This window comes from Lactuca virosa, chromosome 3, assembly GCF_052849685.1.
Source record: "Lactuca virosa cultivar CGN04683 chromosome 3, Lactuca_virosa_CGN04683_v6, whole genome shotgun sequence".
Classification (NCBI taxonomy): Eukaryota; Viridiplantae; Streptophyta; class Magnoliopsida; order Asterales; family Asteraceae; genus Lactuca; species Lactuca virosa.
In genome coordinates this window covers 370,803,115-370,875,203 of record NC_136428.1, presented here as the reverse complement: position 1 = coordinate 370,875,203, position 72,089 = coordinate 370,803,115, and the positions used below count along the sequence as shown (strand labels likewise).

Genomic DNA, 72,089 nt, shown 5'->3' with positions numbered 1-72,089 from the left:
GTTACTAATGCGGTTTCGAACTATCAATGTACAACCAACTTATAGTCAACAACTCATTAATCTTGGTTTGAAGACTTATATGATATTATCGTCTCACGATCACTTGTGATAAATTCTATGAAGTGATTCAAGTGAGCGTGGGTTTAATCCAATACTCAGACCTTATGAGCACTCATGAATGTTGTAGCAAACTTTGCTATGTCTAATACACTTCAGACAATCTACAAGTCAAATTCATGACAATCTTGCCTCAATACCTACTTCCAAAGTATGATCGACTGTGGACAGTTTGAATAATATAATTATTCTGGAAGTCAAAACATGCAAAATGAAACAATAGTAAATGATTGAAACAAGATAGTAACATTACATATAAATAAAAACACCTTTTATTTAATCATCAAATGTCAATTACATTTCAACTATTACAAGTTTCAAAAACTATCTAATCATTAAAATTAATATCGGCCTTCAGCCCGATGCGCCTCGCATGCTGTGAGTACTTAACCCTACTCAATCCCTTCGTGAGGGGGTCTGCTGGGTTCTCCTCTGACGATACCCTCTTTGCTACGAGGAGTCATTCTTCTATTCAATGTCTTATGAAGTGATATTTTCTGTCAATGTGCCTGGATCTGCCATGATCCCTTGGTTCCTTGGCTAAGGCAACCGCACTCTCGCTGTCACAGAAAATCTCCATAGTCTCCTTTATAGCTGGTACAACTCCAAGGTCTCTGATAAAGTTCTTCAGCCATATCGCATCCTTCGCCGCCTCGCTTGCTGCTATGTACTATGATTCACACGTTGAATCAACTATTGTCTCCTGCTTGGAACTTTTCCAAGTTATTGCTCCTCCATTCAGGGTAAATACCCAGCCCGACTGAGAGCGAAAATTATCTCTGTCGGTCTGAAAGCTGGCGTTACTATACCCCACCACTCTCAAGTCATCACTCCCACCGAGGGTAAGGACCCAGTCCTTAGTCCTCCGCAGGTACTTGAGAATGTTCTTTACCACAATCCAGTGAGCCTTACCAGGATTCCCTTGATATCTGTTGACCATGCTCAAAGAAAAGGCCATATCAGGGCGAGTACAAGTCATATCATACATGATCGAACCAACTGCGGAAGCATATGGTACTCGACTTATCTCAACTATCTCAGCCTCTGTACTCGGACTCTAAGTTTTACTCAGTTTGGCATTGCTCTGGATCGGTAAGTCACCTTTCTTGGAATCCATAATGTTGAATCTTTTCAACACCTTTTCAACACCAGAAAGCTAATTGTACTCCCACTAGCCTTGACATACACACAGGACTCATCCTCGCTTCTCGAAAAGCCAAATTCTTTGACTTTCTCATCGAAACAAAGATTCCATCTGCAAGATGCTTGTTTCAATCCATAAATGGATTTTTCAAGCTTACACACTCTATTAGGGTACTTTGCATTGACAAAACCCTCTGAATGACTCCAGTCTTTTGGAGTTGGCCTATGCGCTTCTTGCTGACATGTCCAAGACGACAATGCCACAAGCATGCCTTATCCAATTCATTGGAAGAATCAATGTGCAACACATTATTTCCTAAGTTGTCTACAACCATCACAGTTTCATTATGAAAAACTTGATACTTGGGAAAATTGGGACTAATTCCTTGTTTGCATATGTATGTGATTCAAGTGAAGGACTAAAGGAACTAGTACACATTGATGTAAACTGGTCAGATCCACCACAAAGGACGATAAAGCCTATTTGTCATGATTTACTGAAAGTTCAGTAAATATGATTATGCTTACAAGATTAAGTATAATTCTGATACCTTGAAAACATTCAAAGGATAGCAGAACGAATAAGAAGAATCAAATTAGGCAAAAAGATACTTTAGTATCGTGTTTTATGATCATCCTATTGATTGTGGAACCATATCACAATTGATCCTCTAAGGACACCTTAGTACACTTATATGGCTAAGAAGAGGAATCGGGAATTGTTGAAATGGTTAAATCAAGAAGATGAATCATACTTCGCTCTAAAATTCGAGTCTTAGAGTCATACTCCAAGATTGTGCCTTGAGTGACATGTTCTAAGTACGTTTATAACGCCTCATAAAATGTGGAGTAGAAATGTTTTCTAACTCTTGCATATTTGAAATTGGTAGTTGATGTTTTGGATAAAACAAAGATCAACTAAGACCAATTATGTGAAGTGTTGTCTTGATAAGGTCTCACACTAACTCTTGAATATATAGTTGTCAAGAAATGTTCCTTGACAGAGAATCTTATACGTCAAGAGGTCAGCGGGAGTCTTAATGGTCTTGAATAGTTTCAGGAACTAATCAAGAATAAACCTTTTAGTTATCACTAGCACACGACTTGAGGTTTGCAACTTATCATGTTGACATGCTCTTGTTTTTGTGCCTATTCCAGTTAGTTCGACTGTGCATGTGAGTTCTATGAGTTCTCATTTGAATGCATAAGGCAATGCACCTTGATCAATGAAAAGTACATTGATCTGTTAGGGTGAGCTGCTAAATAACTTGGAATCAATGGTAGGACCTTTGTGCTACCAAATGGCAATAAATTAAGATTAAGTAAGTTCAATCTATAGGAGTTTGAATTTGTCATAAACCTTATCTTATGATAGTGGATGGAAATGACGAATTCACATGGATAGGAACACATACACCATAAAATCTAAGTGGCAAAAGGTTTATCTCCACTTCATGAAAATGATTGTGAGGAAACGCTTTCACTAAGTAGATTTAAAGGATTAGAGTTAGCAGTTGTGATAATTGCATTCTCAAATTCGAGTATGATTACGGCATCCCTTTTTATAGTTCGAATTGTGAGAAATAGCAACTAGTTCGAACATTTGGGACTTATTGTTATAATTTTCTGAAAAGTTTAAACACACACATGTACTATTTAATCTGAAAGGTGTGTGAGCTTGAAAATTCTAGGCAAATACTTATTGAAGCACCACGTATTAGAATTCTAAACTTTGGTATGAAAGTCAATAAGTATTGATTTCTAGAAGTCCAGCTGATTTCTGGGTACATGTCAAAGCTAGTGGGAGCATAAGTGGTATGCTAGTAAGAGTATAATTGTTGTGCTAGTGGGAGCATAATTATACTTAGTGTTGTAAGTAGACAATACTATTTATAGGAAACAAAAGTTACAAATTTGCAAAGCTACAAGTTTGGATGTTGTTTCGCGATAGAAAGTTATAGGGAGAATATACTAATACTTCATTTCGAATCTAAAAGATTAGATTGAAATTTTGATTTAGTCATGGACATATATGAATGTTATGTTGAAATGATTCAACATAAAGAAATTATGTATATGGAAATATTGTAGCAAGAGAATGATAAAGTATCATGTATTTATAGGATTAATTACATTTGCTATAATATTAATTTGTTCTGATTTTTCCAAATACCTAGGTTATTAAGAGAAAAAAAGGGACCAGAGCCAGATATGACTAAAGTTGTTAAACAACTCTCAAGGACAATCTGAGGTTTACCAAAGATTGGTCGCTTGAGGACAGTTGGAAGTATAGTATAAATTTGGAAGGACCATATTGACATGTTCTGAGAAGAGGTAACTCTTGTTCAGAAGTGATAGTCAAAATGGGAATATGGAAATGTTTCCATAAGTGGAAGTTAATTATAAAATTGTGTAAGAATAGAAGCCTTAATGCAGGAAGGATGTTCAAAGGAATGTACTTTGAATATCAGACTTCGTTTCCATGGAATTGTTCTCCATTGGGATACCTTGTAATATATTTGGCCAAGTCTCTGTGACTTTTGTGCATAGACATTACAAAAGGATCATTGCATATAAGTTTAGAATCTTATAGATTACAATAGATGACAATAATTTGGTATTCTTACGCTTACGATAAGGATTTGGAATCGTTAAATGAGCATCGTTGTAAATGTGTTCAATTGATCTATATCACAAAGTAAGGACAATAGATAAACATGGTGTGCATGTTAAGAGAATGGGATGAATATTGTTTTAATTCAAGTATTGAGTTGATTAGTCGAAACAGTATACAATGAATAAGTCTAATTAATATGGTGATTAAATAATAAGTGTTTTATTTATATTCAAAAGTTTTGAGACCATAATTAATTAGATTATTCTTGTGTTTCACTTTGCATGTTTTACTTCCCGAATAACTAGGTTATTCAAACATCCACATTCAATCACACTTCGGAAGTAAGTAATGAGCTAAGGCTGTCATGAATCAAACTGTAGATTGTCTAAATGTTTAGACATAGAACAAGTTTGCTGTAGTGTTAATGAGTACTTCTGAAATAAAATTTGAGTATTGGATTAAAAACACGCTCATTTGAATCACTTCATGGATTTTATCACGAGTGATTGTGAGACGATAATATCTTATATTCTTGAAACAGAAACATATAAGTTGTAGTTTACAAGTCGGTTGCACATTGATGATATGTAAACGCATCAGTAACTTGGTGTTATAAAATGTATTGTTGTGTGTGATTTGATAAGTAAATTGAGCAAGCATATGAGTCGAAGTTTATCCATTCCTTTTACCCAATGTGGGATAAAAGCGATATCTGTGGGCCCCTCGATGATTTAGTGATGACACCCTAAGCGCTTGGCCAAGCCTGGACTGATTTGATTTGGTCAATTAGTCAGTCGCCATAAATCGGAAATCGGGAAACAGAAATTGAACAAAGAGAATGATTACAATCCATGTCTCATGTCCATAGGATATCTTGTAGAATGGAGGAATATTTGATCCCTTATCTAAAAGGACGCGTTACTGATAAGATCAGAGTTTGACAGCTACTTTTGAAAGCTACGATTGATAATCAGATTATGAACTCGTACTTGCAATAATAGTTATTAGACTTGTCCAAGTGGGAGACTGTTGGATTAGGTGTCTAAGTCCATAACTATAATTGGTATGTACTTGACTTGATTATGAGCATGGTCCTTTTGGGTTGCCTTCACTCATGCAACTTGATAGGATGACAAGAGGAGAGAGAGTAGGATTTATTATATGAATAATAAATTGGTACTCAAAATGGTTTTATTAATATATTACATGATTAATATATTATTTAGAAATCATATTATTAATTAATAATTAATTACAAATTAATTTGATATTAATTTTGGGATTAAAGGAACTGATTAATAATTGAGGGACTGTTTTGCAAATCATTGATAGTTGCAAAACTGGGCTGATTGGACTCCTTAATTATGGAGTGGGCGAAATCCTATAGGAGGCCCTATAGATTTCGTCCAAGGCCTCTTAAGGAGGTGTCCATGGGCTGCTTGTTGCCTAAGTAAGGTATTAGGTTTTCCACCTGAACACCCTAGCAGCCACAGCTATATAAAGACCTTCTCACTAAGGATTTTCGGCCTATGCATGTCTTCTAAGGACCCCTAGCCGAAATCCTTCCCTCTCTAAGTTATCCTTTTGCATTGGGTGTTTGTGACTTCATTACAGGTGCAACAATTGGGGCACTAAGCTTTCAAAGGTCAAGGAGTTCTTGTTATTACAGTATAACAAGTAAGGTAATGTTTCTAACCCTAGTTTATGTATGATTTTTTGAATTGTGTATGCTAGTTCTAGGGTTCTATGCTTTGGTATTCAATTTTCATGTTCAATAGAGAAAAACTTAGATCTAAAGCAATTAGGATTGCATATGCACAATAGGATGTTGTAATGCTCAAAACCCATCAATCTCTACATCAAATGGACAATCCAGCTCTCCTGGAGCTCCAAAAAATCGCTTGATCAGCGCGAGCGATACAAAAGACTGGGTAGCCCCCCATTCGAATAATACCATAGCAGATATACCGTTCACAAGGAACGATCCCGTCACTACATCAGGTGTTGCACGTGCATCCTCTGCTGTCAGCTGGAAGGATCTGCTCTTTGCCACTGGCGCCTCTGCCCGACCCTGATGGCCATCGGTAATCCTTAATGTAGCAGGAGCGGGTGCCGCCACCTGTCCTGCTGCTCCTAAACTCGGACACGGGGACTTTTTTTGGCCCCTCTGATTGCACTGAAATCAGATCAGATCAGACACTGTCATGGTGATAGTGGGAGCAGTGTAGTCCCTGCTGACATGACCAGTTCGGCCGCACTTGAAGCAGCTCGAACTACCCGCCCTGCACATCCCCTCATGCGACCTACCACACCTATCGCAGCGGCCTCGGCCTTGTTGGCCCTTCCCTCGGGAATATACCTTGGGCTTCTTGCCCGATCCCTCCACACTAGCTGCCACATCTGGCTTCCTCTTCCTCTTCATCTCTAAATCAATTTCCCTCTTACGAGCCCTCGCTATCATATCCTCCAGCATCTTGCAGCTGGATCGGATCACAAACTGGCGGATATCACTCCATAACATCTTATGGTACCGGGCCTTTTTCATCTCCTCATCCGCCACATACTGCGGAACAAGGAAGGCCCTCTCCCTGAACTTGGCGGTAATCTCAGTCACCGTCTCAGTCGTCTGCTGGAGATCCTGGAACTCCCAAGCAAGCTGTTGCACCTCGATCACAGGTGCAAACTCGGCCCTGAACCTGGCCGAGAAGTTACTCCAGGTCATCGCATCTAAAGTTGCATCATCTCCAATGGTATGTCCGACCTCCTCCCACCAGTCACGTGCTCTGTCCTTCAGGAGACATGAAGTAAGTCGTACCTTGTCCCCCTCGGGACATCGGCTCGTATGGAAGGCGTTGGAAAAATCATCCAACCACCTGCTACTAGCAATGGGGTCCCGAGCCCCATGATAGTCTGGAGCTCCACAAGCTCGGAACTCTCTGAATGTCATCGTGCGTGCCCCTAGCATGGCCACCATCTCGGTGCGGAATGCACCCAACCTCTCGTCAAGAATCTCCAAAATCCCCTCCTTGACCGTACCGGAGATCACATGAGTCTGGTCCAATATACTGTGTGTGACCTCAGATAAGATGAACTCCCTCATTTGCTCATCGAGCTGCCCGACTCCAGAGCCCGAGCCTGATCCCTCGCCTGCACTAGAGCTGCCAACTGGCCTAGTGCGTAGCGTCACCATACTGAAAATACGCCATAACAAATGTCAAAATACTCATCATAACTCGAGGGATCACACACAGTACAAGTTCCCCGGATTCATCTCAGCCCTCCTTGATTCGATTACGGATCCTCTGCTTTCAGTAGTACGAACCCATACTACCTTCCACTTTTATCCGTACTTTCCTCAATAGTTGCCTTGACTCCACCAAGTCCCTTCTACTACTACTGCTCTTCGTACTAATCTCATCCTAGGCTTGCCCTAGGTTAATCTCCGTCCCACTCTCCGCCACCAGCTGCATAAGAAGTCCCTGCTATCTCTCCCTAACTAGCTCACGAACACCATTACATATCACTAAGACCAGATAATTTTTCGAATGAGAGGTCCTACCCTACAACGGTTAGACTCAGAAAAGAGCTGCGAAATAGAGCTAAACCTAACCTTCTGAAATTATTTATTCCTTGTAAATGTAACTTAAAGTATTCGTTTACTAGTTAGTTAAAGATAACTAGAACTCCTAAAAGCACAAAGCAAGCAGCATTCGAGCATCGAGTAAACAAAACAAGCATATTCGAATCAGGCTATCATACAACTGACTAATCAGTACTAGCATGCAGTTCATAAGCTCATACACATATATCAGGCATACAAGGCACCCTTCCTAGATCCTTAGCCCTAATCTAGCATGCATTTCTCATAAGCATATCATAACAGCACAACATGTATGGGTAATTTGGGAGAACTTAATTGAGCTCGGCTGATTGCATGCACCACACCCTTTTCTCTTTTCAAAATCCTTTTTATAAAAATGGTTTCCTTTTTGAAAATCTTTATACCAAGTCCTCAGTTTGAGTTCAGACATACCCGAGAGTGTGCCCGAATCGCTCAAACCAAGGCTCTGATACCAACTTGTAACATCCCAAAAATCATGACCAAAAATTTCATTTTTATTTATTAAAAGAAAAATAATTATCAAAATCATTTCATCCAAAAACATAAGTCATAGTACCACATCATAGTATCACATCAAAAATCATATCAATATATCATAGTAAAAACATCCCATGCTAAACAAATGGTGTATGCACTGCAGTCATCCCGAGCTCTTCCCCTTGCTACCAGAGGTACCTGAAACCAAAATTGAAAACTGTAAGCACGAAGCTTAGTGAGTCTCCCCAAACTACCACATACCATACACATAATCATGCTACTAGGAGATACGGGCCCTGCCCACACTCAAGGAGATACGGGCCCCGCCCACACTCGGCTAACTAGGAGATACGGGCCCTGCCCACACTCAAGGAGATACGGGCCCCGCCCATACTCGGCTAACTAGGAGATACGGGCCCCGCCCACACTCCGCTGGCTATGAGATATGGGCCCCACCTACACTCGACTATCTATGAGATACGGGCCCCGCCCACACTCAGCTACTAAACATACATACAAGTATCACACAGACAACAAGTATAGTCAAATCTATCAATCATTCCTATATCCATACTCAAATAATGCTATGAAATACGGGCCTCGCCCACACTCAGCTATCTATGAGATATGGGCCTCGCCCACACTCAGCTACTAATCAATACAAATAACATATACAGGTCGGCCTTGGTGCCTTCGACCCATTCAAACCAGGAGGAAACTCACATCACTGTCGGATGATAGTTGAAACGTCTCTGCTCAGAATCAGCTCTACTTGCTCCCTGAACCAAAACAACTCCTTAGATACCATTCCATACTCATAACCCTTAAGGGTCAACTCTGGTAAAGTTAAAGTCAAACTCAATGCTCCGAATTGACTCAACTCGTCTAGTTTACCCTTAAACTCGTCGAGTCCTCATGAATCACAAAATCGTGGAATCGCGATCTAACTCGTCGAGTTTTCCTCCAACTCGTCGAGTTCCTCCTTCTCAACAGAAATGGGACTTTCCTAGTACAACTCGTCGAGTTCCCTTATGGACTCGTCGACTTCCATTAGCAGAATCGGAAAATGCTCGACCCCAACTCGTCGAGTTCCTCTATGAACTCGCCGAGTTCCTAACATTTCTAGTCTATTCAGCCCTTTACTCGGATCTAAGGTTCCAGAACATAGATCTACATTGTTTCCATGGCATATTTTTGTAAAGTCGACAACTTGATGGCTTTGCATGCCTCAAATGGAACGAATCTCGAGATATAGCAATCTACTTTTATGGACATGGTCTTTTATTGGACAAGAACGGGTTTAAGACCCTTTTATGAATCTAAGGACCAAATAGCATTGGGAATGGAAGTTCTTATCATCAAGACTATGAGGGTTATCATGTTTCCATCAATGGGGTCAAAAAGACCCATAAAACAAGACTAAGAGAGATCTAAGCTATAAATCATCAAGTTAGGGACTTTTTACCTCAGAAAGTTGCCAAAGATGGACGAGATCCCAGATCTAGTGCTTCCCTCCAAGCTCAATGACCTTCTAGTTCTTCCAAGTCGTTCACCAAGCACAAAATCACACAAAATCCACTCAAAACCTCAAGTTTCTCACCAAGGAGCTCACAATACGATTTAGGGTTTCAGGGAGGCTGATGAAGGTTGGTAAGAAAAGAGTAAGTCCTTTAAATTGGGTGCAAAACCCTGGAAATTAGGGTTTTCATCCCAGCCGGTCTACCCGTCGAGTTGAGGCCTCTCAACTCGTCGAGTAGATTACTTAAATCACGTGGTCCTGACAATCTCTACTCGACGAGTTTGGGGCTTCCAACTTGTTGAGTTGCTCTAAAACATGAATAAATTATGAATTAAATGCATACTAGGAACCAGGCGTTACAGTGTGTTTAGGTTTAAAATCTTGGACTTCCTTGTAATGCTGTAATGCTTTGTGATTTTGCAAGCTGCTTGATAGTTTGACTTTAATATCATTTCTACCGTTCCAAATAAAAAAGTTAATATAAATGATAACGATTTATCAAAAAGTCCTTATTTAAGTCAATAAGATTATTTTTTTATATATCTAATATTTAAAAAGTATTTATTAACTGTGTTAAACAATAATAATCTAAGGGCCTGTTTGATTTTATGCTAACTGGGTCCAGTCAGAGGTTTTTTTCTGAATCGGTCCATTCAGGCTGTTTGTTTTGTATCTGATCTGGTCCATGTCTCTGACTCGGTCCACAATAGTTGTTGATTCGGTCCAACAAAAAAAAAGGAGTTGAGTGAGAAAAATTCATTATTTGACCTTCTCCCAAAATACGTGTACTCCTTCACATTCTTCATCCTCGTCCCAAATTTACCAATGCAAGTACAACTCCATCGCTTCCTCCTCAAACGTCGGCCTCCTCCTCCAGTGTCGTCCTTTATCGCAATACGTCGTCGGCACCGACCTCCTCCTCCATCGTCGCCCTCCTTCATCGTTAGTTTCGTCTTTCATCTCCTCTCTATCTCTGCAAAATGATTTCTGATTCACAATCGATTTCCAAATCGATTGTTCAGTGGCTTGTCTTTGTTTAATGATGTTATTGATTTTTGGTCGATTCTGAAAACAAATAATCAAATCGATTAGTTTGATTTTGGAAATTAATTTGAAGATTCAATTGTGTTTTTATGTAGTTCTGTAAACAAATAATCAAATCAATTAGTTTGATTTTGATCAAGAAGTAAGATGGTGATATAGTTCTAAATTACTGTAATCAGATGCAAGATGATGATGTAGTTCTGATTTATAATGGTAAATGGAAGCATTAATTGATTTGAAAGTCAACGAAGTTTTGGACAGTCAAAATTGGAGTTCCATCCTTCACAATGAATCAGAATGCTAATTTTGTCCTGATGTTTACGAATTGAAAGAAATGTCATCAAAAGGAAATTCAAAGGCATTCAAAATTGGTATGCTTTATTGTATTTGGATTACAAAGTATGGGGTTGATGACAAGAGCTTGGGATTCGGAAGAATGGGAAGAAGGAAAAAAGAATAATTCTATAGTTTTTTCGGTACCTAATATATGTGTATGTAAATTGTCAAATGTTATACCTTAAAGTGTTCGTGTATAATAATGTTACTTTGGATTTTATATGATATTTTGTTTGAGAGTAATATAGTCATTTTTTACCGGAAGTTGAATGTTTTTATAAAAAATATTGTTTGAGGGTAATATAGTCATTTTGTACAGTCAGTCAGTTGCAAAATCAAACAACAGGTTTCAGTCAGAAGTTAACTCAGTCAGAGCTTCTAACTCAATCAGCGTCTAACTCAGTCAGTTCTGACTCAGTTAACAACTATCAAACGACTCCTAATAAATTTTAAACCAATAATCACAAACATCCTAAGGTCATCCGGTGTGATCTCACTATATTTGTGTAATGAGATGAGTTGTGGTGAAACTTCCCCTAACTTTGTTCTTAATAATGGTGCATTTCCACACACTCTTTACTGTATTTTTATTCTTTTCGATTCTTCATCTACTTGTAGTCTTGTACAGTACAATAACATGTAGCAATTTACTGAATGAGGGATGAGAGGTGATATTTCCTAAGAAAATAAAGACAAATAAAATAACACACAAAAAGTGAAAGATACGTTGAAACTACACCCGCCTAAATGATATCGCTTAGATGGGACATTGTTACATTCAATTTGATTAAGGGATAATTGTGACATCCCCATTTTCACGGCCAGAAAAGACCGATTTTTGTTTATGCTTTGTTTAAAAATCAGAGTAACATTTTAAATAAAAGTGTTGCGGAATTTGTTCCCAAAATAAAATATGATAAAGATTTATCAAAGCATTTCCGTAGAAATGTATTTCATTAAAAACCTCGGGATGTCATGTTCAATACAGATCAAAAGCATAAACAGTACAATATAAGCCTTACTACATTTATTCATATCTACATGCCTATATCCGTAATCTCTCATCCCAAACATCATATCTATGCTCGTGCGCCACTACCTGTAATACAAGAAACTGAGTGGGTCAGGCTTGGGAGCCTGGTGAGCACATAGGGTTTTCAACCCACAATAAATAAGTTTATTAATTTCATCAATCAACAATAACCCGATTACCCGTTCCCGTTATCCTCACATTACGTCCCTAAAACACCTATCATAAGGGACCTAGACTAAGGATCAATATCGGGATGGACACTACTGCCAAGGGGTCTCCTCAGCAATAAATGTCCTAAAGGCAACCATGAGGGGGATGGAGTACACCGGTGAACACATCGTTCACAAACACCTACAGGTTGCGAGCCTGCTAGCGTTCCACTGGACTGTCTAGAAGAGTCCGTGGTCGTCATCCATACTCCGCTAGATGACAGAATCAATAACAACAACATCGAGGCCTCTCATCATTTTATCACACATTGTCTTATTACATCTACCCATGTTTTACCCCAACATTTTTGTAGATATAAAATACATATACAGTTTAAATTATTTAAAACATGTATAAAAATCTTTCATCAGCATAGGCAGCAAGTATTCAAATAATATGCACACATAGCACGTATTAATATAAAATACTTCATATCTATGTGTAAGATGAAAGTAACTATGCACTCACCTGATTAGGTGGTGACTCGGTATTTGAACAGCACTTCGTTATCTCAAAACAATTTTTCCTTGACCAAAACCTAGTATTAATACCACTAGAGTTTAGTTTTAACGTTAACCGTGACTAATTAATAGTCTAGCTATTATTATTATTATATAAGCGTTAAATAACACTCAATATATAAATAATAATAGCCCAAATAATTATTTTAAGGACCTAATAACATTACTATAATTATTTAAAAGTTATATTAAAAATTTTGTAGGCGTACCTTACTTATAGCGGGTTTTTCTCAAAACCGGACTTCGCTGGAGCAGCGTTTCCGAGCCGAAAGGTTCTTTTCTCGGGACTCCGGGAGCCTCGGAACTTCCTTCGGGTGCTAGGGGGTTTACCTAGACTTTAGGGGCTCAAGGGAGCTTAGAGAGAGAGTTTAGAGAGAGAAAGTGGAAGAGGAAAGGTGTAAGAAATGAGAGAACCCGACACTTCTATTTATAGTGAGTTGGGGCATGTGGTGGCCTTCTGGTGGTGCCATGTGTCCAATTTCTGGTGGTGCCACATGTCCAATTTCTGGTGGTGCCACGTCACCCAATATCGCGTATCGGCCTCCCGACTTAGAAAAATCATAACTCTCGCATACGAGCTTCGTTTTTGACGTTATTTATATCCACGCGAAGGCGGGAACGTAATCTACAACTTTCGTTTAGACTCCGTTGGCTAATTTTGAATTTATTTTAAAAGTTATATTTTTAACAGGCCGGGACAGGATTGGTCCGTTAAAAATTCATAACTTCCTCATCCGACGTCCGTTTTCGTCTGTCTTTTTATTGTTATGCCACAATTAACGAGCTCTTCGATTCTCGTTTAGGTCGTGTCGGCTAAAAACTCGCTTTATCGTAAATTCACTATTCACGCTTCCCGGTATCGTGCCGGTTCCGTCGTGAAACTTCGTCGGGTCATAACTTCTTCGTTATAACTCGGATTTCGGCGTTCTTTATATCTCCGGAATCCTTGTTTTGACCACTACAACTTTATGTAAAGATATCGGGCTTATATCATATTTTAATTTTGACGCTTATTTTTATTCTTTATTAATTATACATTTATAATTAAATAATAAGCACATAAATTCACATAATTCACAAAATACTCAAATATTTCATTTTTATTACATCAAAAGAGTTACAATAGTTGACCTAGACTATTACATTGTCTAAAAATGCTTAGCCCCGAAACCCGGGCGTTACAATAATGACTTAAAAGGGTAATATATTTTTTGATTTGTACACATTTAGTCACTGACTTTTTTTTCGTCCATATTTACCCCCTTCAACTTGTTAAACTGTACACATTTAGTCCTTATAACCGGCTATTCCAGGTTAGCCGGTAAAAATGACTTAATAGGGTAATATATTTCTCACTTTGTACACATTTAGTCCTTAATATTTTTGTACACATTTAGTCCTTAATATTTTTTTTGTTGCAAAATAAGTCATTTTTGTTTTTGTACTCATTCAGTACTTATGAATGATTTCTTTAGGTTTTTCTCACGACATCTTACGTGGGATGGCCATATGGTGGTGGGATAGGTTGAGCTGGTCCTGCTATATGTTGTAGGCCAAGATACCTAGTACGAGCAGACTGTAAGAGGTAGGCACGGAGGCTCGAGAAGAGCGGTTGGGTTAAGGCGGCATGCCGACAAACCTTGGGTACTCCAGTCCGATGACTGATTGGACCTGTTGCATGTTGGCATTCCAGTCCGATGACTGATTGGGCCAATATATTCCAATATGATGGGTGTGGGCTCGTGATGCATGATAATACATTTGCTGTATCGGGTATTTTGGGGAAAACATACTAAACTTTGGGTTTACTGGTTGTTTATGTTTTCATGTTCTATCGTTGATCGTGGGAACGCGAAGACATGACTATACACACTCATCAACAATGTTGAGGATTTCACGTTTCTTATATTACTCTGATTTTAGATAAATGTATGTTGGAATAAACGGTTTTTCTTAATAATGGATTTATAATTAGGGACTTTTGCCTTATTTAAAAATAAAAAATTTTGGTTGTGAAAATGAGACGTTACACATAAACATCAACAACCACATACACTTCATCAATGATTGTCTCACGTAAGATGTCGTGAGAAAAACTTAAAGAAATCATTCAGTACATTCATAAGTTCTGAATGAGTATAAAAACAAAAATAACTTATTTTGAAAAAATATATATATTAAGGACTAAATATGTACAAAAATATTAAGGACTAAATGTGTACAAATGAGAAATATGTTACCCTATTAAGTCATTTTTCCCGGCTAACCTGGAATAACCGGTCATAAGGACTGAATGTGTACAGTTTAACAAGTTAAAGGGATAAATATGGACGAAAAAAAAAGTCAATGACCAAATGTGTACAAATCGAAAAATATATTACCATTTTAAGTGATTATTCCTTAGATTAAGAGCGATCTAAATGAAATTCAAGAGGAAATAACTTGTTATATATAAAAGTTGAGTGATTTAAGTGAACATATTGATTGGTTAATTAGTTTAGGACTATAAGCCTATTATAATTTAATATTTTATTAAATTAAATATAATAAATTTTTTCAAAAAAATATGGTCTCAAAAAGTTATTATATATATAGATATATAGATCTGGAATTTAGTTTATGTCCAAAATAAAAATTGTGGCTCTAAACTTCCAATTTTGACGAAACAAACAAACGCTCTCTTTAACATCTTATATCATCCCCGACAAAACCCTCTGCTACCTCCATCTTCGTCGGAACAAAAATGGAGTTCTTCAACTGCAATTCCTTTCTGCAACTACTTTCACTCATTCTTACACTTCACCTCTCAATATCTCCCACAACCCAACAACAACTCGCCGCCGGCGATCTCAATGCGCTTCATCAGATCATGGACACACTCACTGACGTCAAGAATGGCGGATTCTTCTCAACTTGGAACTTCTCCTCACCGGAAAACCCTTGTTCTTCTTTCGCCGGCGTAACTTGCTCTGTAATCAACGATAAATTACGAGTCACTGCTCTGTTACTCGGTACCGGACTTTCGGACTCACCTGGGCTCGCCGGAACAATCTCCGCTATTGGGATCTACGACCTCACTGAGTTAACGCAGCTTATTCTCTACCCTGGAATCGTCACCGGATTCATCCCTTCGCAACTCGGCCGCCGCCTTAAAAACCTCCGTGTTATTTCACTCACAAACAACCGACTCACCGGAACAATCCCGGAGACAATTTCGGAGCTTCAAAACCTCCACACTTTAGATCTCAGCCACAACAAGCTCACCGGCGTAATCCCACCGATGCTCGCGTCGGCTTTACCGGAGCTCAAAGTGTTAGTCCTCGCATACAACAATCTCGCCGGAGAAATCCCAGAATTCTCCGACGAGTCGCAGCTCATCCACCTGGATTTTAGAAACAACATGCTATGGGGAACGCTGCCGGAGAAGATGCCGGCGACGCTCCGTTACTTGTCTTTATCCAGCAACGGTCTGTGGGGCCCATTAAACTCATTACCATCATCAAATTTAGTGTATCTCGATTTAAGCATGAACAAATTCAGTGGGCCCATACCTGACTCCTTTTTCAGTTCCTCACTTTCATCAATGTACCTCCAACGGAACAATCTCTCCGGCGAACTCCCACCACCGTCGTCATTCTTCGAATCCTACGGTCCAGCTTCCATCGTAGACCTCAGCCATAATTTCCTCTCCGGCAATATACCAAACTTTCTAGAAAGCGTCGAGACTTTGTTTCTAAACAACAACCATTTCACCGGAAAAGTCCCGGAGGAATACGTAAGGAATGTGTTCGCCGGAGCAATGAGAACACTTTACCTGCAACACAACTACATATCGTCGTTCCCGGTGGAGAATCCAAGGGACATGGTGTTGCCGGATGGGGTGGCGTTGTGTTTGAGTTATAATTGTATGGTCCCACCGACGGTGGGGCTGGCGGCGTGTCCGGCGAGTGCTGGTGGACCTTTTTCAAGACCGTTTAGACAATGTTCGGTGTTCAATATTGGGAATTCCATAGGGTAGTATAGTATCATCATGTATCAATGTATGATGATGATGGATATATAGATAGTGATTATATTCAATGTATAATGTATAATTTTATTTATTTTAATACATGCTTTTGTTTTATTTAAAGATATCTTATATATAATTTCACATTTGTCATTTGTGTTTAACAATTAGTTATATATAATCTCCTTCAACCGTTGCATGTTATCGTTTTTAGACATTTATCTATGTACTACAGTTGTTCTACCTACGAATAAACAATGAATCAATGATTGTTGACATCTATAACTCATACCTTATATTAACTTTTGGATTTTGAAATATATTAATGTTGTTAATCAGTTAAAATCTTATCAAGCCGATAACTTGCTTTTAAAAGCAATCTATATCAATATAAAATAATTTAAATTTTATAATAAAACAATTTAAGATGTCTTATGCATTTATATATATTTCCAGCAATGTTGTTTTTAGCTAAAAATATTTGAATTTATATATTTAAAAACAAAATATATTGTTTTGAATTCACATGATGGATTTAAGAAGTGCCTTGTCATTGTTTACCAAATACCACAAGGACGTGTATTCATCAAATTGTTATGTAACTTGACATATCATACGTAACAACTAGAAGTACATGACAAAGTGACATATCGTAAAATTGAATTTTGAATTATTAAACCCACTTGCTTTTATCCCATGGGTCATGACGCCTCCTTGTTCTTTTTCCTAGGGTCCAACTCATTATTTATTTTGAGAGATAACGTATAAAATACCATCATCTAAATTATTACTCAACCTATTAAAAAGGAAACATGAACTTTACTTTGATTCTATGTGTATTGGATTCCATGTAAAATAATTATCAATGACAATAGGAACCATCGAGGTTGCGGAGGTGTTGTTAGAACTGTCTCGAGTCTTATTTTGATAGTTTACTTCGATGATCAAGTTTGTATGAGAAATTTCAAGAAATGAGACAATGTAGTAAAATGTAGACCAGTTAGAAAAAAAAATGGGCCCATAAAATACACAAATGTCATCAAGTTTTTTATAATAAATCAATAATTGAAAGAAAATTACTTGTATAATCTTTTAAATATAATAATTTCCATAAAAAATTTGGGCCCCTTTAAAAGATGGGCCCTGGACGGTCGCCCCTATCGCTCACCCTCTGGGACGGACCTGATGTAGACTATAATAACCTATAGTCATAACATTAATGAATTTTTTATATGTTATTGTAAAGTTTCAAAAACATCACGACTAGTGTATATCATTGTATCTTACGATGACAGATCATCATATTCTTGCAACATTATACAAAAATGTTAGAAAAATATATACAGTTGTATCTGTCTTATCTTCAATTTCGAAGTTTGGACACATCATCCTGAGATTTTTGCAAATTTATGGGATGTTTTTTATAAAATTTAAAAAGTTAAATAAAAACTAGTTCTGAATAAATTAAACTAACACATTAAATATTTATAGCATACAATTCACATAATCACACACCCAACTAGCGGCCTTTTCCCCGCGACAACCTCTTCTCCACCACAACGAATTCACCCCCCTCCATACATAGTGTCCATGATGGTGGCCGGCTGGTCCCTTTATCCTTTACTAATTTTAAGCTTTTTTTTTAGTTTGAACCTAACTTTGTATGTTTATGTTTTGACCATAAAATAACTTGTGTGTAAAAGGTATTTTCCTTATTTTTAGCCATTTTGGAGTAAATAAGACCACCTTATAATCGAATGACATCTTTGAAACATTTTACATACTCAATTACCTTTTTATACATGGTCCTTCACTTGGGTAAAAATCCAACTAGGCTATCATCCTTCGTATGTTATATTATTGTAGTCCCCTCACACAAAGTGGCCTTCTTATCCTTTTCTTTCAAGTCCTTTTCTTTTAACTTTTGACCTCTAATTGTGTACGTTTATTTTTTGACCACAAAACAACTTTAATGCAGGTGTAGTTTTGATAACTTTTTTCCTAACCATTTTTGGTATAAATGAATCAAATTGTAAACTAAATAACTTTATTGATGATTCTCTATAATTGACCCACAATTTTGAAGCATTTTACATACTCGCGAGACCTTTTTTTATATACTCTCTTATTTTGGTATGTACTATGTAGCCCCACAACTAGGTCCTCACCATTTTTATGGATCGTTCTTCCAAGTTCCAATCCCTTCACACAAGGTTGGGGTACTATTAAGGGGTGTTTGGAAGTATGATAAATTATTTTTTTAATTTATTAGCTAATTAGCTTATAACAGTAACAAAACAGAGTTTTTTTTAAAATATATTTAGGAGCTTTTGATAAATTAGAAGGAATAATTTATCAAAATGACTTATCTCTGATATAAAACCGTTATAAATTGTTATATATATATATATATATATATATATATATATATATATATATATATATATATATATATAATTAATGAAAAATGAATATGTGCCTGTTATGTACTTAAATTTAAGTATAGAACTTTTTAAATGATGTAGTTTTAAATAAAATAAATCCAATTTCATTTTCTCTAAATTTTGTTTTAATAGATTACAAGTGAATTAAATTAGATTATGTAATAAAAGAGTTCAATTATATAGTTTTTTGTTGCAAAAATCTATTGAAGTTTTTATTGAAAATAATAATAATAAAAGCAATACTTATTAAGACTACAACTCAAAACATTTTAAAACTATAACCAATGAATTTGTGAAAACATTGATCGAATTATCTATATGTTCTTTTTTACTAATATTCTATTATTTTACATTTAAAAATTAGTTGGTTTTCATAAATGGTCATTGTTTTCAATGTTTTAGGTTCATAAACACATTAAAAAAATAACATAGATTTGATGAATTTACTAAGGCACGTGTATTTACGAAGAACACTAACCATCGTATCATGATTCGTTTAGATATATCTTAATTAAAACAATGTATTTTCGAGAATTCTATATATAAGCTTACATACATGACAACCACATATTCTCTAACTCATATATATATATATATATATATATATATATATATATATATATATATATATATATATAAACACTCATTTTAACATATATACAGGTATCAAGCCGATAATAAGTTATGAAAACTTTTTCTTAAGCTTTTCCAAACACTCTCTAGGTATCCAATATAACCACCAATAGTTATCCAACATTACTCAATAAGAAAATTTAAATTATTAATACTATTGACGACGGTGAGTGGAAAACCCGTCGTCCAAATCCTTGCCCTTAAAACTCATACAACTTTCAATCAGAGTCGCATAAACTCAAATATGGCGGTTGTTTGCAGTTCAGTCGATCCGGTTCATCTTCTTCTACCCACGATTCTGTCTCTACCCACGATTGCATCCATACCGGTAACTGCTGCATTAGTTCGTCCTCATCTGCCTATAAATTGATGGTTCGCTAGATGTTTACAGCTTTCAATTGGTAAAAACAGTTGATCCTATGGCTTCCAATTCGACGCATCTACCCAAGATCATCACTATCCTCGAAATCAGTTGCATCACTTTTCGGATTTCATTCAAAACACAAGAAATCAGGAAATCTATTTGGGTTTTGGTGATCAATTTTCTTCGGTTCTCCTTCACGATCTTCTTATTTTTCTTGGATACATTCTCGCGATGCCTCAAATGTTTCTTGTATGATAACATCTTGGATTTGTATCGATGAATGCTTTTCCGACTTAGATGGAATTGTACAGGGCGGTGGAGAAATGGGGCAGAGGCGGTGTGTTAAGTAGAAAGAGAAAACAACATAGGGCTCAATTTCACTAATCTCAAAACTTTGTGTGGCAAGAGTCTGGACATCCACTTCAGGTAATTTATTCAACATGGATTTTCTTCATTTTGAGGGTATGGCAACGATAGGGATAGGATGTAAGAGGTTATTTGGATCGTGTGGCCTGCTGTTTTACTTCTAATAATCTAATCCTTTCTGATGATTAGATAGAGAATAAAGAAAAGATTTCCAATTTATCTTTTTTTCAGTGCTTTATTTGAGTACAAGTTGTTCGATGAAATGCCAATGTGGGTTTCACATGACAGAGATCCCATCAATCATACTCTCGTGACTGTGAACCTGAAACTTAGCCTTAACATTGTGTCTTAATTTTAGTTGGTTATGAACAGGAGTTGTTTTCAATTTCTAATTTTTTGGCTTTGGAAATCAAATGAGTTTTGGATATGGATTTGTGGAGGTATGTGGTCCTGTTTACATTTTTTTGGAAAACTTCCGACTTATTATATATTTGGTTTTCTAATTTTTGTTGTATTGGTCAAGGTTATTAATTTGGGTGGTGAAGTTAGTTGTGTGTTTAGTGAATGCTCATGGATATTTGTTGGTCTACCAAATATTGTCAAGGTAATTCCATGTAATCCACCTTTAAACTTTTTTGTTTCTTGATGTAGTTTATGCATCAACATTATATTTTGATCATTTGAATTTTGGGTATTACTGAATCTACTACTTTCCTATTGTCATTACAAGTCTATTGGCATTGAATATGCAAAATTCTACTCATGTATTTCATGAAATGAGTTACTATACATTGTAAATTATTTAACAGGTTAGAGAGAAATCATTTGTTTGAAAAGTGGTGATTGATGACATTGTTGAGTTCATACACAAACAATGAATCTGGAATTGTTTATTGGTTCTCTCGAAAGGAGTGTGAACAGGTTCAAAGAATTACTATAATTAAATTTGTTATATGATGTTAAACTGTTGATGAGAAAATTTTAAAAATAATACTTACTATATGCTTTTGTGTTCAAGAACTATAGGTTGCAAAGGAATTGCGTGAGAGAGGTGTTTCAGCTAACCATTATCATGCAAATATGGACGTAAATGCCTGTGAAAAAGTTCATATGAGGTAAATTTGATTATCTTTTGTATCATTTATTTTTAGAAATCTTGTATTTATTCCTCAAAAGTAATAAAAAACCCCATATTTTTTTTCAGGTGGAGTAATAGTAGATTGCAGGTCATTGTTGGAACAGTATGTTTTCTTGTGTCACCAATATTTTTATTTTATTTTTTTTAATTTATAATTCCAGTTAATGATTATAGATTTTTTTTATTTTTTTTTCTAACGGGTGGCTTTTGGTATGGGAATCAATAAACCAGATGGTTAGTACTGTTTTTAACTTTGTTTTTTTTTTTGCTTTAGGATTTTTTTTAATCTTACAAAGTACATTGCTATAGTCAGGTTTGTCATACATCACAGCTTAGGTAAATCAATGGAGACTTACTATTAGGTTTGTAATTGACTAATTTTACATTTATACCCTTCCCATGCATAAAGGCATTTTGTAATTTTTATTTGTTTATTTTAGGAAAGTAGTAGAGCAGGGAGGGATGGGCTTCCTTCTGAATGTTTACTTTACTTTAGGTCTGCTGATGTCCCAAGATAGGTATGAATTGTTGGAGGGTATGTCACAACTAGCATTCTAGCTAGGAAATTTTGTACTCTTGTAAACATTATTTACTGTAAACTCGTAACTCAAATTCATATTATGCTTGAAGTTTACCCTATGGAGACAAATTCAAACCCAGATTCACCAAAGTAAAGTTGAAAACCCTAAAAATCTCGGTTTAAGCCCATTATGGACTAGGATTTCTTATTGGGCCTAATGGGCCAATAAGCCTCCAATTTGACTATGTTGGGCTTAGAACCTTCAAATGGACCATAAATCAATTCTTTTGTGCACATTGGGCCACGAACCACCTCTAAAAGCCCAATGGGCCGAAAACCTACTTAATGGACTCATGGTTTCGAACAAAATCAAGCAATGGCCCAAGATAAACTACTTCCTTCCTCCTAAGCCCAAGAATTCGGCCCAAGATAAAAAAAAAAGAAAAGAGGAAATGAGATTAATGGGTGGTTAAGGGGAGGATGACACCTCATAATTATACATGGGATATCTATGCACCAATCTCATACTTCCATGCACCCATCACCTCAAGACTCCCTCCTCTCTCTTTCTCTTCTTGTTTCGGCCGAAGACACACCACACACACAATACACAAATAAATTCTCTTTATTTCTCTCTAAGGCCATCTCCTTCCTTCCTTCAAGGAATTCTCGAAAATTTGGCTTGGATTCAAGAGACTTCATCAAGTGTTGTCAATCTTTGGTAATTCTTTACACATCCAAGCTTCATAACCTCACTCTCTTGTTAGATCATTCCTTTAAACAAAGTTTTTGGTGTTTATACTCTTAGAAATCTTCTTGAGTTCGAGATCTACTCAAGGAAGTTGCTAGGGCCAAAAATCACTTCATCTTTCCATCTCTCTCTTCAAAACCGAACCCACAAACCTAAGGTGAGTTCATACCCCTCTATTTTTGGCTTTCATATGATTTTTGGGGGAGAATACAAGTAAAATGTGTAGATCTATGTGTATTTGTATGATATGTGTGATTTCTTGTGTTTATGTGGTGAATATGTGCTAAAAATGAAAGATATTTCGAGATCTATAGTTCAAGAAGGAAAAATATGTGATCTAGGTCATATTTCACTTAACATGTCAAGATAAACTAATATACAAGCTTTAAAATAACACACTACAACATAAAACTCATTATTGGACTATTTTTGTCAAATAAACAAAAGTTTGGGAAAAAGTTGTCATTTACGGTTTTTACAAGGTTCAAAATGTCAAAACAGTTAAAATGGAAGTTTCTATGAACATTATGTTTTTCAAAGGACTAAAAACAAAATTTGTGGCTTATTGGGCTAAATTTTGGGCTTTTCGGCCCATAGGCCCAAAGTTGCGAAAAATATGGTTTTAAGGAGCTGAAATGGTAAATTTCTCAAAACAGTGGGTAGAAAAGTAAATAAATCTATTTCTAGGGTTTAAAATGATCTTATTTGTTAAAAAGGATTTAAAATGCAAAGATTTTGGATTTTGGGTAAAAAGTGTAAAAATTGCGAAAAAGATGGACTAAAATGCAAATCTTTTAACTAAATGGTTGAAACTTTCTAAAATTTACTTTTGGGCTTAAAACATTATTTAAATAAGTGTTTGGGTCAAAGATGTCAAGAAAAATAGTTCAAGGACCTAATATGTCATTTTTTTATAAAAAGGGCAAAAATTGCCAACTTTACAAAATAAGAGGCTGAATAGGTCAAACTAATGTTTTTGGTCAATTATGTTGATAATAATAATAATTGGGTCAAAATATACAAAACTTTATAACTTATGGGTTGTAAATAGAAAAATAACTATTTTTATAAATCTATAAATCGTTATAAAACAAATTCGTGATTTATACGACATATCAATTAAACAACTCGCAACATTAATACTATACAAAACAAGTAAACGTTCAAATGGTTGGGCTTGAGAGATTCTAATCATGCTTAATGGGCCTTCGTGACTCATTAACATGGCTTTTGGGCCCAACATAAATAATACATGTTATTGGGCCTCCTGTGACCCAATTACATGCTTAAGGGACCCTCAATGGTTTTTACATGCTATTGGTGCCTCAGTGGCCCATTAGCATTACTATTAAGGTCCAAATAAATCATATGCGAAATGGGCCAACGCGCTTTTCGTATACTCGACAGCCTTAAATAACATACGAAATTAGTAGGGCCTAGTAGTCCTCTTCTCTTCGTCTGTTAGGCTTACCTTCTCTTCAAGTAAACTAAAATCAGATCATTAATCAAGGTTAATCAAATTCATGTGGATTGAGTGAGTAATAACGGGTGACACCAATAAGTGTCGGTCGTAGTCTGTAGTTGTAATCAAAGTCTCCTGGAGGGAGAGCGAGAGTTTGTGTATAGATCTATACGGGGGTGACTCCCCAACACCTAAGCTGTTCGCTACAGTTAGACTCGGCCAGTCTAGGGTGACAAAGTCTTAAGATCAAATTTCGGTGTTCATTAGAATACCAAGACAGACGAACTAGTCATTATCATGCATGGTTATAACGCCTCACGTAGAAATCTGACATCATTAATCAAGGGAAATCATATTCATTCGATGTAATGATACAATAATGCAAAACAATCATAACTTTTTATCGGGAAACATCGGGTTTTCCGGGGAAACAAATCTTTCAAAAACTATAATGCAAAACTTCTCCTTTATTCACGTCTTGAAATCATTCATGCATATACTAACAGGATCATCACCACATTTTCAAGAAAAGTTTTAATACAGAAAATATCTGATTTTCTGGGTTTTACGAATGACATAAACTACTTTACATCAAACACACTTATGAACTCACCAACATTATATATGTTGACCGTTTTCAAAATAACTTGTATTCTCAGGTAATCGTTAGACAAGGAAGCATCCAGTGTGTTGAAAGTTTCTTTTGTAGTTGCTAATCACCAAACACTTTATATTTTGGAAATCATGTAAGGTAAACCTTGTACTTGATGTAAACAATGTCAGTTGTACTATGTAATGTTTGGTGATGAATGTGTAACGTTTCATGTATATCCATTGTGATGATATTTCAATTGTTAGTCACGCCAGCCCCCGGACGTTTTCGCCGTCTGGTTCGGGGGTGTGACAGGTTGGTATCAGAGCTCTGTTTATAGTGAACTAGCATATATAACCACACATTGATATGCAACTATAAACCCAAAGAGGGACTAAACAACTCTGAACAAAACAAATAAAACATACTAATAAACACTCTTATTTGTGCGACTTAGAAAAATGAACATAATAACAAACCGAATAAAACAATTGGGAGAACCTGACATTTCGGTTAAGCCAGGACTGTTCACAGTTGTATTAGGGATGAATGTAGCCTGATCAACTACATTTCTTTGTAATACAACTATCACATGTCCTGGAAACGATCGCGATGGTCAGTAAACCCAAGGCATACCCTATTGTTAATCAAGAAGAATGCATCAACCAAATTTTACAACAACTAAGAATATCTTAGGATTAATAATGATTTATTGATATACCCTCTCGCAAACAGTATGGCCGGCTTCCATCATCCTGGAGATCCGTATTTCCCTAACCAGGGGAATAACGGATGGCTGGAAGAGGAACCTGAAGAAGACCCCGAAGAGGAGTCTGAAGAGGAACCTGAAGTAGAAGTCGAGGGCGGACCTGCTGAGCCAGTGGTAGGTTTGGAAGAAGAAGAATCCGAAGAAGACCCCGAAGGGGAGTCCGAGGAAGAACCTGGTGATGACGACGATGGTGATTCGGATGCAGAGTCCAAAGTCATCAACCCACCTTACCCGATTAGGGTGCCCGCTCATCGGATGGGCCCAAATGGCCCCACGCCTCCATGGGGCGTGGATATTTGAAGTATGGAGCCAGTTACACCTGTTATGGGTGCGGGAAGACTGGACATTTCAGACGAAATTGTCCCAATGTGAACACCCAGGCGACAGGAGCAGCAGGAAGAGTGCTGACTATGGGGCAAGGAGAAGCAGTTCAGGATTCCGCTGTCGTCACCGGTACGTTTCTCCTTAACCACTCTTATGCATGCATCCTGTTTGATACCGGGTGTGACAACCGTCAAATTCTGGTCTAGTCAAAGTCAAATAAAGTCAACAAGTCAAACCCGTCAACTCTACTAACTCTTGTATACTAGGGTTCACTTTATGAAATTACTGTACAACTCACTATTTTAATAAGAAATCATCACTTGAAAAGTTTGCATTTTTAGATTTCTTGAACCCTAATAGGGGTAAGTGAGGTAGCAAAGCGATAAAACACTATTACATAGCCTTCGGGGGTGTGTAAGACTCTTAAACATGGCTAAACGGGGTTTGCGGACCTTGCGTCTCAAAGCCAAACACTCAAAAAGGCCACAAAAGGAATCTCTCCCAAATCTCTCCAAGTATGTCAAATCTCTCCAAGTATGCCAAATCTCTCCAAGTATGTCAAATCTCTCCCAAATCTCTCTCAAAACCTCTTTTGAATTTTTTCGTAATCATTTGGGGCATCCCGACACTTGACTTGGTGAAAAACCATTCGAAATGGGATGATACCTTGGAAAATAGCCTTTTAGGGCCGAAGCCTCTCTATTGGGACCAAACCCTCCTTGAGCCGAAGCTCCAAGAACCAAAACCGAAGTCCCCTTAAGGAACCGCAGCCATCGGACCGGAACGACTAAGGACCGGAACTGCTGAGGACCGAGGCGGATGAAGACCGAAGCTTGAACCGAACCCGAAACTGGAGCACCGCATCTGACCTTCAGCTGCGGTCCCTTCTGATGAGTCCGCCTGCGGTACCTGCTCAGACCGAAGTCCCTCCCCCTCTGTTCCAATGCACCAACCAAACCATCCCTGCGGTTCTAAGGCTGCTAAGACCGGAACCTCGCCCCTGACTGTGGATTTTCCCATTTTCCATCCGGTTTTCGACCACGACTCCGTTTTAAGCCCGTTTTTAATTATTTTAACGATGGATTTTCACCCAAACTTATATTTTGACATATAAGACCCCATATATTCATAAATTAAGCATATTTTTAGGGAAATCCTTATTTAAGAATAAAAATCTATTAAGTTAGATCTTGTGGTGGAGTGTTGACTTTGCCTTGGTGTATGACACAAGCAACCACCCCATTCCCACTCCATGAACAACCATTGTCCTTCCACCATACCTAGTCACTTCCATCGTCCTTCCCATCATTTTCTTCCAGCCATACACTTGAACAAAAGGTAGAATCATTATCTCTCCTCTCTCATTTCTCTCATTTCCACCAAAGAACAAACACCTTTCTCTCTTACTTCTCTCTCTCTCTCAAATTCGAGATTCAAGGGCTGATCATCAAGTTCTCTTTCATTTTTGGTAAGTGATATTATCCTCCTTATGATTATTTCACTTCCTTCTACTCAAATCGTAGATATCTTACACAAACATCATCACATTCATGTTAGATCTTCGAACCTTCAAGGCATCTTCTTAGTGTTCTTGAGTAGAACACTTCTTTTCTTCAACATCCATCCACTAAGAACACACAAGGTGAGTTCATACCCCTATCTTTTCATGTTTTTCTTAAGTTTTAAGGGGGGAATAGAAGTTAAAACACCAAGAACACAACTAAACTCATTTAACAGCCTTCATCAGAAACGTTTAACTCCATTCACGGACTTTTTTGGTTAACTTAAACATTTTGGTTCTCAAAACTGTATTAGGTGCAAATAGTTCCGGTTTATACCTTTAAAATGACTACTTGCACATCTCCATACGATTTTTCTACAATTTATGGTGATTTTTACAAAACTGCCTATCATTTCAAGAACAAATCCGGACCAGTCTGTGATTAAGGACTTTTTCACACAAGTTGGAGGTCACTAAAAATCATAATAAAATTTATGAACAAACTAGACTCATTTTCCAAACTCTCAAAATTTACAGATTCTGATTTGGACCTTGGATGATTTTTCTATAAATTTTCTAAGAACAGTAATAGAAATGTTAATACTAGAAAAAAATGCTATCAATTTCATTTGCACCTTGTAACTTGTTGAGCAAGGTGTGTATCATTATGTGAATATATGTTTTTACATCATATGTCATTTCGTCTTGGTGTATTCACATACATCAGAAAACAAATGGATTTTTACCTTCACGAGTATGGTAATTAATTTATTGTTATAAACAAAGTTTACATCCATTGTATACAAACATTTGATAAACTATGGAAGTATAGTTTATGTTGCTTTTACATTATGAACGATTATAATAAACTATAATAGGTATAGTTTATGCTTCATTACATTTCAAACTCTTTACCTAAGGTTTTCAGTTCACGTAAATCTATTAATGAATAAATTTGTGAGACATTCGCTTCGCGTTACATCCAAGTAACGAAATCAAAAGTCCTGTAAATTGTAACCAGAGTCTCTTGTAGGGAGAACGTGATAGTTGTGTATAGATCTATATTGGGTCTGACAAACCCACACCTGAGGTGCATGCAACAGCTAGACCGGCAGGTCTGGGGTGACAAGTGTCATTTAACTTGCGACGCCTGAAGAACGTCGTATTACGAGGCCGTCTGAGTCATAGTATGGTTATAATAACTCACATGTGGTATTAACAAAACATAAGATTTACGGGTTTTACTTCTAAATTTAACGAGTTTATGTCGATTTAAACTTGCATAAATTTCTTTAAGTATAGTAAAATACTTGTACACTTCGGTCTTGACTTTTAAGACTACAATGCATTACATAAGAAAATATGGGATCTTTCTTGAGCAAACATCATTTTTACAAGAAAAGGATTTTAGCATCACCTTCAAAAGCTTATGAACTCACCAACTTAATTGTTGACACTCTTTCAAAACTACTTGTATTCTCAGGAAATCAATAAACAGGTAACCAAGTGCTTTTGAGGATGGGACGTAAGGCGTCAAACATTTCATTTTTTTTGTCAACATAATGTAATTGATTTGGAAACATGTAAACTCATACAATGATGTAACTCGTTCAATTATATTTATGTTGGTTGTGTTTACTTTGATCACTATTGCAAATTGTTGTTATGATACTATACATGAAGTCCTCCACCCCCGGACGTTTCCGCCATCCTAGGTTTGGGGGTGTGACAGATTGGTATCAGAGCCAGGTTTATAGTGAACTAAGTATATCGAACCACATAAGATATACAAACTATAAACACAATTGGGACTGAAAGTCTCTGATTGAACATTTTCAAATGACTATACTTTTAGAAAGTAAACGGTTTCTTGTTAAAAGTTTAAGTACATGCATCCATGCTCGCATAGTGTCATAACTAGGAAAAACATAAGGTAAAATAGGAGGAGTTGTACGTTACGAGTATGCCTTGGGATATGTGGTCAAGTCTGGGATGGATATAGCCTGATCAACTATATCTGTCCGAGAAGTGACTTTCATGTATTAGGGGATAGTCGTAGTGGACAACAAATCTGACAACCTAACATCACCCTATAATGAATACGCTAAGAACCAAACATAACATTTAAAAATACTATAGGAGTATTTTGTAAATTTATAACTCGACATTTTAGATTCATTGCATATCTCTTACACCCCTATTCTCGTACAGACAACATGGCGGGATTCCATCTACTTGGAGACCCTTACTTCCCTAATGAGGGAAACGCTGGATGGCTCGAGGCAGAACCCGAGGAAATGATCGAGGAGGATCCTGAGGAAGACCCCGAAGAGGTTGAGGAAGAAGAGGAACCCGAGGAGGAAGAGGAAATGGAGGACGAAGAAGAAGAAGAAGAAGAAGAAGAAGAAGAAGAAGAGCCAGAGGAGGAGGTCATCAACCCTCCTTACATCGCCAGGGTGCCTGCAAACCGTTTTGGCTACAACGGGTCCGAGCCCCGTTGGGCAACAGTGATCGAGCGATGGGGCCGTCAACAACGACAACGATCACCATTTGGTAATCAACGGGGTTACTACGACCTTAGTCATGGGGGACCGGCTGATAGAGCCCTCCCAATCGTGATCCAACAGATCACGAACCTTGGAGACCAGAATAGGGAAGTGGCAAATCAGGTTCGGGATCTCAACGCTGCTGTAGACGCCTCGGATGCTCGTACCAGGGACTTGGAAAGAGACTTCTACCCCATTGACCAACTCATCGAGGACCTTACCACCTCTCGGGCGGAGGTAAGGGAGTACCAGATAAGGCACGCAGCTCTCGAGGAGAGAGTAATCGCGGCCGAACGCCGGATTGCAGAGCTTCAGGGAGCCTCGACCTCATCTCAAGGCCACAATGGACCAGATGCCACCCGCCACGAGTAGTGCTTACACTACTCACATTTTGTTATAAACTAGGATTTTGAGTATGCGTTGGTACTACTCTTTTTGCATGTAAGCTAACCCTGCGATTAAGTGATTACACTACTCAAGGGGCTATGTTATGCCAAACTTTTTCGTTACATTAATGTAGACCTGCTTAAAGGTCAAATTCTCCTAAACAATATGTATCAAATTATATCAATGAAATTGGCATGTATTTTATTTCATTGCGATATTTTTTTTATGACAAATCTCATAGCATGACAGTGCAAACAATTTGCTTTCGGTGTTTCTGAGATTCTTAATGTGCCCCTCCTGGTTAGTTGTAATTTTGAGACGATCGACTTAGAAATGGTGAGTCCGCCTTAGGTCATGTTCCTTGTTTGGTTGTGGGCCTAGGATAGACTCATTAAGTTCAACGGCCTATTGGACCATAATCACAAATAACTGGTGTGCATCGAGTGATCATAGGAAAGGGCCAGGCATGACCAAAGATTACAGAATTACATTTGGGGTCACTACTAAATTCGGGGAGTTCGAGCGCATGAACTTCTTCATAAATCATTTCTGAATGTTTTAGGTCGAGACATATAACAAATAATCAAATTCAATAAACTCCGACTTACAATTGAAGACTTACCGATTTTTCGTCTTTATAACTTTTGACAGTGCCAAGGAATTGGCACAACAACTTATCGACCATAGAGCCAGCCACAGTACTGTTACTACCACCCATGATCAAGCTAAGGGGGGGGGGGAATAAAAGAAAATTCTGGAACAACAAAAAAAGCAGTCGGTGCCGGACTCCGCCAAAAAGCAACAGACAGTTGTTGTCCGTGCTGCCATTACTCCTGTCACTCCAGCACCACCGAAGCAATATGCGGGAACCCTTCCCAAGTGCAATAAATGCAACTTCCACCACACCGGTGCTTGTCGGGAAAGACACTGTAACAATTGCAACAAGAAGGGGCACACTGCTCGATTCTGCAAAGCACCAGCCCAACCCATCACTCAAGTCACTAACACCAGAGCAAGCCGTGCCTGCTATGGCTGTGGGGAAACGGGGCACTTCAAACGAGACTTCCCAAAGGCACGAAACGCCAATACTGGGGGTGTAGGAAGAGTCCTAGCTATAGGACACGGAGAAGCAGTCAAGGACCCCACGGTGGTTACCGGTACGTTCCTCCTTAATAACTCTTATGCATGCATACTCTTCGATGGTGGAGCAGAGAGGAGTTTTGTGAGCCATCAATATAAACATTTACTTAAACAAGATCCCCAATTACTAAAAGACACATACGTCGTAGAAATGGCAAACGGAAAGGCAGAGCGCACTAGCGATATATACTCAGGGTGTACCCTCATTCTAGATAATCATTCATTTAAAATCGACCTAATACCGGTAACAATAAAAAGTTTCGACATAATCATTGGTATGGATTGGTTAAGTTCTCATCGTGCCGACATCCTATGTTACGAAAGGGCCGTTCAACTCAATCTGCCAAGTGGCGAAACCCTTCTCGTCTACGGTGATAAACCCAGTGCGAACTTACAAATCATCTCTTGCGCCAAGGCTCAAAAGTATCTCCGAAAGGAATACCACGCCTTCTTAGCCCACGTAGTAGATAAGAAACAAGAGACGAAGGATATCAAGGACATTCCAGAGGTGTGCAACCTTCCCGACATATTCCCTGAAGACCTTCCAGGCGTACCCCTCGCACGACAAGTCGAATTCCGAATCGACTTGGTCCCCGGAGCTACCCCAGTAGCCAAAGCTCCATACCGTCTAGCGCCGGCGGAAATGCAAGAATTGTCCAGTCAATTGAACGAGCTGTTAAGCAAAGGGTTCATCAGGCTGAGCTTTTCACCTTGGGGAGCACCGGTCCTGTTTGTAAAGAAGTAGGACGGATCTTTTTGCATGTGCATCGACTACCGCGAGTTAAATAAGCTTACCATCAAAAACCGATACCCTCTACCCCGAATCGACGACCTCTTCGACCAACTTCAAGGAGCAAGCTACTTTTCAAAAATCGATCTGAGGTCGGGCTACCATCAGCTACGAGTTTAAGAAGAAGATATCCCCAAGACAGCCTTCAGAACTCGCTATGGGCACTACGAGTTTGTAGTGATGCCCTTCGGGTTAACAAACGCACATGCGGTATTCATGGACCTAATGAATCGAGTGTGTCGACCCTACTTAGACAAGTTCGTGATCGTATTCATCGACGACATTTTGGTCTACTCACGAAGCAAGGAAGAGCACCACCAACACCTGCGACAAGTGTTAGAGACATTGAGAGCTGAGAAGCTTTATGCTAAATTCTCTAAGTGTGAATTCTGGATCCGAGAAGTGGATTTCCTTGGTCATGTGGTCGGTGAGAGAGGGATACATGTGGACCCCTCCAAAATCAAGGCAATCGAGAACTGGTCAGCACCTACAACACCAACGGAAATCCGACAATTCTTGGGGCTCGCTGGGTACTACCGAAGATTCATCCAAAACTTCTCCAAGATCGCTAAACTGCTCACCACCTTGACTCAAAAAGGTGTGATGTTTAAATGGGAAGATAAACAAGAAGTTGCCTTCCAAACGTTAAAATAATCCCTATGCAGCGCACCAATCCTGTCTCTGCCAGAAGGAACCGAAGACTTTGTAGTCTACTGCGACGCATCAAATCAGGGGCTTGGGTGTGTATTAATGCAGCGAGGAAAGGTCATTGCCTACGCATCGAGGCAATTGAAAACGCACGAAGTCAACTACGCCACGCATGACCTCGAATTGGGAGCAGTAGTGTTCGCCCTAAAGATCTGGAGGCACTACCTTTACGGAACAAAGTGTACTGTCTTTACCGATCACAAGAGCCTTCAGCACATTCTCAATCAAAAGGAGCTCAACATGAGGCAAAGGCGATGGGTAGAACTACTGAACGATTACTAGTGTGAGATTCGTTATCACCCAGGTAAGGCAACGTAGTAGCAGATGCCTTAAGTCGAAAGGAATACTCGGGGCGCCGAGTAAAGTCATTAACGATGACAATCCATTCACACCTGTCCACACAAATCAGAGAGGCTCAGCTGGAGGCCTTGCAACCGGAAAATGTGACGGGTGAGGCATTAAGAGGAATGGATAAAAACCTAGAAGTCAAAGACGACGGAGTTCGTTACCTCATGAACCGAATCTGGACACCGAAGTTCGGTGGTTTCCGAGACGTCATCATGAACGAAGCACACAAGACTCGATACTCCATCCACCCAGGTTCAGATAAGATGTATCTGGATCACAAAAAGTTGTAGTGGTGGCCAAACATGAAATCCGAAATTGCTACCTATGTAGGCAAGTGTTTGACTTGCGCCATGGTCAAAGTAGAATATCAGAAACCCTCAGGACTTCTACAACAGCCTGATATACCTGAGTGGAAGTGGGAACGGATAACCATAGACTTCATAACCAAGCTACCCAAGACCACGGGCGGGCTTGATACCATATGGGTAGTCGTAGACAGATTGACCAAATCGGCGTACTTCCTACCGATAAAAGAAACCGACAAGATGGAGAAACTGACTAGGACGTACATCAAAGAGATTGTACGACTGCATGGCGTGCCAAAATCCATTATGTTAGACAGGGATAGTCGATTTACCTCGCGATTCTGGCAATCACTTCAGAAGTCCTTGGGAACTAGGCGGGACATGAGTACAGCCTATCACCCACAAACCGACGGGCAAAGTGAGAGGACCATTCAGACGCTAGAAGACATGCTTAGAGCGTGTGTGATAGACTTTGGTAAATCTTGGGATATCTATTTACCACTTGTCGAATTCTCGTACAATAACAGTTATCACACTAGCATCAAGGTTGCACCATTTGAAGCCCTCTATGGCCGCAAGTGCAGGTCACCTCTGTGCTGGGCTGAAGTGGGTGACACGCAACTAGCTAAGGGACAAGTCCCTAATAGCACCCTCACTGGCCCGGAAATAATAAGGGAAACTACAGAGAAGATAGTTCAAATCCGAGAACGGTTAAAAGCTTCTAGAGACAGACAGAAAAGTTACGCGGATAACAAACGAAAGCCCTTGGAATTCCAGGTTGGGGATCGCGTGCTATTAAAGGTCTCACCCTGGAAGGGTTTAATATGTTTCGGCAAACGAGGAAAACTGAACCCTAGATACATCGGACCATTCGAGATCCTCGCTAGGATTGGCCCAGTAGCTTACAAGCTTCGCCTACCACAGGAACTTAATAACGTACATCCTACCTTCCATGTATCGAATCTAAAGAAATGTCTACCCGACGAGACCCTCGTGATATCTCTCGACGAAATTGAAATCAACGAGAGTCTCCACTTCGTGGAAGAACCGGTAGGAATCATGGATCGAGAGATCAAAAGAACAAAGCAAAGTCGTATCCCCATAGTGAAGGTTCGCTGGAATGCTAAACGAGGACCCGAATTCACCTGGGAACGCGAGGATCAGATGAAACAAAAGTATCCACATCTCTTCCCAAATTCTTGAAGTCCCAGTCAAAAAGCAAATTTCGGGACGAAATTCCTTCTAACGGGGGGATGATGTGACAACCATCAAATTCTGGTCTAGTCAAAGTCAAATAAAGTCAACAAGTCAAACCCGTCAACTCTACTAACTCTTGTATACTAGGGTTCACTTTATGAAATTACTGTACAACTCACTATTTTAATAAGAAATCATCACTTGAAAAGTTTGCATTTTTAGATTTCTTGAACCCTAATCGGGGTAAGTGAGGTAGCAAAGCGATAAAACACTATTACATACCCTTCGGGGTTGTGTAAGACTCTTAAACATGGCTAAACGGGGTTTGCGGACCTTGCGTCTCAAAGCCAAACACTCAAAAAGGCCACAAAAGGAATCTCTCCCAAATCTCTCCAAGTATGTCAAATCTCTCCCAAATCTCTCTCAAAACCTCTTTTGAATTTTTTCGTAATCATTTGGGGCATCCCGACACTTGACTTGGTGAAAAACCATTCGAAATGGGATGATACCTTGGAAAATAGCCTTTTAGGGCCGAAGCCTCTCTATTGGGACCAAACCCTCCTTGAGCCGAAGCTCCAAGAACCAAAACCGAAGTCCCCTTAAGGAACTGCAGCCATCGGACCGGAACGACTAAGGACCGGAACTGCTGAGGACCGAGGCGGATGAAGACCGAAGCTTGAACCGAACCCGAAACTGGAGCACCGCATCTGACCTTCAGCTGCGGTCCCTTCTGATGAGTCCGCCTGCGGTACCTGCTCAGACCGAAGTCCCTCCCCCTCTGTTCCAATGCACCAACCAAACCATCCCTGTGGTTCTAAGGCTGCTAAGACCGGAACCTCGCCCCTGACTGCGGATTTTCCCATTTTCCACCTGGTTTTCGACCACGACTCCGTTTTAAGTCCGTTTTTAATTATTTTAACGATGGATTTTCACCCAAACTTATATTTTGACATATAAGACCCCATATATTCATAAATTAAGCATATTTTTAGGGAAATCCTTATTTAAGAATAAAAATCTATTAAGTTAGATCTTGTGGTGGAGTGTTGACTTTGCCTTAGTGTATGACACAAGCAAACACCCCATTCTCACTCCATGACCAACCATTGTCCTTCCACCATACCTAGTCACTTCCATCGTCCTTCCCATCATTTTCTTCCAGCCATACACTTGAACAAAAGGTAGAATCATTATCTCTCCTCTCTCATTTCTCTCATTTCCACCAAAGAACAAACACCTTTCTCTCTCACTTCTCTCTCTCTCTCAAATTCGAGATTCAAGGGCTGATCATCAAGTTCTCTTTCATTTTTGGTAAGTGATATTATCCTCCTTATGATTATTTCACTTCCTTCTACTCAAATCGTAGATATCTTACACAAACATCATCACATTCATGTTAGATCTTCGAACCTTCAAGGCATCTTCTTAGTGTTCTTGAGTAGAACACTTCTTTTCTTCAACATCCATCCACTAAGAACACACAAGGTGAGTTCATACCCCTATCTTTTCATGTTTTTCTTAAGTTTTAAGGGGGGGGGGGGGGGAATACAAGTTAAAACACCAAGAACACAACTAAACTCATTTAACAGCCTTCATCAGAAAAGTTTAACTCCATTCACGGACTGTTTTGGTTAACTTAAACATTTTGGTTCTCAAAACTGTATTAGGTGAAAATAGTTCAGGTTCATACCTTTAAAATGACTACTTGCACATCTCCATACGATTTGTCTACAATTTATGGTGATTTTTACAAAACTGCCTATCATTTCAAGAACAAATCCGGACCAGTCTGTGATTAAGTACTTTTTCACACAAGTTGGAGGTCACTAAAAATCATAATAAAATTTATGAACAAACTAGACTCATTTTCCAAACTCTCAGAATTTACAGATTCTGATTTGGACCTTGGATGATTTTTCTATAAATTTTCTAAGAACAATAATAGAAATGTTAATACTAGAAAAAAATGTTATCAATTTCATTTGCACCTTGTAACTTGTTGAGCAAGGTGTGTATCATTATGTGAATATATGTTTTTACATCATATGTCATTTCGTCTTGGTGTATTCACATATATCAGAAAACAAATGGATTTTTACCTTCACGAGTATGGTAATTAATTTATTGTTATAAACAAAGTTTACATCCATTGTATACAAACATTTGATAAACTATGGAAGTATAGTTTATGTTGCTTTTACATTATGAACGATTATAATAAACTATAATAGATATAGTTTATGATTCATTACATTTCAAACTCTTTACCTAAGGTTTTCAGTTCACGTAAATCTGTTAATGAATAAATTTGTGAGACATTCGCTTCGCGTTACATCCAAGTAACGAAATCAAAAGTCCTGTAAATTGTAACCAGAGTCTCTTGTAGGGAGAACGTGATAGTTGTGTATAGATCTATATTGGGTCTGACAAACCCACACCTGAGGTGCATGCAACAGCTAGACCGGCAGGTCTGGGGTGACAAGTGTTATTTAACTTGCGACGCCTGAAGAACGTCGTATTACGAGGCCGTCTGAGTCATAGTATGGTTATAATAACTCACATGTGGTATTAACAAAACATAAGATTTACGGGTTTTACTTCTAAATTTAACGAGTTTATGTCGATTTAAACTTGCATAAATTTCTTTAAGTATAGTAAAATACTTGTACACTTCGGTCTTGACTTTTAAGACTACAATGCATTACATAAGAAAATATGGGATCTTTCTTGAACAAACATCATTTTTACAAGAAAAGGATTTTAGCATCACCTTCAAAAGCTTATGAACTCACCAACTTAATTGTTGACACTCTTTCAAAACTACTTGTATTCTCAGGAAATCAATAAACAGGTAACCAAGTGCTTTTGAGGATGGGACGTAAGGCGTCAAACATTTCATTTTTTTTGTCAACATAATGTAATTGATTTGGAAACATGTAAACTCATAAAATGATGTAACTCGTTCAATTATATTTATGTTGGTTGTGTTTACTTTGATCACTATTGCAAATTGTTGTTATGATACTATACATGAAGTCCTCCACCCCCGGACGTTTCCGCCATCCTAGGTTTGGGGGTGTGACACCGGGGCAGAGCGAAGCTTTATGAGTAACAAATTCAAACACTTGCTAAAACAACAACCCCAAAAGCTTAATGAAACCTTTACGGTGGAAATGGCTAATGGGAAAACAGAATCAGCCGGGGAAATCTATGTAGGATGTACCCTAACTTTAAATCAGCATACCTTTCAAATAAACTTGATGCCTATAACTATTAGGAGTTTTGATGTGATTGTCGGCATGGACTGGTTGAGCCCCCATCATGCTGAAATTTTGTGTCACGAGAAGGCCGTTCGCCTTCATCTCCCTAATCACGAAACCCTAATTATATACGGAGACAAACCCAGTACGAACCTTCGTCTTATCTCGTGCATTAAGGCACAAAAGTGTCTACAAAAGAAGGAATTGGCGTTTCTGGCACACATAGTGGATAAGTCCAAGAAAGAGGTCAATATTTGAGACATCCCAGTGGCTTGCGACTTCCCGGACGTCTTTCCCGAAGATCTTCCGGGGATACCTCCAGAAAGACAAGTCAAGTTCCAAATTGACCTGGTACCGGGAGCTACGCCAATTGCCAAATCACCCTATAGGTTGGCTCCTGCGGAGATGCTAGAACTGTCAAGCCAACTCAGCGAGCTCTTGAGTAAAGGATTCATCCGACCTAGCTTCTCACCCTGGGGAGCTCCGGTCCTTTTTGTTAAGAAGAAGGACGGATCCTTTAGGATGTGTATCGATTATAGAGAGCTGAATAAGCTCACTATCAAAAATCGCTACCCACTTCCACGAATCGACGATCTGTTCGACCAGCTCCAGGGAGCAAATTACTTCTCTAAGATAGATCTACGGTCCGGCTACCACCGGCTCAAGGTCCGGGAAGAGGATATTCCCAAAACCGCTTTTCGAACCCGCTATGGACATTATGAATTCGTTGTATTGCCCTTCGGTCTAACGAATGTCCCTGCCGCATTCATGGACCTGATGAATCGAGTCTGCCGACCATTCATCGACAACTTTGTCATCGTTTTCATCGACGATATTCTAGTCTATTCTCGAAGCGAAGAGGAGCATGGCCGACATCTCCGGCAAATCTTGGAAACCCTACGAACTGAAAAGTTATACGCAAAACTCTCTAAATGTGAGTTCTGGCTCCGTAGCGTAAACTTTTTAGGTCATGTTGTCAGCCAAGAAGGGAAACATGTGGACCCTTCTAAGATCAAAGCCATTGAAGGATGGGCAGTCCCAGCGACACCCACATAAATTCGTCAATTTTTAGGTCTCGCAGGCTATTACAGGAGATTCATTCAGAACTTCTCCAAAACAGCCAAGCCACTTACCATGCTTACACAAAAGGGCGTGCCATTTGAATGGATAGAAAAGCAGGAGGTTGTCTTCCGAACTTTGAAGCGATATCTCTGTAGTGCACCCGTAATATCACTACCAGAGGGAACAGAGGACTTCGTAGTTTACTGCGATGCTTCGAATCAGGGTTTAGGCTGTGTACACATGCAGCGTGGTAAGGTTATAGCTTATGCATCCCGACAACTAAAGACACATGAGGTGAATTATACCACCCATGATCTCGAATTGGGAGTTGTGGTCTTCGCCTTGAAAATTTGGAGGCACTACCTTTATGGTACCAAGTGCACCATTTTCACCGACCACAAGAGTCTCGAGCACATTTTAAATCAAAAGGAGTTAAACATGAGGCAGCGAAGATGGGTTGAGCTGCTAAACGATTATGAGTGTGAAATCAAGTACCACCCAGGCAAGGCTAACGTGGTAGCTGATGCCTTGAGTCGGAAAGAATACTCCAATCGTCGTGTGAAGACTCTTTCAATAACCATCCAATCTTATATGTCCTCACAAATCAAAGCAGCCCAGTTCGACGCCATGAAGACAGAAAACAGAACGAGCGAAGCGTTACGTGGAATGGAAAAGAACTTCGAAGTCAAGGAGGATGGAACATATTATTTCATGAACCGAATTTGGGTCCCTAAACTTGGAGGATTCATAGAAGTAGTCATGAATGAAGCTCATAAGACACGATACTCCATCCATCTAGGATCAGATAAAATGTACCTGGATGTCAAGCAATACTATTGGTGGCCTAACATGAAGGCAGAGATTGCCACTTACGTTAGAAAGTGCCTCACTTGTGCGAAAGTGAAGGTAGAGTATCAAAAGCCCTCGGGACTACTACAACAGCCGGTAATACCCGAGTGGAAATGGGAAAGGATTACTATGGACTTTGTGACCAAATTACCCAAGACAATAGATGGATTGGATACCATATGGGTAATAGTCGACAGGTTGACAAAATCCGCCCATTTCCTGCCAATAAAGGAGACATACAAGATGGAGCGACTAACAAGAATCTACATCAAGGAAATTGTGAGACTCCATGGAGTACCAATATCTATCATCTCAGATCGAGATAGTAGGTTCACTTCACGCTTTTGGCAATCGCTACAGATGGCTATGGGGACACAACTCGACATGAGCACTGCTTACCACCCACAGACGGATGGTCAAAGTGAGCGTACCATTCAAACGCTTGAGGATATGCTTCGAGCATGTGTGATAGACTTTGGAAGGTCGTGGCATACCCACTTACCTTTAATTGAGTTTTCATACAACAACAGTTATCACACAAGCATCAAAGTTGCTCCTTTCGAAGCATTATATGGTCGTAAATGTAGATCACCGTTGTGTTGGACAGAGGTAGGCGACACTCAACTGGCAAGAGGGCAGACACCAAACAATGCATTAACAGGACCAGAAATCATACGCGAAACGACAGAGAAAATAGTTCAAATCAAAGCTCGAATTCAAGCATCACGCGACCGACAAAAGAGCTACGCTGATAAACGGCGAAAGCCCTTGGAATTTCAAGTCGGGGATCGGGTGTTGTTAAAGGTCTCCCCCTGGAAAGGGGTGATTCGTTTTGGGAAATGGGGAAAACTAAACCCACGGTACATTGGATCATTCGAGATTCTTGCCCGAATTGGTCCAGTGGCTTATAGACTGCAGCTACCTATCGAACTCAACAGTGTACACCCCGTGTTCCATGTTTCAAATTTGAAAAAGTGCCTATCCGACGAAACTCTCGTCATTCCGTTGGAAGAAATCGAAATCAACGAGAATCACCTGTTCATCGAGGAACCCGTCGAGATCATGGACAGGGAGGTGAAGCGTACTAAGCAAAGTCGCATTCCAATAGTGAAGGTTCGGTGGAACGCAAAGCGTGGACCGAAATTCACTTGGGAACGCGAAGACCAGATGAAGCAAAAGTACCCTCACTTATTCTCGCATTCTCAAATCTAGCTTCAAAAAGAATTTCGGGACGAAATTCCCTCTAACGGGGGGATGATGTCACAACTAGCATTCTAGCTAGGAAATTATGTACTCTTGTAAACATTATCTACTGTAAACTCGTAACTCAAATTCATATTATGCTTGAAGTTTACCCTATGGAGACAAATTCAAACCCAGATTCACCAAAGTAAAGTTGAAAACCCTAAAAATCTCGGTTTAAGCCCATTATGGACTAGGATTTCTTATTGGGCCTAATGGGCCAATAAGCCTCCAATTTGACTATGTTGGGCTTAGAACCTTCAAATGGACCATAAATCAATTCTTTTGTGCACATTGGGCCGTGAACCACCTCTAAAAGCCCAATGGGCCGAAAACCTACTTAATGGACTCATGGTTTCGAACAAAATCAAGCAATGGCCCAAGATAAACTACTTCCTTCCTCCTAAGCCCAAGAATTCGGCCCAAGATAAAAAAAAAAGAGGAAATGAGATTAATGGGTGGTTAAGGGGAGGATGACACCTCATAATTATACATGGGATATCTATGTATATACTTACAGGATCATCACCACATTTTCAAGAAAAGTTTTAATACAGAAAATATCGGATTTTCTGGGTTTTACGAATGACATAAACTATTTTACATCAAACACACTTATGAACTCACCAACATTATATATGTTGATCGTTTTCAAAATAACTTGTATTCTCAGGTAATCGTTAGACAAGGAAGCATCCAGTGTGTTGAAAGTTTCTTTTGTAGTTGCTAATCACCAAACACTTTATATTTTGGAAATCATGTAATGTAAACCTTGTACTTGATGTAAACAATGCCAGTTGTACTATGTAATGTTTGGTGATGAACGTGTTACGTTTCATGTATATCCATTGTGATGATATTTCAATTGTTAGTCACGCCAGCCCCCGGACCTTTCTGCCGTCTGGTTCGGGGGTGTGACAGGGTATTTCTGTCATTTATATAATATCAAACACTCACCATTCTCTATTTCTCTTTACAGAGCTCCATGGTCTTCTATGAGAATTGTGGGTTGCAGAATCTATATGAAATGGTGCGATTTTTGTCAGGTTTGTATTCTTTTACACATGTCAATGATCTTTCCATATTATTTTTTATTGTAAAATGTAAATTATTATTATTATTATACTATATTTTTTTAATTTCAGTCTAAAAGAGAATGCAGCTGAAGTCCTTTCTTTAGAGATTTTGCTGAGCCTCTTCAAGAATGCAATGGTATTTAATATTTATATTTCATCATCATCTAATTATCAGTATTAGGTAAATTAATTATTAAAATATTTACTCTGGTGGTTTTTTACAAGAGCAGGAATGTGTGATAATTGTGCATTTTCTTGTGAGGTCAAGGAAATTGATGTGTCAGGTATATGCTTAATCTATTAAACAATATATATGTATTTAGTTTTGTATCTATTAAGTCCATTAAGTCATAAAGAAACAAAACATAAGTCCCAATTTTTTACATATATGCCCTTATTTATTTGAGGACATGCAAAAGCTATTGTATCTTTGCTACAAGAAATACAAGAAAAGGATCAGAGAGCAACAATGTTGCAATTGGTTGACAAGTTAAAGGTTAAAAACAAGGAATTAGGTCAGTAATACTCATATCATATCCCCACAATTATTATTATTATTATTATTATTATTATTATTATTATTATTATTATTATCCATTTTTATAAAAAATTTATACCTTTTAGGGTTTGAGTTAAAGAAGGATGAATTAGAGCAATTTGTGATTCAACTTATTCTCCACAGGGTATTGGTAAGTATAAATGTATAATCACCTTTTAGTTTAACACATCAAAATCAATCAAAATTCAAATATTTTTGATTGATTGATAAATGATAATAGGATTGAATAAATTTGATAACTTTTTCAAAGAGTAAGTTTTATTTTTGTATGCAGAAAGAAGAATTTTCGCATACAGCTTATGCCACTAATGCTTACGTGGCAATTGGACCAATTGCTAAGCATGTTTTGCATGGTAAGTGTAAGAAGTCACTTCAATTAATTAGCATTATAAATTTATAAATGATTGAGAATTCTTAAACAGGGAAGAAGAGTATTATGCTTGAGGTTAGTAGTGGACAGAGGAGTAGTGGTATTGGAATTGCTAATTCCTCCAAACGTGGAAGAAACTCCGGATTGGAATCGGAGCTTGATAACTTGAGAAATGAACTTGCTTCCATGGATGGAGTAATTTTCACTCATTCTATTTTGTCTACTCAGCAGATCGGAATGTTATGTTCTCAAAAACCGGAAACAATAGAACAGGTTATCGGGAAAGGGATGGAATCGGTTATTCCATTGTTTGATGGAACGGAATGGAATGGACCATGCTTGAAGGAATGTTAATATGAAATAATCGACTTCAGTGTTCACTTCAGTCCCTACAAATCCCAGTTCATTTTGGACCATTTTACCCGTACTACCCCCAATTGTATTGTAATTGTAATGGATAGTGTTGGTAATAAAGGGATTATGTACTTATGACTAAATACGGAGCAACTTGCATCTACAACATTCTTGTATGATCAAGAAGTTGGGTTCAACATAAGCTCTTAAATTCTAACCCACGAAGAATTTATACATATAACAGGAATGTCGTATTTTTAACCCAATAAAAGGCTTAATAGCATTGTGCTTATTTTAAAAAAAAATATATGTTATTTTTCTTATTTAATCATTATACTTTCAAATATAGCATCATTATTTAATTTTTAATTCTTATTTACAATAAAAATATGTTTTTTTATTATTGTAACATATTCCTAATTTTTTTAATGATTTTGGACCGTTTTACCCCTCCTGCATCGTTTATGATTTTGGACCATTTTACCCCTCCTCCCCCCATTTGTATTGAAATGCTTATCTATTGCCAAATAAAATATGAATAAGAAAAAAAACGTACTTTTTTTGAAATAATGATGATATATTTGAAAGTACAATGCTTAAATAATTTAATCTTTTACCTTTATTTACAATACAGATGTGGTATAACAATGATTGATCATTTGTTGGAGATGTACAGTCGTTTTATATATCTTTTATTCTATATTTCATCATGACTCGAAACCAGTTAGAATCCGTAAAATCAAATTACATGTAATCTTTTTGTACGATTATAACGGATCCCTAATTCGTTTTAATGATTTTGGTCCGTTTTACCCCTCCTCCCCACATTAGTATTGAAATGTTTATCTGTTGCCAAATAAAATATGAATAAGAAAAAAAAACGTACTTTTTTTTGAAATAATGATGATATATTTGAAAGTACAATGCTTAAATAGTTAAATTTTTTACCTTTATTTACAATACAAATGTGGTATAACAATGATTGATCATTTGTTGGAGATGTATAATCGTTTTATATATCTATTATTCTATATTTCATCATGACTCGAAACCAGTTAGAATCCGTAAAATCGAATTACATGTAATCTTTTTGTACGATTATAACGGATCCCTAATTCGTTTTAATGATTTTGGACGGTTTTACCCCTCCCCCCCCCCATTAGTATTGAAATGCTTATCTGTTGCCAAATAAAACATGAATAAGAAAAAAAAACGTACCTTTTTTTGAAATAATGATGCTATATTTGAAAGTACAATACTTAAATAGTTAAATCTTCTACCTTAATTTACAATACAGATCCCTAACTAATAAAAGAATAGTTTTACCATCCTTTTGTCATGTATCACTTTATTGTTTCTCCATTTTAAATTTACCCCCAATAAATCATCCATAAATGTGGCTCAAGAAATCAAGATATAATTTCATTTCGTTTTCAAAATGCTATAAATAAAAAACTATTGAAAACTTAATCAAGTTAAATACTTTATATGATTAGATGTACAAATTATATAAAAAAATATTTGTTTGCATGATTAATATCAACCAACCGTGTAGTACACGGGTTATCACCTAGTATGTAATATGCAATAAGATTAAGATAAATCAATATACTATTTCCACATTTATCAACCTATCCACCGGATGGGTATGACACTAGTTAATGTTATTATTGCTTGTTGCCCTATGAACTTCTGCTTCGTTCTTATTTAGCAAATCAATTTGTTTAGATTTGGTAATACATTAGGGTTTAGATCTCATATTTTCCAGTTTTTTTCCCCAAACTTTTCAGAATCGATCTCCATGATTTTTCAAAAAAATGGTGATTAAGCGATATGATTGTGTATTTTTGTTTCAAGAAAATGTAGATTTAAGCAATTTGATTTTTCAGAAAAATGATGATTTAAACGTTTTGGTTTAGGACTTGGTTTAGATCTCGATTTTCGTCTTCAGTTTAGATATGAACTTCAAGGATATGCACGTCAAGAGCATCCTTAAGAATGTTTGTTTAGATATTGATTTGGACACATTATGGCATGTTCTTCATCTTCAACCATTTTTCATCCAAAAATCATCCATCTTTTTTTTTTTCATTGAAGCATATTTTCCTTGGGTCCTAAAACCGACATCTCTAGCTAAAATCCAAAATCATCCATCTAATGGTGGTGGTGGAATGAAGTGTGGTGGTGGTCGGAGGTGGAGGTGGAGGGTGAAATAAATAGCTCATAAGGATACATGACATTAAACCAACATTTAAATGATAGTTATTAACTGCTATACTCAAATTTATAAACATTAATATATTGATTGAAATATATTTTAAAGACAGATGAGTGTCGGTTAGGACCAGTATAAATACCGAATATTGAGGAAATTGTTAAATATATATATATATATATATATATATATATATATATATATATATATATATATATATATATATGTTTGCTAAAAGAAAAGGATTAAAAAATTTATATATACAAAACAAAATTTAATTTCATTCAAAAACGATATTTGATGAAGGTAGACCCGACAAATATCATCCATGTGCATCTCTACAACATGTTTCTCAACATGGCCCTCTCAGACCTTCATTTCTTTGTCTATTGATTATTGATACATCATTTTATTAAAACTTATTTTAGAATAAATTACAAGTTTGGTCCTTATACTTTATAAAATATCACAAGTTCGATCCAGATTTGCGGGTCATCCTAATATTGTTCTTAGGTTTGTAGGTCAAAATGACCGCTACAGAACAAGTTATCAAACTTGAGTGGCGTTAATTGACAAAATTATAATATAATTGTTAAATCATAAAAATAACCAAAATATAATAGATTCCATTTATCTTGTTTTTAGTTTACCCACTTATATTTTTCTACAATATGGTTCTACAACATTGATTTTGTCTAATTCAAAAAAGTAACTTGGATTTGAAACCAAACATTGATTTTGTGACCATAAAATTATAGTATGAACCACAACTTAATAAGTTTACCCTTTTAAGAAAAAAAAATTACATCTTATGTATAGATTATATGATCTTATGACTAATGACAACAATAATAATAGTAATAATAACACCATTGATATTATTAAACATCTATAAAAGTATAAAACTACCAACTTCTTAACACGTGACAAAATTATCAAAACAATGAATGGAACGCCACTTAAAACATATAAACACTTGAAGAAAAGCTTTATGACAAAAGATTAAAATCAAATTAATAAATTCACTAATCAATAGAAAAATTCAAGGTTGTCAAGATCGGGATCCTACATAGGATCGTTTTTGGGTTTCCAAGATCGGGATCGGGATCCTAAGATCCTATAAAATGAAACATAATTTTAATTTATAATTTTAATACATGAAAAATATTTTAAACATTCAACTTTTTGTTCAAAAGTTATAAAAACTTCAAAATACTAGTCATAAGTCACAACATAAAATGATAAACGGTAACTTGGTAAACGGGTAAAAGACATAAAATGGTAAAATGATTTAATTTGCAAAAAAAAAAAAAAAAAAAAAAATCAAGGAAAGGGAGGATTGGATCGGATCCCGATCCTACCTGCGATCCTACCCCAAATACGATCCGTTTACGATCTGGATCGTTTTTCATACCTAGGATCGTATCAGGATCGCGATTTGGACAACCATGGAAAATTATCAAAATCAGCAATTAACAAATTTTAATTAAATTTTCAACTTAATTAAAAGCATATTATATATTTATATATTCCAGGGTAATATCTGAACAATACACATAACCCAAGGGACTATTACTTTGACTTCATCTTCAAAAACCAAAAACCACATAATTCTCATTTCACTTTAACTTTCACTTACAAATATACTCTTTTCCTACTTCTTTCATTCCCAAAAAAAACAACATTTATACAACTTTAACCCCTTTACTTTCAACTTTTGCCCAAACTACACCTCGAACCCATCCAAACCGGCCGTACTAACCGGTCCAAGTGACTCGCCTTCAATACTAGCCAATACCCTAATGTCACGTGTCCTCTGGTTCCATCTTGTAGCAAAAACCACGAACCGGACCACAACATCCTTCTCAATCCTCGACATATCATTACTCAAAAAACCCGGTTCACCCTCATCCACATAATAATAATTTGGCATTTTTCTTGTTGATAAATAAACAATTTTCATAGGTCCCGATTTTAAAAAAACCCCAAACCGGTTTACCGAGTGAACAATTCCAATCATGGTTTCACCTTTTACGGGTAAAAGGGTTCGACAATTGAATGCTACTAAAAAATCTATGTATTTTTTTGATTCGTGATTTATTCCATTTTTAATTGCTTTTAATTTTGTTACACCGATAAAATAACCGAATTCTTCTAGAGCTTTGTATATTGTTAATTGTTTTAAAAGATTTGTTACGATTGAACTTGCGGGAATTGTTCCGTTTGTATCGAGATCTTTTGTTGGGATTGACACGTGTTGGAGACATTCGATTTCGCACAACATTATTCTGCAAAATAAATAGACTTAAAATAATACAAAACTAGTTTTAACTAAGATCTTTTTTTATTTGTATGTTATCAAAGTATTCTATGAAATATGAATTTAAACACACAAAAAAAAAAAAAAACTTATAAGCCCACTAAACAAAGCCCAAAACATTGATCACCTTTGGCATGTTAAACTTGTTACAATATAACTTTTTTTTATTGGCATTAGTGAATGTGACGCTATATATTTCTAACAACTTTCTTTTGTAACCATTTTAATATGCTAAAGTCATGTTTTTGAAACATTATTTTCATATGACATATCATAAACATACTAAGATTAATTTTAGTTGTATGAATTTAAATACCAAAAACAACTTATTAGCACATTAAAGAAACACAAAAAGCCTTTCATGTTGTTATGGGATATTTTTACACAATAGATACAAAACACTCTTGACACCATATATAAGAAATTCAATGATATAATAAAATGTAGTAAAAATATCATAAAATGGAATAAGTTCTACACAAGAATTGAAAAATTAAGTAATTTTTTCTTCGTGAAACAATTTTTTTTTTTTTGTTTAGCACTAGTTGTCATAGATAGAAATCTCTATTTCAGATTCAGTTTACAATAATATCATACATGATTTAATACTTTTCAAGCTTTAACTTGTGATAAATTGAATTTACCATGGTTTTTTAACCTAATATCTCCAGGAATTAAGGAAAAATACCACCTAAAATGTTCAATAATTAAAGTAATGTGATACTCCCTAAATCCATCAAGTTACATGAAAATCCCATCTCAAGATTTCTCATAGCAATTGCGAATATATACACCTTATTTGATATCAAGTTTTCTTACAATTTCTTATCTACATCTACAAACCGAATTATTTGAACCCTAACTGATAAGAAAATCATCACTAAGTTGGAAGAAGTAACAATGGTAGATTTGTTTGAATCAAAGAGGAAAAAGAAAAACCATGTTTCCCTGATCCACATTCCATACTAGATCTCACCACTGTTGGAATCTAGCCCTAACCTTTCATATCCCATTATATGATTTATTTTTGTTTCATCTTAAATGATCGAAATTCTCTGTTCAAAGATTCTATAGAACCATGTAAACCTAATTAACGAAATCAAACAACGGATAAAGCTAAAACTGTTCACATAACATGGATTCGTGAAGAAAAACGCATGCGTGTTGGATCAAACAAGTTGAAATTTCAGTTAATTTAACAAATAAAATAGAAAAAACGGATCTGTAGATAGGAAATTTAGAGGTCTAACCTGGAGGGAAGAAGAAACCCCTCGAAAAAACAAGCTCAATCTCAACCGATTCGGAATCGTGGAAGTTTCATGGTGGTAGTGGAAGGGAGTTAGATTCAAATTATAGAGAAACAAAAAGGGGGAAACGTGCATATGCTAATGCTACCATGCCCATTGCACTTCCTAGAAATTGCATCGACACGCCCATGGATTTAACTAATAAAAATTGCTTTAAATTCATATGTAAAAAAGCATGCTAGTGGATCTACATTTTAATTTGTAAAAGCGATTTTTCTGTATATATAAAAAACCGTATTTTAGTTTTTTTTTTTCGATTAAACTTTTATGATCTTGTTTGATAGTTGTTTATTGAAAAAGTACTGGTGAAAGGTCTGTCTAGATAAAAAAATTCTGACTAAGTAAGAAACCGTGTTGTTTGATTGTACATTTAATTGAATGTGCCGACTGATGAAAAATGATTATTTTACTTTGTTGCTCCATATAATGATGGATGAAGTTGTTGAATAATTATGAAAACATACAAAATGTAAATTACACACAAATCATTTAAAAATCCAAATAAAATTTGTCATACAAAATGTCAATTAAACATAAATCATTTAATATCCAAATAAAAACATAATGAATTTTAAAATAACATGATAATTTAATGTAAAGTAGGTGAAAGTAGTTGATTTGCAATTTGATCATGCAAAACACGCATTACGCATATATTGAACAACTTTTGGACCCCATTCTATGTCTTGTATGTTTTCTCTATCAATTATTACACCTTGGACATCAGGAGTAACCAGAGTGTCCTTCTCAAAATTTGTAAACGAGTCATGTATATTGTATTTCCTTATAAAATTGTGGACCGCGACACAAGCAATGACTATGTCTCTTTGCACTGTAAAAGGATAAGGAGTCATTTGGTTTAAGATTGGGAATCTCGCCTTCAATACACCATAAGCATGCTCAATAACATTTTTAAGTTGTGCATGAGCATGATTGAACCTTTCTTCTCTAGTTAAAGGTTTGCTTATTCGAAAATCGGCTAACCAATACCTAGTATTGCGGTACGGAGCCATAAATCCGCGAGTGTTTGTATATGTGGCGTCACAAAGGTAATAGTTATCTGCAAATGAGTGTAACATATATTATATAAAGAAGATGGATAATAAAAGTTATATAAAGATTACAAAACCTGGTGGAGGAAATGGAAATCCAGAAGTCGGATTGAATGCAACTTATTTCAAAACTCTTGAATCATGTGCTATACTCTCCCATCCAACCCAAACAAAGGTGAATATCATATCAAAATCACAAATTCCTATTACATTTTGAAAACATTCACATTTTCCTCTTCCCCTATAACGAGTTTGTTGATCAAAGGGCACAACCGCATGTACAAGAGTTCCATCTAATGCACTTATTGCTCCGGAAAAAATCTCTTTTAACTGTCTATGTCATTATGTGTTATGTCTCGTTGGATTAGGAGTTGTTGGTACTATAACTTCTTTTGCAAAACACATCATTGCAGTTAGGACCTCGTGAAAACTTTGATGAATCGTTTGTTTGGAGTGTTGAAATATTCCCTTAACCGCGAGAAAACGTTCATTATGTCCTATAACATGTAAGAACATAGCCATCTTTTCTTCAATGCTTATTGTCCTATTGTCACACCCCTAAACCAGAATGGCGGAAACGTCTGGGGGCGGATGGAGTGACTTCATGTACAGTATCATAACAATTGAATAGTAATGAAACATAGCAACACAAACATTCATACATTAAGATTTCAAGTATTACTTTGTTTACAAAACTCAGTTGTTCAAAAGCTGAATACAAATAACTGAAAAGTAGGAAAAACATGAGATGACGACGCCGGCCCTCAAGAAGGGTTAAGTACCTGTCTACTGGATTCCTGAGAATACAAGTGATTTTGAAAAGTGTCAACAATTAAGTTGATGAGTTCATAAGCATTTTTGCATAAAAAGGGTTTGTAACTGTTTCGCGAAAGATGGTTTCGTATATTTCCAGAAAATCCGATATTTTCTTTGATATGAACTGAAATTGAAGTAATTCCTTTGTATCTTTTCCTTGTAAAGTAATAATGTATATTTCCAGAAAAATGTAGTATTTTCTTAAAGGTGAACTGTGGTCTTAAACCCTAAGACCACGATGGAAGTGAATATCGTACATAAAATAGTATATAGTTTTATTTCTTTCAATAAAACTAATGAAGTGTAAGCTTCCCGTAAACCAAATAGTTTCACTAATCTCTATGTGAGTTCTTATAACCATGCTTGATATGACTGCTATGCCTGAACGACGTTCTTCAGGCGTCGGAGTTGGTAGACTTTTGTCACCCTAGACTTGCCGGTCTAACTGTAGCGAACAGTTGAGGTGTGGGGTTGTCAATCCCGTATAGATCTATACACAACGGTCTCGCTCTCCCTCCAGGAGACTCTGGTTATAACGCAAGACTTAAGGTGTACGCTAGGTAAGTACGGTGAAGGAAAGTCTCACAAGAGCATTAACAGATTTACGTGAACTATGACTCCCCTTTTACTTGACCTCCAAACTATACCGATTATAGTTTATTATGTTTCTCACAAGAGCATTAACAGGTGTACGCTAGTTAAGTACGGTGAAGGTAAGTACGGTTAAGGTGTACGCTAGGTAAGTACGGTGAAGGAAAGTCTCAAAAGTGTGGTTTGTGACCTCCAAACTATACCGATTATAGTTTATTATGTTTGTTTGTCAAGACAATTTATATATATATATATATATACATATAAGTTAACATGTCTAGATGTTTAAAAGAATATATCATATAAACTTACATCTAACACAAGTATAAGAGCTTTTAGTACGATAAAGACAATTTCTAATTTTTAACCTTTTTGTCCATGTTTTTAGAAAAAATATAGAAAAACCATCGTAAGTCGAAATTTGGATCCGTAAACTCTGAGAGTTTAGAAAATGAGTCTACTTTGTTCATAATTTTTAGTGGTCTCAAACCAGTGTGAAAATGTTCATCTTCATAGACTGGTCCGAAATCATTTCTGAAATGATAGGCAGTTTTGTAAAAATCATCATAAATTGTAGAAAAATCATATGAACGCGTGCGAGTAGTCTTTAGAAAGGTATAAACCTTAACTATTTGCATATTGAACAGATTTGAAAAATATTAAGTTTAAGATGGTCAAAACAGTCCGTGAATAGACCATAACTTTTCTGCTGAAAACTGATGTTTAAGTTTAGATTATGTATTGGTGTTGTAACTTCTATTCCCCCCCCCCTAAAACTTGAAGAAAACATTAAAATGTAGGGGTATGAACTCATCTTGGTCTTTTCGTGAGTTGTAGGAAGGAAAGTGAAGAGATTTTGAGCCTGGTCTTGAGCTTGAAGGTATTCTCGAAAATGGGTGATGTTCTAAGAAGCTACACACGAAAATGGTGTGTAAATGTGATGATCTTAACCTTTTGGTGTAAAAAATCACGTGATTTTTACAAGAAACTTACCTAGATTTCTTAGGACCACTTGAAGATGTAACTCCTCTTGATGGTGGTTCACGAAAATTTGAGAGAGAAAGAGTGAAGTTCTTGAGAGTGAAGTGAGTGAAAGATTTTTGTGGTGTGTGTGTATGGGATCGGCCACAAGTATAAGCGGGAAGAAGGAGGTGATAGCTCATGGATACATGGTGGGTAATACTTTGATATTTGGTGGGTATTCACTTGGGTTACCATGATTTCATGGGAAAAGGATGAAGCTCCACATCACAAAGTCAACTCCTCTTGTCCTTTTTCCTTCCCTTGACTGCAAACCCCTCAAGATATCTTAATATGACTGAAATCATAAGGGATTTTGGTCCTAGGCTATTTGATTTTGGTCTAGGTGTGGTCCACTAAGGGTGTTTACGGTTCTAAGTCCTTTCTCTTAGAGTTTTCGGCCAACAATGATCCACTAATGTAGTTTACGTCTAAGCATTGATTCACTAGAGTAGTTTTCGGTCATAGTGCTTTGTTTTGGTTTTGTTTTCGGTTTTGGGCCCCTCATGGAAAGGGTTTTCGGCCCTAACTTGTCCCCACAAGGGTGTTTTCGGCCATAGGGGGGGTTCTAGGCCCTTAATTCATAAGGGAATGCTTACTGTGTGCTAGCTTTTTAACTTGTCAGTGTGCATTCAATCATGGTTCCACAAAGCTTATTACACATATTTATATACATATATGTTAGCTTATAAGTCATTGTACTTATGGTTTTCAAATGCTCTAGGGTGGGTGGAATAATAGGCTAAATACTAATAAACAATATTTCAAATTCATGATTCCTATTCCAATTTATTTGTCTAGTTTTGCCTTGATAAACTTGTTTACTTTCAAGAGGTTATCCTATATATGATTTCCAAAGTGTATACATCCATATACATGCACTTATGCCCTTTTGGTTTTCAAGGTTTTTATTGTAATGGGGTTACAATTTAGACCTTGCTTGATCCAAATCTTTCGGGTTGTCACATCATTCCCTCGTTAGAGGGAATTTCGTCCCGAAATTAGCATCTTGGACGGCTCTTGCAACTAGGAGAAAGTTGCAGGTATCTCTGTTTCATCTGGCCTCTTCGTTCCTAGGGGAATTTGGGTCCTTGCTTGGTGTTCCAAAGGACCTTCGTTATTGGTATTTGACCTTGCTCTTTTTCTCTCCCTGCCCATGATCCCCACATGTTCCTCTTCAGGGTGTAGGCTCTTGTTTACCTTGATTTCTTCGAGTGGGACTACAAGAGCTTCGGCGGTCAGACACTTATTAGGGTTGGATACGTGGAATGTGGGATGTACAATGTTGAGTCCTTGTGGTAACTAAAGTCCATGGGCTTCTGGACCTATCCTGGCAAGGATCTCGAATGGCCTAATGAAGGTTGTGTTCCTGATGTCCTAGAGGTAGTGTTTCTAGACCCTAAGGATGGAATTATTGTTACCAAGGTTAAGGTTGCGTGTGGTGCAGCTGGCCTTATGAATCCTAGGTTGTCTTGGGAGTTTCTTCCTACGGAACTCTAAGCTAGTGGGATATCGACATGTGTTTGTTTCTTAAAGTTGGTTGAATAGGCCATTGATTCGGAATTGGGGATATCGATCCTTGATGATGGGTTTGTTTGACTCTTAGTCACCAATGGTCCTATGGACAATTTGCCCTTCCTCTTTACGAGTCAGACGGGTGCTCTCTGGGGTTATAGACTTGGTCTGATAACTTCCTTACTTATTCGGTCGTTCCATTGACCGGACAATGTCTGTTTTTGTGTTGGTGCTAGGTGGTATTGGGGGTTTAGCTACAGGAATGACTCCAAGAGTTGAGTCGATTCCGAACTCAACTTGGTGCATAGGTGATATTTCCGAAAGGCCTTCTGGGAACTGCTTTGGAAAGGTTATAAATCTTTGGGTTACCCTTGATGTATTTTACTTCTTGTTTCCTATTTCTATTGTGGGCTAGGAAGGAGTGTGGTACCTCTTACATAGGTACTTATGAATCCAGACGCAAGAGATGATTCGGAGGTTTGTCGTTATAGATTGAAAGAGTTTCGTTAATCGGTCGGGTAAAGCGAAGGGTCTCTTTGCAGTTCTTGAAATTGGTATGGTGAGGATCAAGCTAGTCTATGTCAAATGACGACGTTGGACTTATTATAACAGATGTTAAGTCGATTTGGAAGGAATGGTTGTTTAGAATGATAATGTATTCTATGTACATGTTCTCAACTCTACCAGTTTCATTCTCATTATTACTACTACGAATATTTTGTACCGGATTTAGGATGTCCTAGTAATACGAGTTCTTTGATATATAATGATGAAATTTCGTAGTCTGATTTCTACTAGGTCTCTCTATGATCGATTGGTGTAACCTAGTCGTATATAATTAAGATTAAAAAGACAGTCGACTGAGTGGCCCTACCCTAAATCCACAACCATAGAAGGAACATAAATTAAGGCGGGATCACACACTCTTAGTCTGTAGAATCTTAATTATATATATGTGCATAATTAGTCATATATTTTGTGTTAAATCTTAATACTTTTTGGCTATTTTATTACAAACTTAGAACAAAAGGTACTTAAATATGTTTAAAATGTATTTGTAGCCTAAAAGATGAGCTCGGAAGCAAAAGGAAGCAGAAAAAGCGATAGGAAGCTCGGGAATTGAAGAAAGAAGAAAGATAGAAAAAAACCCTGAAGAACTCGACGAGTTGGGTGCCTACTCGACGAGTAGGCTCAAAGATTCGCGATCCATCAAGAGTCCTTATCGTATAGGGATATTAAGTGGTGGACTCGCCGAGTCGGTTTATGGACTCGACAAGTAGCCCCTGTTTTCAGAAACTATATAAGGGACTTTAATTCACGAATATGGGACCTCTCTCTGGAACCCTTGGGGATAAAATTACGATTCAAGTTGCTGCTAAGGCTCTGGAACTCGAAGATCAAGTCTAATCATTCGATTTTGGGGAGATCAAGGCAAATCAAGTGTACTCTTTACCTAGTCTTTTGTTTAAACTATGTTTGCATCAATTGATTTCGTTTTTGAGTTGTTTTCTACTTTAATTATGAGCTAAAAACTCATAACTTCTGTTTAGGATAGATGACTTTATGAATATGGTTTGATTTTATGATTGGATTAATTTAATTTGGTGATTTTGTTTTGTTAAGCTTGTTAACGAACCTTATGTGTTAATTACAACTATTTTCTGTTAATTAACCAGCATATTAAGTTGCATGAACATCTCTTAATTGCTAATCTCATATGATTTATGTGAAAACATTGTTATATGCCTAGGAATAGCGAACGTGAAACTAGGGTTAACTAGAAAGTAGGTAAATTAATGTGTGAGCCTTGTGTGACGAACCATCAACAAGAGGTTAATTAAATTAGTAATTTGATTAGCTAATTACAAGTCTTACTTAACCCGAATCAATAAACTAGGAAATTAATTAGTTTAATCACTTGATCACTGCTTAAATTGATTTGTTTTCTAAGGATTAGTAATAGCGAACGTGACTCGACTCGAGGGGTGGTGAACTCTGTAAATGATAACATGGCAGTTGTGATGGCCAAATTGGAAAATATGGAGCGAAGGATGACTAAGATAGACCAATCCATCCATGCCATTAGAGTGGGGTGTGAAAATTGTAACGGGCCTCACCTTACGAGGGATTGCGATCTTGACGATAATGGGAACCGGAAGGCACAAGTGTGTTACTCGAGTGGCGATAAATACGATGAAGATTGGCGAAAACCAAGGAAAGAATGGGTAGCTTATGATGAGTACAAAAGGCTAAGGAGGAGAAATATAAAATGAAGACAAGAGGTTTCTTCCAAAAAGAGGAACCAGTGCAAGAGAAGAAGCTAGACTTCGAAGATATGCTCATAAGACTTGCAGCTGCGTCCGAGAAAAGACACAACGAAACCGATGCTGCAATAAGAGAACAACAACTCATGATGAAGGAGCAGCAAGCGTTGATGAGAAACCAGCAAGCCTCCATCCTTAATATTGAGAAACAACTAGGCCAACTTGCACAACAAGTCAACCAAAGAGCAACGGGTGAACTTCCAAGTAATCCTGAAAAGAACCCGAGAATAGCACATGTGAATGTGATAACAACAAGCTCTGAACATAGTTTTTATCCTCTGAAGCCAATCCAGGAAGTGGAAGCAAAAGTGGAGCGTGAAGTTGAAGAATCAAGTCCAGAATCACAAACTGTGACATCGACTCGACGAGTAAATAACATGGACTCGACGAGTCCCCAACCTACCAGCAAAAATACGTCCTATTTAAAGCCATATCAGCCACTATTACCATTCCCAGGCCGAGTCATTCAGAATAAGCAGATTCTAGAGTGTAAGAAAATCATGGATCATCTAAGGACACTTCAAGTGAATAATCCATTTGTTGAAACACTCCTTCACACGCCAAAGTATGCATCCTTGCTTAAAGAACTCCTCACAAATAGAAAGAACATGGAAGAAGTTTCACATATAGTGTTGGATGAACTATCAGAAAAGATGGGTGATCCGGGAAGCATCACTATACCTTGCCAATTTGGGAATTTGGTTACTACTCAGGCATTAGCTGATTCGGGGGCTAGTATCAATATCATGCCCTACTCTTTCTTCAAAAAGTTGAACCTTCCAAAACTTAAACCTATCCACATGGCCGTCCATTTAGCCGATAAAACGGTGATCCATCCGAAAGGAGTTTGTGAAGACCTTCTAATAAAGGTGGATAAGTTAGTGTTCCCTGCTGACTTCGTAGTTGTGGACATGGAAGAGGACCCCAAGATTCCAATAATCCTTGGAATACCATTCTTGAACACCGCTTGTGCCATAGTTGATATGCAGGAATCAACACTTACACTTAGGGTGGGGGATGATTCGGTTACTTTTGTCACTAATCAAGAAAAGGAGCATAAGAGATCGAGTGAAGATAAAACTTCATCAATGGAGTTAGGTGATGAATTGCTAGAGAAGGAGTTAGCACTTTTGGAAGAAGATCATGCAAAGCAATATTCTTTAAATGAAGAGTTTGATGCTCAAGGTGATTTAAAGGAATTAGAAAGGTTACTTGAAGGGGTTGAGGACAACGTTGAAGAAATAACCTCAACACTTGATGAAAAGAATTTGAAAAATGAGGAAGAAATTCATGAGGATGACAAGATCACTAAGGTTTTGGAAATTGAAGAACATAGCGTTTTTACTAGATTAAACCCGATATGTCAAGAAGAAAAAGGGATAAGCTAACCACAAGAACAAAACCTCGTGCTTCAATTTCTACTAATTTTAAAGTATTCACCTTTGAACCACCGAAATCTCAAGCATATAAAGAAAGTGAAGAAGAAGTCGTCACCTTGAGTGATGATGAAATGACGATTGAAAAGGCTATCGAGGTAGATAAAGGAGGAATGGACATGATGGGGCACATGATAGAAGAAAGGAAAAAGAAATGTGGTAAGGGGACAAAGCGTAAATCTGAAGGTAATGATACCAAAAGACGAAAGGAGGAGTTAAAGAAGGCGTATAAGAGAAGAATCCATGCTTACAAGACAAAGTATAAGGCCCAACGGATTAAGCAGGAATTCCCGATGGATGAAGCCGTTGAAACGTAGAGCGGGAAGGAGTCCAGCTAACGACTCCTCAAAAAGAAGCGCTTTCGGGAGGCAACCTGATCTTAGAGTTTGCTTTCTTTTTGCTTTTCTTTTTCGTTTTATTTTTCGACTTTTATTGGTTTTTCTTAGGATTTATCTATCTCAATCTTTTTCTTTGTTTAAAATGATTTTTTGAGGGAAAGTAAAGCTTAAGTGTGGGGTATGGTGGCATAATTTTAAAGAATATAAAATTTTTCAATAAATTTATACACAGATTAAAAAAACTCGACGAGTCCGAATTCTTACTCGGCGAGTCCATTTGAAAAATCGCGATATTTCTGCAGAATCGCGCATCTACTCGGCGAGTCCACGTTTTAATCGGAAAAAAAATATTTTTACAATATGTGAAATTAGGGTTTTTACCCTAATTGGTAAACTTGAGTCTCATTCACAGCCACCATAGCACTCGACGAGCAAAACGACTCTCTCAAGTATCCACCTTCAATTTCTTGTGATTTCTTCAAATTTCCATAAAAGGTAACATCTTTTGTTTCTAATCTTGTTAAAGCTCCAATCTTTGGGAGAATGATGACCCTAATTTGTGGGAATCCCGATTTTGAACTTGACTTGGATTTCTAGGGTTTTGATTTTGGATGAATTAGGATGTTATAGTTAAAATTCTTTATGAACTAATGCTTGATAGACATCCCTAAACAAACCCCTGGACCTAATTCGAATTTTTGATGAATGATTTGTTCCAAATCAGAACATAGAATCGCGATGAACTGTTCATGCTACTCGCCAAGTCGGTTCATGGACTCGACGAGTCCATGTTGCAGTGACACTTAATTTTTACATTTTTAATTTTTTTGTGTTCTGTTTGTGTGTTTTGGATTTGGTTTTGAAGAGAAAATGTCAAGGAGGGGCCAAAGCTCTCATGGAAGCGGACATAGGGATATCCTTTGGTTAAATTTTCCTCAAATCACATCCAAATCATCACTAGTCTGAGCCAAGAAGAAATTGGATACGTTGATGAAGAAAGAGATCTATGTGCCGAATGAGATTGATTGGCATTGGATGGGCCAATCAAGATTGGAGGAAGAATTAACCCCGTACTTGGTCAACACTTTTATACATGATGGGGTGACGGTTACATGCGATGGGTGGAACCAACTTTTCAGAATCCAGGAACCAGTATACCAAGAGTTGTGCTGGGAATTCTTCTCAACTGTATCTTTCTGAGGTGGTAGCGATTACTACAATCCCGGGGTCTTACTTTCTGTCTTGGCGCGGAAATTCTCCGATGTAGCATAGCCGAGCTTGGTTGGAGGCTAGGGATATATTATCAATCTGTGGTAATGTTCGAAGCTTTTAGGGTATTTTTGGAGAACTGCCATAGAGATCTACCCGAGGAAATGGTTGTTTCTACTTGGTGGAATACTATTGCTAATTGGGTTTATATACCTTCTTCTACTCAAGAAGGGAGTATCCGTTCTCCCATCCACCGTTTGATCCACCGCCTTGTCGCAAGCACCATCAACATGTGTAAGGATGATGACAAGGTTCCGACCCTTGACATCTTCTATTTATGGAGCATTATCACTCCCGACACATTTTGCAACCTTCCTTATTGCTTGGCTAGATATTTGGGGGAAGGGGCGGTTAAGGAAAGGATCACGTCTAAGATCAATGGTGGGATGTTCGTAACTCGATTGGCGAGGACTTTTGGTATATTGGAGCAAGGGACCGGTAACTATTTGACAATGGTACCCACACCTCCTTTTAGTATCACGTTGTATAGGAGGGCGAGGATTATAGATGATTATGGTGGTAGCCATGTTGCCATCCCTAATAATGATGCGGTATTAGTGCCCGAGGAACCGGGTCGGCGGGTTCGACCAAGGCATGAGCCGGTCCGAGAAGATCCACCGGTAATTTCGGTGGATGATGTGCTGCTGATGGATTGGTACAACGTGGAATTGAGGAGGTACCAATATGATCTTGGTCGGAGCATGAACCATCATAATGAGCCATTTGTTTATTTGTTTAATCAAATAACATGGAATTTAGGACGAGAGAGTGAGCCAAAGACGAAGCGAAGCCGGAGGAAGTGGTGTTGGTGATGATGAGGAGGAAGATGAATATTGATTGATCCTTTTTATTTTTATTGTGTGGTTGCTTTGAAACAATTTTTATTTTGTTTTGTGTGGTTTGTTTTATTTGTTTTAAGTTGTCTGAACATTTAGTAATTTTTAGGAATGGTTGTATTTCCTTTTTATTACGCATGTTTGCCTTTGGTATTTTCAGAATTTGGATACAAGAGTGAAGTGAAAGAGTCTAGGGTGTAAGAGAATATAGCGTGAAGAATCGAGTCTAGACGAAAGAGAAAATGAAGTTTTGAGTCAAGTTATGAGTACGATCGATATAAAGTTCTAGAGTGTTTATTTACTGAAGAACAATGGGGGAAAGTATTAGTTTATATTACCCTCATACATTAGAAACGGATCTGGGCAGAATACATAAGTTTTTCCACACAACGGTCTACTCGTCGAGTGCATCACATCTACTCGACGGGTCCATGTGAAGTTTCGCGACTTTTCTGCCAGTCACGCTACAACTCGACGAGTTAGCATATCTACTCGTCGAGTCACTCGTTAATTCTATTGTCAAGTTCACTATTTGACCCCACTTGATACAAGCATTAGTTCTTTTCTTTAGAAGATCATTTTCCGAGCATTTCCAAGAGTTTTCCTGCATATTTGATGTTGTACCACACGAGACGAACGACACCCAAGGCATGGATGAGCTGTTCCCATGTCTAAAGTCAATTGAAGAAGGAGCTCAAAAGAAGAAGATCAAGCTCGCCACTACTATCCCAGGGGAGTTTGTTCCAATTCTCTCTTTATTTTATGTTTTCTTTATCATGCATAATATGCAATGGGCACATTGCATAAATTAAGTTTTGGGTAGGGGGTTGGATACATTAGTTGATTACATTAGTTGAAATTTTAGTTAATTTTAGTTAAATTTCAAAAATCTTGAAATTTTAGTTAATTTTGAAAATTTTGCATTAAAATTGCTAGGGCTAATTTATAAAATTTTGGTAAAAGCAATTAGGAACCATGCTAGTATTATGTTTGATGATTTTATGAGGACCCAAATGTTTAGTTGAGCCAATATACGTTCTAGTGCATTTGTGGCCTCCCTTATTCTAGTGAAATCATGGGACAAAAACACAAACTCGCTTAGTTTGAGGAATGCAATATGTTTAACATCATGTACTTGAAATGTATCCAGGAAAACTAATACATTTAACCAATAAATGTTGAAGTTACCTTGCTTAAACATGTAGGTTTTGAGTGAAAAAAAAGTGAGTTACATGTAAAAAAAAGAGAGAATTACAAGAAAAGTTGTAAGAATTTTGGAGCAATCAAAGTGAAGAACAAAAGATCAAAGTTATGAAGAAATTCAAAAAGTTGAAGATACCAAAAATCAAACAAGAAGGTGGTGAATTCAAAGAAATCGAAGATTAAATATCAAAGAAGTGAAGAATTCCAAATAAGCTCTATAGTGGTATCAAAAAGTTGTAATTTTCTAGATTATGTATGCTTGGGTTGCTTGACCAAAAATACCTTAAGGTTAGGAAGTCTTCTGCGGATGGATTCGGAGGGATGCATAAAATGAGCATAGTTCAAAAGAAGTGGGTGAGTGTTTATGAGGATTGTTAGTATTTAGAATTGAGGGGGGTCCTTAGGAAAAAATTTAGACACAAATGCATGCGTTGCGGTCTTGGCATAATGGCTGAGTTTGATTAGGATTGTTTTATGTGATGCTAGTATGTTTAAAATCCAGTTTTGCTTGGGGGCAAGCAAAAGTCAAGTGTGGGGTATTTTGATATGTGCATAATTAGTGATATATTTTGTGTTAAATCTTAAAACTTTTTGGTTATTTTATTACAAACTATGAACAAAAGGTACTTAAATATGTTTAAAATGTATTTGTAGCCTAAAAGATGAGCTCGAAAGCAAAAGGAAGCAGAAAAAGCGATAGGAAGCTTAGGAATTGAAGAAAGAAGAAAGAAAGAAAAAAACCCTAAAGAACTCGGCGAGTTGGGTGCCTACTCGACGAGTAGGCTCGAAGATTCGCGATCTAGCAAGAGTCCTTATCGTATACGGATATTAAGTGGTGGACTCGCCGAGTCGGTTTATAGACTCGACGAGTAGCCCCTGTTTTCAGAAACTATATAAGGGACTTTAATTCACGAATTTGGGACCTCTCTCTGGAACCCTTGGGGATAAAATTACGATTCAAGTTGCTGCTAAAGCTCTGGAACTCGAAGATCAAGTCTAATCATTCGATTTTGGGGAGATCAAGACAAATCAAGTGTACTCTTTACCTAATCTTTTGTTTAAACTATGTTTGCATCAATTGATTTCGTTTTTGAGTTGTTTTATGCTTTAATTATGAGCTAAAAACTCATAACTTCTGTTTAGGATAGATGACTTTATGAATATGGTTTGATTTTATGATTGGATTAATTTAATTTGGTGATTTTGTTTTGTTAAGCTTGTTAAAGAACCTTATGTGTTAATTACAACTATTTTCTGTTAATTAACCAGCATATTAAGTTGCATGAACATCTCTTAATTGCTAATCTCATATGATTTATGTGAAAACATTGTTATATGCCTAGGAATAGCGAACGTGAAACTAGGGTTAACTAGAAAATAGGTAAATTAATGTGTGATCCTTGTGTGACAAACCATCAACAAGAGGTTAATTGAATTAGTAATTTGATTAGCTAATTACAAGTCTTACTTAACCCGAATCAATAAACTAGGAAATTAATTAGTTTAATCACTTGATCACTGCTTAAATTGATTTGTTTTCTAAGGATTAGTAATAGCGAACGTGAACCTAATCACACTAATCGGTAGCCAATGCTAATTAATCCATTGCACTTGTCATAAAATCAACCATAGGAATAAATGATTCAAAACCTAAACAGAAGTCTTTCCCATTATTGAATTTAGTTGATTTTCATTTGCTTAGTTGCTTAGTTGAGTATTAGTTAAGTATTTAAGTTTCTAGTCTTGCAAAACTAGAGAAAACCCTTTCTTTTATTGTTTGTTTTTAGATAATATTAGTAATTAGCTTAATTGTCGTTCCCTGTGTTCGATACCCTGCATGCTAAACTATACCACCAATTGACAGGTTCACTGCCTTTTGTGTGTCTAATTTATATTAAAAAGTAGGATTAAAACTAGTTCGTTTCGCACACATCACCCTGCGTTTACACTAAGCCATTATAGCTCACTTTAAAGGATTTTTAGTTCTTCTATGAACGATATGATTTGTTCGAATGAGGGGATAATTTATGATTATTATTTTAAGGGGCACAAAATTTTTGTGAAAATTCGATGCTTAATTTTTATTGTTTGGAAACGTACCAAAAAAAATATCGGTAGGTTTCCTCAGTGCTTCTTCACGTCTAGTTGTTAATCTCCTTTTGATCCTCAATCATTCCTCTCTGTTGGGCAATCTCTCTTGAAATGTCCCGTTTCACCGCATTTGTGGCATACTGGACTTATTCCAGCCTCGGGGGTTGGAGTGATGTATTGGGCCGGGGTCCTACAGAAATGGGCAGTGTGCCCCTTCTTGCTGCACCTATCGCAATACAATTCTCGGCAGACTCCATGATTATGGTAGTTGCACTTGCTGCAATGTGGGAGGTTTCCATATGTCACACCCCCGAACCAGACGGTGGAAACGTCCGGGGCGGGTGACTTCATTTTGTAATATCATAACAAGTGTATATAAATGAAACATAGACATCATCATCACCATTCACAAAATATAACAACATACATGGTTTACATACTTGAGTTTGTTTGTAAAATTACATCCCAAAATATCAAATGTACGGTGATATCAAAAACACATCAAAAATCCAAATTCCATAGTTGTCAACCTGTTTAGCGAGTTCTTGAGAATACAAGTTATTTTGAAAAGCATCAACATATAAAATGTTGGTAATTTCATAAGCAAGTTTGTAAGAAAAGCTTCGTATTAGTTTGTAAACACCAGAAAATCCAATATTTTCTGTAAAAATAGTTTGTGAGTTATGTCTCAAATCCTGTATTATAGCGTGTGTCTTCTTGTTGATAGTGCATAAAGAGAGATTCCCAGAAAATCCTGTATTTTCTGTTTAATGAAAAAGTGTGGTCTTAACCCTAAGCCCTGAGTGGTGAAAGTTAAACATAAAGTAGTGACTGTATGGTTCGTACTTTGTATCACAAGTAGAGTATGTGTATTTCGTAAATTTATTGTGTTGTTATTCTCTATGTGAGTCATTATAACCATACTAATATGACGAGAGTGTATGTCTTGACGTTATGTAGGCGTCGGTTTCTTAAAAAGACATTTGTCACCCTAGACTGGCCTGTCTAGCTGTAACGAGCAGCTCAGGTGTGGGGTGTCAACCCCGTATCGATCTATACACAAATTCCCGCTCTCCCTCCAGGAGACTCTGGTTATAACTACAGGACTGTCCATGTACACTAGGTAGGTACGAGTGAAGGAGTGCCTCACAAGATCCTTAACGAAATTTACGCGGATAGTATATTTCATTATTTAACGTTATCAAAAATGACACTTTTGGCCCAATAAAACCGTGAAGGTCAGATAAAGCCCATTTTTATCAAAATTGACACTTTTGGCCCAATAAATCCGTGAATGTCAAATAAAACCCATTTTTATACAAATTGACACTTTTGGCCCAATAAAACCGTGAAGGTCAAATAAAGCCCATTTGTATGTTTTCTTTAGTTTTATAGTAAATATTCAAGCTTACTTAGCATTTTTAGCCAAACATAAGAAGTCACATAATGTAAGTTATTCCAACAACTTCAAGGTTTGGGAAAATCTCGAAATTTTGGAGTTTTTATCATAATATCACAACATATTAACACATATATCACAAAAAACATACACATGCAAGTATACATACTAAGATTTTTCACAAAACTAGCTTGTATTCTCCCCCAAAAGATACTAAATAATGAAAACAAGGGGTATGAAGCTCACCTTGAGGTTTGATCGGTTTTGAAGAGGGAAATGAAGGGGATTGTCGGCCTTAGCTAGCTTCTTTGTGAAGATTGGTAAAGTTTTGGTGTTCTAGGATCTTAATCACGAAAAAGAGGTGGTTATGAGAAATGATCTAGCATAAATGGAATAAAACAACTTGAGTATAGTTAACAACTTACCAAGTGGATGAAAGGCTTCAGGAGGATTCTTTGAAGAGAGACACAAACTCACGATTTCTTGGAGGAAAAATGAGAGAGCTCTTGAAGATTTAGAGAGGGGGGAAGATGTGAGTGAAAGTTGAAGTGAGAAATGAGAGAGGTGGGGTGGTCTCGACCGGTTCAATAGGGAGGAGAGAGAAGAGGTTAAGGTGGTCATTACATGAAGGATTAGCATCTTAAGCCTAGAAGTATGGTGGGTAGTTTGCATGGGTTACCTCCATACAAAGGTGAGGTGTCACCCAAAACACCCACCCTTTTCTCTCTTTTTTTTGTTTGTTTAATGGGCCGATCGGATTTTAGGGTGGAGAGGAAAGAAAAGGATGTTAGGCTCGGGTTTGATTTGTGACCGGGAACCATAATCCCAAAGAGTGTTTTCGGTTCGTGAACACCTATTTACGGGTTTTCGGTTTTAAAGGCCCAAAATAAATGGTTCTCGGCCCAATAAATGATCCATGAAGGGTATTTGCCCAATTAAGTCTTAAAATGATTCCTTAGGGCCCAATATGGCCCATTAGGAGGTTTATGGGCCAATGCTATGTTGATGAAGAGTTTTCGGCGCAACACTGGCCCAAATAAGGGTTCTCGGCCCATAACATGGTTAACTAGGGCTTTTGGCCCAAGAGGGCCCAATAAGAGAGTTTTGGTCCATTAAGGGGTTTGGACCGAGAGAGTTTGGGTTAAATCCCAAAGTCGAGTGATTATAGCTTATCAGATTAGGTATAGAGCTTTTACGAGGAAGTTTCGACTAAATTCAAGTTTTGGATGTATAAACTGATATATCATTGAAGTTTGGTTCACATTTAAACGTAGCGTTATACAGTTGCACCAAGGATGTTAGTTGTACATGGATAGAAATTTCTAGCCCTAAAATGCTAGTTTTGACATCATCCCCCCTTAGAGGGAATTTCGTCCCGAAATTATTTCGTGAGTTACTCTTAAGGGCTAGAAAAGAGGTGATGGTACGTTTGCATCATTTGATCCTCGCGTTCCCATGTGAACTCAGGTCCGCGTTTTGCACTCCATCGAACCTTTACAATAGGAATGCGACTTTGTTTAGTACACTTCACTTCCCTATCCATGATTTGACTTGTTCTTCAATGAACCGGAGATTCTCGTTCACCTCAATCTCATCGAGTGGAACAATGAGGGTTTCATCAGATAGGCACTTCTTGAGGTTTGACACGTGGAAGACAGGGTGTACGTCGCTGAGCTCCGAAGGTAGCTGCAGCTTGTAGGCCACCGGACCGATCCTGGCAAGGATCTCAAATGGTCCGATGTATCCTGGATTTAGCTTTCCCCGCTTTCCAAACCGTATCATCCCTTTCCAGGGAGAGACTTTTAACAGCACGCCATCACCTACTTGGAACTCCAGCGGCTTTCGTCTTTTGTCTGCGTAGCTCTTCTGTCTATCCCAAGATGCTTGGAGTCGTGCCCTGATTTGAACGATCTTCTCCGTTGTTTCCCGGATGATTTTTGGTCCTGTGAGTGTGTTGCTCGGTGCCTGTCCCCTTGATAACTGAGTGTCTCATACCTCAGCCCAATAGAGAGGTGATTTGCATTTACGACCGTACAAGGCCTCAAAGGGAGTGACTTTAATGCTTGTGTGGTAGCTGTTGTTGTATGAAAATTCAATTAGTGGCAAGTGGGTATCCCATGCTTTGCCAAAATCTATCACGCAAGCTTGGAGCATATCTTCCAACGTTTGAATGGTTCACTCACTTTGACCGTCGTTCTGGGGGTGGTAGACAGTACTCATATCAATTTGGGTCCCCATTGCTTTCTGGAGTGACTACCATAATCGTGAGGTAATTCTACTATCTCGGTCAGAGATGATAGATATCGACACTCCATGAAGTCTCACCTCCTTTATGTAGATCCGTGTTAATCTCTCCATTTTGTATGTTTTTTTTATTGGTAGGAAATGGGCGGATTTAGTCAACCGATCGATAATCACCCAAATGGAATCCAGTCCGTCAGCCGATTTAGGCAATTTGGTTATAAAATCCATTGTCATTCGTTCCCATTTCCACTCAGGTATCACTGGCTGTTGTAATAAACCCGAGGGATTATGATATTCTACCTTAACCTTTGCGCAAGTCAGGAACTTGCTCACGTAGGTAGCAATCTCCACTTTCATGTTCGGCTACCAATAATGTTGCTTGATATCCAGGTACGTCTTATCAGAACCCGGATGGACGGAGTATCGTGTTTTGTGCGCTTCATTCATGACTACGTCTCTGTACCCTCCAATTTTTGGGATCCAGATCTGGTTCATGAGATAGTGGGCTCCGTCCTCCTTGATTGCAAGATTCTTGTCCATTCCACGCAAAGCCTCATTTGCAATGTTCTCCGGCTTCAGGGCTTCCAGCTGAGCCTCCTTGATTTGTGAGGATAAGTGGGAATGGACGGTCATTGTTAGTGTTTTTACTCGGCGGCCCGAGTATTCCTTTCTGCTTAAGGCATCAGCCACCACGTTAGCCTTGACGGGATGGTACTTGATCTCACATTCGTAGTCGTTGAGCAGTTCAACCCATCTTCGTTGTCTCATGTTTAATTCCTTTTGATTTAGAATGTGTTGGAGTCTTTTGTGGTCTGTGTAAATTGTGCATTTTGTTCCATAGAGGTAGTGTCTCCAAAATTTTAAAGCAAAGACCACCGCTCCTAGCTCGAGATCGTGGTAGTATAACTCACCTCGTGGTTTTTCAGTTACCTGGACGCGTAGGCAATCACCTTTCCACGTTGCATTAGTACACAACCCAAACCCTGGTTGGAAGCGTCGCAATACACTACGAAATCTTTCGTTCCCTCTGGCAGAGTCAAGACCAGAGCACTGCAGAGGGTCTGCTTCAGAGTTTGGAAAGCAGCTTCTTGTTTTGCATCCCAGTTAAAGGGTACATCTTCTTGGGTGAGAGCGGTGAGAGGCTTGGCGATCTTGGAGAAATTCTGAATGAATCTTCTGTAATAACCAACAAGGCCCAATAATTTCCTGATCTCCGTTGGCGTCTTTGGGGCTGCCCAACCCTCAATATCCTTGATATTAGAAGGGTCCACATGTATCCCATCCTCACTGACTACGTGCCCCAAGAAATCCACCCTGCGAATCCAGAACTCTCAGTTGGAGAATTTTGCGTACAACTTCTCCGTCCTTAGAGTTTCCATGACCTGCCTTAGATGTTGACTGTACTCTTCCTTGCTTCATGAATAAAGGAGTATGTCATCGATGAAGATGATTAAAAAGTTGTCGAGGAATTGTCGACAAACTCGGTTTATGAGGTCCATAGATGTTGCAGGTGCATTTGTCAGACCGAAGGGCATTACCACGAACTCGAAGTGTCCATAGCGGGTTCGGAAGGTAGTTTTGGGGATATCTTCTTCTCGGACCCGTAGTTGGTGATATCCGGATCTTAGATCTATTTTAGAAAAGTAACTGGCTCCTTGAAGCTGGTCGAATAGATCATCAATCCGGGGGAGAGGGTATCGGTTCTTGATAGTGAGCTTGTTTAACTCCCGATAATCGATGCACATTCTGAAAGACCCATCCTTCTTTTTTACAAACAAGACCGGAGCTCCCTAGGGTGAGAAGCTTGGGCTGATGAATCCTTTGTCGAGGAGTTCGCTTAGTTGTCTGGATAACTCCTGCATTTCCGCAGGGGCTAACCTATAGGGTGATTTGGCAATTGATGTGGCTCCAGGTATTAGGTCAATTCGAAATTCAACCTGTCTCACGGGAGGTATCCCCAGGAGATCTTCTGGGAATACGTTTGGAAAGTCGCGCACATCTGGAATATCATTAATGTTCTTTTCCCCTTTCTGTTTGAGTGTTTGTCCACCACGTGGGTTAGAAAGGCATGATTTTTCTTGTGCATGCACTTTTGTGCCTTGATGCACGAGATAAGACGAAGATTTACACCAGGTGTTTCGCCGTAAATGATTAGAGTTTCGTTGATGGGTAGGTGAAGGCGAATGGCCTTCTCGCGACACATAATATCGGCATGGTGGGGGCTTAACCAGTCCATACCGATAATCACATCAAAACTTTGAATATTAACCGGCATCAAGTCGATTGAAATGAGTGGTTATTTAGTGTTAGTGTGTACCCTATGTAAATGTCTTTGGTTGTTTCAGTCTTTCCATTAGCCGCCACCACCGTGAAGGCTTCGTTTAACTTTTGGGGTTGTTGATTTAGTAGGTGTTTGAATTTGTGACTCACAAAACTCCACTCAGCCCCACTATCGAACAAAAGGCATGCATAAGTGTTGTTTAGGAGAAACGTACCAGTGACAACAGCCGGATCTCGAACTACTTCACCCTGCCCCAATGTTAGGATCCTGTCGGATCCCCCGGCACCCTAGTTGTTAGCTTTTGGACAATCCCACTTGAAATGGCCAGCCTCCCCACACCCGTAACACGTGCGGCTGGCCCCGACGCTGTCAGGTTGAGGGTTGTTTTTTCGTGGAGGCGCTCTGCAATGTCGGGCAGTGTGACCTTTTCTATTGAATTTTGTGCATTGAAAGTCCTTACATGTACCGGTGTGATGGTAACTACACTTGTCGCATTTTTGGTTGGAACCTGCATAAGGTTTTGCATGTGCTGGTGCAGTTGTGGTAGTTGCAGCTGGGGTTTGCATGGTTGGAGTAGTAGCAGCATGAACCGCTATTGTTTGTTGTTTCTTAGAAGAATATGAAGATTTCCCCCTTTTCCTTTTATTTCCCTTGTTCCTCTTATTGTTTTCATCCTTCTTGGTCTCAACCTCTATAGTCTTGGTGCTCTTCTTGTTCCCATGATCATACAGCTTTTGAGCTAAACGCTTTGCTCTATCGAATGTTTCAGGGTTGGCGGCAATAACTTTCCCTTGAATTGGAGTAGTTAACCCCCAAATAAAACGTTTGATTTTCTTTCCCTCCGAGGTTATTATTCCCGGACACAAAAGTGCCAGCTCGCTGAACCTAGCTATATAGGATTCAATATCTGAGTTTTGCACAGTAAGATTCCATAACTCCTGTTCCAGCTTCTGTACTTCCCCACGGGGGTAGTATTCAACCAACAACATCTCCTTGAGTTCCTCCCACGGCATGGCATTTTCAATTGGAAGTGTTAAGGCCTCAATATGACCATTCCACAATGATAGGGCTTGATGAACAAACGTACAGGTCGCGAACTTCACTTTACTTTCTTCCGGGAATTCACAAATTTCGAAGACGGACTCGGTCTTCTCGATCTAGCATTTTAAAGTTATCACCCCGCCGGTTTCGTTGAATGTTCGGGGCTTCGCATTAGACAAATCTTTATAGGTGCATGCTTTTGTAGGCGCTTGATTCATTCCATGATTGGAGCTTCCTGTTCCCTGACCATTTCCACCTCCATTGTTTCCATTGTGGATGTGAGCCAACGCTGCAATGACTGCAGCCGAGACCGCTGCCTAAAAAGCAGTAGAGTTTATCTCTGGCGGTGGTGGTGGTGGTGGCGGTGGTGCAGCTGTATTGTTGTTTCTGCGCACATATCTTCGAGGCATCTTCTGTCATGGATCAGAAGGACGATGAGTATATAATGATTTCGGATATCTTTTATTGTCTTGCGGTTGCGGCGATTCGGTTGTGCTTATAAGTGAAATCATATAGTATCAAGAAATAATGAAAATAGAACTCATAACAGATAACAACATCATAAATAAAACACACACTTGTTTCATTACTGATAAAGGTTTGGTACATGTTACGTGAAAATTTGGCCTTTATAAGGTCTACAGTACATGGGATGATAGCCAAACATCATAACAACCCCATCGAGTAGTGTAGTCACTTAATCGAGGGGTTAACCCTACATACAGAAAACAAAAGGAAAAGAGATAACGCCAAAAGCCTGATAGTCCTAACTAGTAGTGCGGTGACACTCATATGCCGAAATGATGCACAAGGAGTTCGGCCAATTCACTCATCTCACGAGTGATCTCATCTTCCTTCTGCTCTGCTCGAACTGCCCTAGCCTCGGGTGCAAAGATTTGTTGCTTGAGAGTGGCTATTTCTTCCTCGAGAGAGCGTAGACGGTCAGAAGGGCTTTCCTGCACTGTGCGCTGGTCTAGTATGGTTTCCGAAGTGTAAGACTCGCTAGGGGTCCCTCCACTGTCTTCATTCTCGTCTGACTCCCCATCAGTATTCTCTCCCTCATAGTCCATATCTTGATATTCTTCA

General features: G+C 37.9%; 1 protein-coding gene, 1 long non-coding RNA gene and 2 pseudogenes across 3 annotated transcripts; 2 read left to right on the top strand and 2 right to left on the bottom strand.

The window, feature by feature from the left end:
- Positions 1-11,849: 11,849 nt before the first annotated feature.
- On the bottom strand, positions 11,850-13,014 carry LOC145163163 (uncharacterized). The gene is made up of 3 exons (XR_013739614.1): positions 12,849-13,014; positions 12,587-12,656; positions 11,850-11,974 (listed from the first exon to the last, which is right to left on the bottom strand). It is a non-coding gene; the product is annotated as an uncharacterized LOC145163163 (long non-coding RNA).
- A 2,255-nt stretch (positions 13,015-15,269) lies between these two features.
- On the top strand, positions 15,270-16,771 carry LOC145167649 (Leucine-rich repeat (LRR) family protein). The gene has a single exon (XM_079086885.1). It carries the CDS (start codon positions 15,383-15,385, stop codon positions 16,655-16,657), a length of 1,275 nt encoding a protein of 424 aa, XP_078943011.1. The 5' UTR covers positions 15,270-15,382; the 3' UTR covers positions 16,658-16,771.
- A 4,097-nt stretch (positions 16,772-20,868) lies between these two features.
- On the top strand, positions 20,869-43,705 carry LOC145164935 (ATP-dependent DNA helicase Q-like 2; annotated as a pseudogene).
- A 3,803-nt stretch (positions 43,706-47,508) lies between these two features.
- Positions 47,509-49,691, bottom strand: LOC145167648 (DNA-directed RNA polymerase IV subunit 7 pseudogene; annotated as a pseudogene). Its single transcript, XR_013741308.1, has 2 exons — positions 49,491-49,691; positions 47,509-48,208 (listed from the first exon to the last, which is right to left on the bottom strand). The product of XR_013741308.1 is annotated as a DNA-directed RNA polymerase IV subunit 7 pseudogene (transcript).
- Positions 49,692-72,089: the final 22,398 nt, after the last annotated feature.

Excerpts from the sequence above, each read along its gene's own strand:
- LOC145167649 (XM_079086885.1), top strand. The coding sequence starts at position 15,383 with ATGGAGTTCTTCAACTGCAATTCCTTTCTGCAACTACTTTCACTCATT.